General features: G+C 38.9%; 2 protein-coding genes across 3 annotated transcripts; one reads left to right on the forward strand and one right to left on the reverse strand.

The window, feature by feature from the left end:
* Window positions 1–25944: 25944 nt before the first annotated feature.
* LOC127423284 (serrate RNA effector molecule homolog) lies at window positions 25945–48514 on the reverse strand. 2 transcript variants are annotated; one of them, XM_051667471.1, is made up of 20 exons: window positions 48424–48514; window positions 47434–47588; window positions 45628–45771; window positions 45028–45171; window positions 44503–44691; window positions 39751–39920; window positions 38027–38205; window positions 37820–37930; window positions 36180–36384; window positions 35929–36089; window positions 35753–35814; window positions 34966–35044; window positions 34685–34876; window positions 34430–34603; window positions 30893–31046; window positions 30476–30669; window positions 30140–30284; window positions 29895–29990; window positions 29258–29360; window positions 25945–26295 (listed from the first exon to the last, which is right to left on the reverse strand). In XM_051667471.1, the coding sequence occupies exons 2-20, from the start codon at window positions 47550–47552 to the stop codon at window positions 26220–26222; spliced, it is 2697 nt and encodes an 898-aa protein (XP_051523431.1). In that variant the 5' UTR covers window positions 47553–47588; window positions 48424–48514; the 3' UTR covers window positions 25945–26219. The 2 variants fall into 2 exon arrangements, with proteins under 2 accessions (XP_051523431.1, XP_051523422.1); XM_051667462.1 differs by having other exon boundaries at window positions 30128–30284.
* A 1097-nt stretch (window positions 48515–49611) lies between these two features.
* Window positions 49612–56504, forward strand: LOC127423622 (peroxiredoxin-4-like). Its single transcript, XM_051668090.1, has 7 exons — window positions 49612–49919; window positions 51139–51256; window positions 52298–52414; window positions 52767–52889; window positions 53896–54026; window positions 55676–55710; window positions 55860–56504. Exons 1-7 carry the CDS (start codon window positions 49715–49717, stop codon window positions 55908–55910), a joined length of 780 nt encoding a protein of 259 aa, XP_051524050.1. The 5' UTR covers window positions 49612–49714; the 3' UTR covers window positions 55911–56504.
* Window positions 56505–60948: the final 4444 nt, after the last annotated feature.

Genomic DNA, 60948 nt, shown 5'->3' on the forward strand with positions numbered 1-60948 from the left:
GAGTCTAATGCAGTTTAAAACATTGTTAAAAGTTTTTAAATTTGAGTTTGATCAAAACTACAACTAAATAAACAGCACAGCTGCAGTAGCAGCAGAACAAGACCATTAGCCAGAACAGAAGCTGTGGCCTGCCCAATTAGCATTCCATTTGTGTGGTGGAGTTACAAACATCAACATTTACAGTTCAAATTACTGATTCATAGCTTAGTTGGCAGTAAAATATTGTTTGGCTTAAACTCTGCATCTCAGATCACCTCAAAATGCTTTCAAACTGCAAACCATATGGATGAGTTAAAAGCCTAATTTTGATGTAATCTTAACCTCTGAAGTTTACTGGTTATTTTTGGGTAAATTGCTTTTCTCACAAAGGAAATTTTGAAAACACAAGCAAATAAACTTAAGGAATTAAAATATAAGTCTTACCTTTTCTGAGCTTGTCCAGCCATTGTCAGTGCAGTAAAGCAATGAAGCAATAAAGCAATGAAAAGTGAGAAGTTGCTGAAGTTTTCAAACAGTAGTTGAAGTTCTCTGAACAGTATGTTGCTTTGTCCAAGCCTTGATTTTACTGTTGTATTTATACTCATTTGTGCTAATGTGGGTGGGCTTAGAACTGTAAAATACATTTACATTTACGCATTTGGCAGACGCTTTTATCCAAAGCGACTTACAGTGCCCTGATTACAGGGACAATCCCCCTGGAGCAACCTGGAGTTAAGTGACTTGCTTAAGGACACAATGGACAAATACAAATACATGTAGTCAATAAGCACAACAGAAGGAGTGGCCAGAACAGTTAGCACATCCAGTCTGGGCCTGGGTATTTTTTACCAAAACCTTAAAGAAAAAACATTATACATTAAATAAACTTTATCAAGAGACAACTGATCAACTAGAAAACAATATTACAATACATACAATTGTAATGTATTTTTAATATTAGGGGAAACACAGTACACTGGCAGGAAATTTAAATAATTTTGCTTGGCAGGCCTCTGTATCTAAAGGAGTTCATGTGAAGGGACAGGGCACGGGCAGTGTCTTATCCAATTATGATATTCCTTAAAAAGGGCCATGTAGCCATTTGGGTAACATTATTAATAACAGTGTGTGTGTAAATATGTGCAGCATATGGAGAGTACGTTTTAAAACAATTCAGTAGTTACCTGGCCAGATGTAAAAAAAAAAAAAAAAGAGCCTTTGTTTAATATAGCGATGGCTTTAGGAAAACAAACAATCCCAAATTAAACATTTCCCCATATATCAACACTAGTCAACTGAAAAAGTCAGCTTTTGGAACACAAAATTTGTATATGCTTTTACAAAGTCTACATCAAAATATTCCTTGTGACCTCCTATCCCAAATCAGCATGAGTAAAATAAGAAAATCACATTCATACTTCAGCTAAAGCTGCATGCAAAGATAGTGGTAAAGTTTCAAACATAGTATAGTTATACATTTACCTTAAATATATCTAATAATAATAATAATAATAATAATAATAATAATAATAATACAAATAATAAATATAAGTTTAATAATATATATTTTTAAATGATGGAGACCTAAATTTGACCCATTATCAGTCCTTTTCTGAACAGAATACAGCATTGTCATCAGGTTCAATGCAAAGGGGACATTCTAAGCTTCTCTATGATATGACATGTATATTTGTCCAGTTTGGGTGAGTTAAAGGCCTGATTTGTAGAGTTCAAACATCTCAACCCACATCCCAGACACAATACACAATACACAATGGAATGCTAATTGGGCAGATCACAGCTTTTGTTCTGGCTAATGGCCTTGGTCTGCTGCTATTGCATGCATGTTCTAGGCAGCTATCCACCATTTAACATAGGAGGCTATTATTGTTTTTTAAAGAAATATTGGAGTTTGAGTTGTTTCGTGTCATAGACTTTGCCTCTGTGGGTTTCTTTTTTTTTTTTTTTTTAAGTTCTTAAATTCTTTGTTAATTTATAGGAAGTTTGTTCTTTTTGCTGCTGTTATTTTATTTTTGTAACATCACCCGCTAGTCTTTGTTTTTACTGTTACATTTTTTGTCTATTTAGAGATCATATTTATAGTGTAGTATTAATCTTTTTTTTTGTTCTTGTGTTCATATTCCTTTTTTAGATTTGTTTTGCAGTTATGAAATACTGTTGTTATTTATATATATACTGTATATATTAGTTATGAATTCTACCTGAATACCACAGCTAGAAATAATGGTATAGGACTCCGGTTCTATTTTGTGAGATCTAGATTATGTCATATGCAAGATTGTGAGCGAAGCGTTTACTTTGAAAAAAAATCAGAGTGTTCAAAGCATGCCGCTGGTTTTATTTTGTGGGTTTTTGGAACCAGGTCCATGATTAAGTGGGATGGCCGGGGGCATTCACAGTCATCCGCTTTCTTCTTTTGCATTTAAAGGACACTTTCTCAGTCAAATTAAAATCAGCAACTGAAAAAGGAGATTCAAAACCAACCACTGCAGCCAGTTCTGACTGTAAACGATGCCAACCCACGATCCGGCAGCGTTATTCCCATGACCCATTCGCAGTCATCTCGTGTGTGGAGGGCAGTCAGAGAGCCCAGTACCATGAGGACCTGCATACCAGGAGGCATAGTGAGTCTGCCCTACGAGTCCCCAAAGTTGGGTTCAGTGGGAACCACCATACTGCTGAACTATATGAGCAACAGTAGTAGTTGCATGGGTGGGATGACCTAGGAGGCCAATCCTGACTATTATCACCTTGGAGACACAGGATGGGCAGGTTCTTAGTCGGCAGTGTTTTGAGGTGCGGGTTTGTGCCTGCCCATGCCGAGACCGAAAAACTGAAAATGCCGTCCACATACCAGACTGATTTTATTCTGGTACACTATTCTCAAATAGGCAGATCTCGGGTTGCGTTATTTAGCGCACTTACCTGCCTTGCCAAAAAAAAAAAATGGGCATCCAAATCTAGATGCCCAGTCACCAGATACCATACCTGGCCCCCCCTACTCGTGATGTTTTATTGTGAACAAATTTGGGGAATAAGACTTCCAGTTACATGCATGTTCTAGGCAGCTATCCACCGTTTAACATAGGAGGCTACACTTTATTTTATAGAAATGTTTGAGTGAGTTGTTTTGTATCATAGACTTTGCCTCTGTGTTTTTTTTTTTTTGTTTTTTTTTTTGCGGCAAGGAGGAGACACACCTACGAGATACTTACTGAGGAGAAACACCGTGTGGAGCTTAAATATTCACCCCGTGCTAGCTCAGACTTTCACCGGGGTAGCTCGACCCTTCGCCGGCCTTCCACCGCACGACAGCCCCGTGTTTGTTTACATTAAAGGTGGGTGTTTGAACGCCTGCTCATCGGTCATATCTGCATCCAGGGAGGAGACACACCTGCGGGATACTTACCTTAGTGGACACACCATGTGGAGATTAAGTATTCACCCACTTTATCGCTCGTACTTTCACCGGCCATTCAACACGGGAAATGTCCACCTTTGAGTGTGTGCTCTGCCGGCAAGATTGTGGACATGTGGGAACGCACCTTAAAGTGAACCACAGAGTGACCGACCGCGAAGAACTCTCGCTCCTAGCCGCTTTAATTTGGGGAAGCAAGCGGGGTAAAGCGTTCAACTGCCTGGTGGAAGCCTGCAGGAGGAAGGGCATAGTGCGCCTAGACAGGCACCTGCTGCGCGTCCACGGGTGTAATGCCGAGGAACAAAGGGCTCATCTGGCCGTCGCTTACCGGGCACAGACGCTGTTGGACCTCCAGACGCTCCAGCTAAAAAGACCAAGGGTAAAGATCATAAGCACCGGTATGCTGACACAGGACGACGCAGGACGACGCTGCCGGCATAACGCATGGCCTGGATAACCTCGCGGACATCACTCACCTTATCAAGGCATTCAAGCTGTCCTGTTTGGGGGCCAGGCCGTCCTCCTAGAGCCATGACAACTCCACCCAGAGAGCCAAGTGTGTCACAGTGTTCTTTGAGTGGTGTGCGGAGAAGGGGGGAGCGTGGTTCATTACGGACCTTTCACTGCCCGACAAGGTGCGACAGTGGGCACAGGCTTTATCAGAGAGGGGCCTCACGGTCACCACAGCTAGACACTACCTGCTCAACCTTCCAGTTATTCTGCTCCTTTATAGAGGAGAACGCGGACAAGCGGGGGTATTTCACTGATGCCGCCGTGAGGCAGCTCCGGCGGGCGTGCAAGCAGCAATGGCCCATCTGAGAGCGGAGCTGGTGGTGCACAGGTGCGACGCGCGGGCCTCCAGTTCGAAGCGGGTCATTGACGGGGCCACCTTGAGGCGCTACTGCCACAGGTCTTCTGGATTTAATCTGTCTCAGTTTGTTCTGTTTCTTCATGTCATTCCAGACGGACTGGATGATGATCAGATCAGATCTCTGTGTGGAGCACTGGCTGCTGTCAGACTCCTTGTGCATACAAAAATCTCACTGGATTATTACAATTAATGGCAAAAATAATGTTTGGAAACGTAAACTGATATTTCCTACTGACGCACTACAGCGAAAGAAATAACTGACTTAAAACTATTTTTTTTTGTTGGTGAAAATACTAGTGGCCTAAGACTTTTGCACAGTACTGTATGTGTGTGTGTGTGTGTGTGTGTGTATATCATGTATGTGTCATGTTTCAGCTGCAAACTTGGATGGTGAAGGTTCAGATGAAGACAGCCAGAGTGTCAGTGATGGGGATCATGAATCCCCATCAACAGAACCACAGTCACCAAACAGTTCTTCCCTCCCTGTAGGACCTGATGGTATGCTGCTGTTTTCGTACTGCAGTTGTATTGAATATAATCCATAAACATTTGGATTAATGATTAGATAGCTACTGTTTGCATGTCTTGATGACAGTGGGTTTATGAAAGTGTATTAGGCAGCCATCACAAAGGTTTTTTTTTTTTCATTTGTTTCTTTCCAGACATTTTTGAGTGCAGAGCAGAGGATTCTGTCCAGCCAAAGAATTATTCTGCTCCCCTAGGACCTGATGGTATGCCTTTGTTTCATTCCATGATTAAGCATGTAATGGCATCAAATTTTCATATCGCGATAACTGATAGGCTAATTGCTGAAGCTTTTATTATAGTATACTGTATTATCTGTATTGTCACATATGAAATTGCATTACAAAAACATGTTGAATGGATAGAGTACAAACTTAAGTGTTGTCCTATAAATAGCAAGTTTAATAACTTTTTTCAAATAGAAAAAATAAAACAATACTCAAAATAGGTTAAAGTGAAAACAACAACAATGAACAATAAAGAACAATAATGAGGAGTCTGAATATTTTCAACCAGTATCTATCTTTTATTGGCTGGCATGTTTCAGCCTTTAAGTAGTTGTTGGTGTTTGATAAACACCATAGCAAGTGTAAAAATCTGAATGGCTGTTTGAAAACATGCAAATACTATACAAATTCCTTTAATCTCTGAGATTATCACATATTCACTCTCTGCTATGGAGTACACTTCCCATGATCCCCCACTCCAGTCTGCCCAATCCTCAGAGCACTAATGACCAGCACCTGTGCCTCATCATCACCACAATCAGCACCTCTACAGAAGCCACCTTCACCATTCGCTCAGTGGCTGGCCTACGAATGGGAAGCTACAGACTCACTTACCTGTTCCTTGTGATCTCCAATCATATTCTAATGTCTTCCAAAGATACTCCAGTGAGCTTCCATTGTCTCCAGTGTTGTCTCCTTACCACCTGTTATTGACCTGCGTTGTTCCTCATTTTGTATCCCTGTCTTCATCACCAGACTCTTAGTAACCTGGTGAAACATACTTACATCAGTTGTGCTCATGCACATTCATCCATCTATGAATCCTGTCCAGCTTCCAAGTCCCCTCATCTCAGCTGGTCCCGTCCAGCCTCCTCACTCCCTTATTTCCACCATGGGCCATTTTCCTTCTGGCTCCACCAGGCTCCCTTGTCTCTCCAACTCCATCTTGGTCAGTCATTCCTCTGCCTTTGCTGTGAACTTCTGCGCCTTGGCTACTTGCTTCACTTGACCTCTGCGAGTCTATGCATCCCTCACAGTGACAATTGTGAGTGTTAGAAACAGAAAATTTGTGTACGGTGGCTAACAGTGTCAGAGAGTATTTGCATTTTTGTTCAGCCTTTACACAGCAAACACCCACCCCCGTTTTCACAGACAAGGCTTAAGCCTAGTCCCAGACCAAAGAAACTTGCACTGACTGATCTTAAAATATATCAGTGCCTCTGTTTTTTCTCAAAATGCACACCAGTAATGATTTTTCTAAGGCATGTTAATAAAAATTACTTAAATGTCCTAATTGAACTATTGCCTAGTCCTGGCTTAGTCTAAGCCCTGTCTGTGAAACCAGGCCCTAGTGTTGTAGAATTATTCATGGTATTTCAAGTACCCACAGTAACAATACTGTGAATGTTTAGTACCACAATATACTGTTATATACAATATACATTTCTGAATACTGGCATGTCTAGTTGTGATTACATTATGTAATTGAAGGGCATTCACCCTTAAGTAGGAGTCAAAAGTCTTATTTTATTTGCTTCTCTCCAGACATTTCCCGGTCCAGAGCAGAGGGTCTTGTGCAGCCTCAACTCAAGGTCTTCCCCAGGACACAGCATGGGAATAGAAAGAGAGCCTTCAATGCTTCATGGTATATGGACAACTCATGGATAGAATACTCTATTAGTAAAGACTCTGTTTTTTGCTATGCCTGCAGGCATTACTCCCTTCCAAGTGCTCCATCATCCATATTCACATCAGAAACAGGCTTTTCTAACTGGAAAAAAGCCTTGTGCAAGGAAGGTGGCTTTAAAGGTCATTCTAAATCAGACCATCACAGAAGTGCAATGTTTGCATGGAAGCAGCATCAAATGGTTATGCAAACAAATACATGCATTGTAAATTCAATAAATAAGGAGAGGGAAAAGAAAATTAAAGAGAATCAGGAATACATCAAAACAATTGCAGAGGTACTCCTGTTGACTGCCACCCAGAATATCGCCCAAAGAAGTCACAGAGAGTCTGATGACTCAAATAACAAGGGCAACTTTTTAGCCATTTTGGAGCAGATGGCTAAACATGATCCCCTAATAGAGAAGCAAATTAATGCTTATGGCAATACCAAGTACACAAGCAAAGGTATACAAAATGAAATACTCGAATGCCTGGCAGAAATGGTTCAAGCTGACATAATAAAAGAAGTTCGAGAAAGTGAGGTTTTCATCATAATTGCTGATGAAACAAAAGACCTTCAAAAGAAGGAGCAAGTATCACTGGTTATCAGGTATTACTACAATGGGATGATACATGAAAGCTTTCTTGACTTTAGAAGGGCTGACAGCTTAGATGCTGCTGGCCTTACCAGCTTGATAATAAACTGCCTTGAAAGACATGGACTAGAATATCGTACCAACCTGGTTGGTCAGGGCTATGATGGTGCAGCTGTTATGAGTGACAAGCACTCAGGCGTGTGTACAAGAATCCAAGATGTGGCAAAATACGCATTTTATGTGCATTGTAATGCACACTGTCTAAACCTTGTTATTGTGGATAGTGTCAATTCAGTGTCTGAGGCAGATTGTTTTTTTTCTCTCCTACAAAAACTTCACTGCTTCATGTCTGGATCATACGTACACACCAAATGGCTTGAAATTCAGAGAGAAATGTATGGTGGCCAGTCTCGTGCAATTCCAAGACTAAGTGATACTAGGTGGGCTTGCAGGTATGCAGCATGTCACAACCTGTTAGACAGAGTCCCTGCAGTAGTCCGTGTCCTTCAGGAGATTGGACTTGAGAGTAATGGGGATCGGGCAGTTGATGCTCGTGGTTTACTAGGCCAAATTGACTTAAATTTAATTGGGCTTCTGGTTACTTTTAGTAAAGTACTGGGCTAGTCCAAGTTCTTGTCTGACATACTGCAGTCCCCCTCATTGGACCTAGCAGCAGCTGCGAGTCTTGTCGATGCATTACTTGACACTTTGCAGCAGTATAGGACTGATGCTTTTTTTGAGGTTTTATGGGCTGAGGTTGAGAAAATTGCTGTGAATTGTGATGTCACTATGGAAAAGGCAGTCAGTGAGGAATAGGAGGCTAGGTGGATACTTAGTCACTACACCAACTGGTGAGCGTAGAATAGATCATGATGATAAGGAAAGCTTTCAGAAACATGTGTTCTATCCAGTACTCGACTCCATGATGGGTGAACAACAAAGACGTTTCTCTAAACCAAATTGTAAAATAATGAAAGGAATCCAAGCCCTGCATCCACAAAGCAGCACCTTTTTACATGAAGATCTTTTTGCTTTTGCTGAGATTTTTGATTCAAATGTTGATGATTTAGCACATGAGTTACATCAAATCAAGAGAGTGTTGGAGAGGAAAGAAAATAGTGGAATGAAAAGGCTGATGACCCTCCTTGAGTTTGTCAAATTTGTAGAACCATTCAAGGAGGTATTCCATGAGCTTTTTAGGCTTGGTAAGATTGCTATTGTAATACCAGTCAGCAGTGCCTCATGTGAACGAAGCTTTTCAGCTCTTAGCTTAATTAAAAACCACCTGAGAACAACAATGGGGGATGACCGCTTGAATCACCTGGGAGTATTGAGTATTGAATCCAGGAGGGCAAAGTCACTAGATATGAATGAATTTCTCAAACATTTTGGTGTCAGTCACAAAAACCGGAGAATTGTTCTTTTTTAAGATAGGACTTACCTGTTACTCCAGGGATTTTCTCCCTGTGTATTATAGTCTTACCTGTTACTCCAGGGATTTTCTCCCTGTGTATTATAGACTTACCTGTTACTCCATGGATGTTCTCCTGTGTATTATAGACTTAACCTGTTACTCCAGTGTTTTTTTTTTCTTTCTCTTGTGTATTGTAGACTTAACTGTTACTCCAGGGATTTTCTCCTGTGTATTACAGACTTACCTGTTACTCCAGGGATACTCCTGTGTCTGAGGATAGTTACCCGTGTACTCCTTAACTTTTGTGTTGCCTGCTTACCTACTGGCCTGTACTCATCTGTTTATCATCAATAAACCTGCATCATTCTCTAACTCCACCTTCAGTGTGTCGTTACAGAAATCTGCTAGTGCCAGCAGCAATTGAATAATGAAAAAGAATTGCGCATAATACTTGGCCCCCCTCTGTAAATTTTGGCCCCACTGTGGCCTCTGCCTTTAAAAAATCCTAGATCCGCCACTGCTTCATGCAGATCAGGACCAGCATTGTCACTCACGTGAGTATCCACCATCCATTACTGTATCCACAGCATAACACAAGTCACCTAACCCAAGCCTCTTTTTTTCTCGTGCCTGCTCTTCGGTCAAAACTGCATCCAGGGAGGAGACACACCTGCAAGATACTTACCTTAGGGGGGACACCGCATATTACTTACACCTTTCACCCCGTGCTTGCTCATCCTTTCACCAGGGGGTAGCTCGGCCATTCAACGTGTGCAATGTCTACCTTTGAACGCGTGCTCTGCCGGCAAGATTGCGGCCATGTGGAAACGCACATGAAAGTGAACCACAGAGTGACTCTCCGCGAAGAACTCTTGCTCTTAGCCGCTTTAATTCGGGGAAGCAAGAGGGGTGAAGTGTTCCACTGCCTGCGGGAAGAAGGGCATAGTGCGCTTAGACAGGCACCTGTTGCGCATTCACGGATGTAACGCTGAAGAGCAAAGGGCTCATCTGGCCATCGCTTACCGGACACAGACGCTGATGGACCGCCGGACGCTCCAGCAAAAAGACCACATGTTAAGCTCATAAGCACCAGTATGCTGATCTCTATTTAGAGGTAATATTTATAGTGTAGTATTAATCTTTTTTTGTAGTTCATTTTCCTTTTTTAGGTTTGTTTTGCAGTTTTTATAGTTAACAAGGTGTATTGCTTGTGTTTATCAATAAAGTCATGTTCCTTGTTTTTATATTTGTTTTGCAGTTATGTTTTTATAGTTAGTGTATTGTTTGTGTTAATCAATTTAGTGGAGGTGCAAGGGTCATTAGAGTACTTTCACAAATGGGTGACTTGGTAACTTTTTTTAAAGTAAGTTTTTGAAAATACTTTATCAAAGTCAATTAATTTATTTAAACTCCTGTTTAACACACTGTAAAGGATAATGTTTAAGAGACCTAGAAAAAGAATATTTAACCATTTTGACTAAAGGCACATAGTCATAGCAGTATTTTTTGTAGCACACATTTACCTTAAATGTATCTAATAATAAATATATATACACACACACACATATATAATTATTATTATATACACAAATCAGGCCTTTAACCCAAACAGGACAAATATACACACGTCGCATCATGGAAAAGCTTAGAATATCCCCTTTGCATTGAACCTAATAACACTGCTGTATTCTGTTCAGAAAAGGACTGATCATGGGTCAAATTTAGGTCTCCATCATTTAGATATATTATTAGACTTAAACATAAAAAATATATACTTGAGTTTATATTTGATTTATTGTCATTAATTGGATGAAAAGTCCAGATATGAGAGGTCAGAAATGTAAAAAAAAAAAATTATTAGCAGTAAACACCCCTTTGTGTCGGTCAGGAGACGAATAATGAGGAGACAGGAGCTTCCTTTTCAATGTGTACTGAATCACAGAAGATTCAGTCTTGCACAGGACATCAATATATTGATTCAGTGTGTAGGATGGCATAGTCTCCAGCTAGTTACATGCATGTTCTAGGCAGCTATCCACCGTTTAACATAGGAGGCTACACTTTAATGCAAACACAAATCAACCAATTTTGTAAAATAAAACAATGTAAGAAATGTCCTTTGTCACTCGTAAAGTCTTTGTTCTGTTTTCCTTTTTGGAAACTTTATAAAGATCAGTCAACTGTCACTTGAGATCCTACCACTGTTGGTTATGGAAAATCAGATTCGTTGTCCGGGACAGGGAAATCTTCAGCATGCTTCATTCCAGGTTTCTCCATGGGTTTGCCATCAATGAATTCAACTCAGAACACAGCTCAATCAACAACCTGACCTGTTTATAAAAAAACAGGTTCAATTAGATTAAAATGTTCATAATCCATGACATTTACATCAAGGTGTGACAAATTTTACCTTACTTACACATTGAATGTATACTTGTTACATTGCATATTATATTATATAACATATCCAGTTAAGTTCTTAAAAGTGTTTAAAATATTTAAATCACTTTAAATACAAACGTATTTCCAATTTCTCTCCTTTTGAATTTATATTTTACCAAAATCACTTTGAATGTATCAAAGATAAAAGAAAAGAACATAAAACATCCATTTTACAAATATGGAAATCGCATACCTTCTGGAAGTTTCTAACAAAATCAACTTTCATCAGGTTCAAATCAATCCTCTGCATTCAGCCACCAATTAAGAGACGTAAACATGTTTTTTTCCAACATCCAACGATGATATGGTGAGTTAACAACTTGAATATGAGAATGAACACTTTTTAAAACTCTTAACTAATATATAGCTTCTTTCTCTACCTTTATCTTCTCCAGAAACTTCTCTACGTCTATCTTTTAAACGAGCTACCGACTCAAAAATGGCGCAGCAGTTTTAGAAATCGATGCTGATTGGCTCAAAGTGTACGTGTATTTAAAGGAGCAGTACACAATATATCTTAATGAAACCAATTCTGTAATAATTGTGCTTCTGTGAAATGAGTACGTTTTAGGCTGCCATGTTGGCTACGAACGAGCTATCGTTGCCAAACTTTGCACACGCTATCGGGGTCTTCCCACGATAAACATATTACAGTTTTGTGTGCCTAGCCCCAGGGGAACCCATTTTATTAGATTATATTGTTTTAATGTTGCTGTTTTAGGGCATGTACGTTTAGTGACTGAAACATTGACTTAAATTATTTCATTATTTTGGTTCCAGAAGTCAGCTTCGAGCCCCTGTTCAGTAAGCTGTGCATGCAAAATATACAGAGGTCAGGAGCTGATTTCAGGAACCAAAACCTGATTAATGCAGAGGTGATTTTTGTACCTGTGTGTATTTGTGGGTACAGTTATTTCACACAAACACACATGAGACACGCACAAAACACAACATTTCTTACCCATTATTTCCAATGACGTCCATGGACTTGAATTGTTTTACACAAACTTTGAGTTGTACATATTATTTCACGGTTGCAGTTTTGGGGGATGTGAGTTTAGTGTTTGAAAGGGTGTACTGAATTATCATTTTATTATTTTTTGTATGTCAGCAGAAAGCAGGACCTGCTCACAGGTGGGCAAAAGGAGTCTGCTCTGAGTCTTCCTATTCTGCTGAACTTTGTGCAACAATAGTTGCATGGGTGGGAAGAACAGGCGGCCAATCCTGACCATTATCACCTTGGAGACCCACGATGGGCAGGTTCTTGGTAGGCAGTGTTGCGAGGTTCGGGTTTGTGCCTGCCCAAAAAATTGAAAATGCTGTCCACATACCAGACTAATTTTATTCTGGTACATTATGATCACTATGATGATATTCCTGGGCTTGATCAGTATGGAGATGACGGCGAGTTCACCTACTGCTGGCATGATGACATAATGATATGAGATGTTATTTTATATTTGGGAATGAACTTAACTGCAAAACAAATTTAATAAGGAAAACGACTATTGATTAACACAAATAATACACTTGGCGTGTGTGTGAAAAATATAAAAAAAAATGGTTGTACATTGTCCAACAATTTGAAATACTATGTGGAAAGAAAATCTGTCACTGAATTCACATTTATGTCTTCATTTGCCTGAATGTGTAAAGAATTGTGGACCTTTTGTAGGCATATTGACATTTAATGCTGTATGTAAACCCATGTGTAACCATTGAAAGAGAAATTACTTCAATAAAGCTATTACATGTAAAAATGTAGTACAGTTTTTGTCTTGTTATTGCTATATATATTTTTAATGTATCAATATATAGCCATACATGGTTCATGCATATATTGCAGAATATTGAAAAATATAAGCACTAGATTCCCATATATGAAAATGTGTTTAATATATCCCATTATGTTTTCTAATATATAAGACAATAAATATATATTTCATTGTTGGGGGCAAGAGTCATCGGAGGAGGAGGAGGATGATGATGATGTTTTCCCCATTGTTTCACCTGTGAGTACATAACACCAACCAACACTTCCTCCAGGTGGTTCCAAACAGACCCACATGTATTTGTGCTTGAACGTAATTATTGTCCATGTCACTTACTGGTCCATGTCCAGGTCTTCGTCAGTGAGAGGTGTGCTCTTGTCCATCTCTGCGATGGATGGGGCAGGACTTCCGTTTCCATGGTCACAACTCCAGTACCCAACATCTGATAGTTCACCACCACCATGCTCCATTCCATACAAAGCCGTTGCCATGCTCCCCTGAGCAGAGTTTTGGATTACTGGACTGCAGGACAAACTGGTAAGCACCATTGCAGCCATAATCTCATCCATGTCCACGGTTTCTGCAGTCCTTGGCACATCAATGTATGAGGAGACTGAAGAGGTAGAAGTGGACGTGGGGCTTGTCCATACGTCTTCCAGCTGGCGATGAACTTGTTGGTTGAGTTGGGGCAGGAAGATGGACACCTCATTGTCCACATGGTTATGCTGTTTCTCCACACCTCCACATTCCTGGCCTCCGCAGTGCAAATACACCTTCTGTCCTGGGTAAAGCTTGCTTCTGTGAAACCCACTGTCTGGGCAGCCATGTGATCACATTTCTGTCAGGCCTTCCGCTGATGAACCACATACCAGGGTACCCAATGTTTAATGTTTAATGAATGTTTAATTTAATGCTTGTTCGATGGTTTTGTGCATCCACAATTAAGAGCTGCTTGATCAAATCTTTGGCGTCATTTGAAACCACCTTCCACTGAGAAGGAATGAAGTGATAGTGGCCGTTAATGATCTGTTCGCGTACAGTCATGGTGTATGGTAGCCAAGGAGGGTGTGTGTGTCATCAGATTGACAACTTGCCCCAGGCCCCTGGAGGTGCTGAAACAACAGGTAAGTATAATGATTTATCCTAGCAGGTGCACGTGAGGTCCAAGGGGACAGTGTCAGTGATGTTAGCCGAGGTGAGTGACACCTCTCTGGGCATGACAAATAGCACAAATATATAAATATTGCATATCATTGTAAAGCTTATAATCTCCACTTTGCATTGAGACTAATGATTTTGCTGTAGCTTGTTCATAAAAGGAGATATCAGTGGTCAGAATGAGGTCATTTTCAGTGCTTGAGCTAGGACCTTTTGCACCCTTTAAAATGGGTAGCATAAAACGCCCTTCAAATCAGCCTAATCTAGACAAATATTGCATATCATTGTAAAGGTTGAAATCTCCCCTTTGCATTGAGACTAATGATTTTGCTGTAGCTTGTTCAGAAAAGGAGAGATCATGGCTCAAATGGGGCTCGATTTCAGTGCCCAGAGCCCAGATTTTGTTGTGTAAAAGAGGTAGTTTGCAATGCCCTAAAATTCAGCCAAATCTAGACAAATATGTAAATGTTGCATATCATTGTAAAGCTTAGAGTCTCCCCTTTGCATTGAGACTAACAATTTTGCTGTAACGTGTTCGAAAAATATCAGGGGTCAAAATGAGGTCATTTTCAGTGCTTGAGCTGGGCCTGTTAAAGTGGTATTTTAATGGCCCTGAAATTCGGCCAAAACCAGACCAATGTGCACGTATGTCATATCATTACAAAGCTTAGATTGTCCCCTTTCCATTGAGACTAATGACGTGGCTGTGTCTCCTTTGCAAGAGGAGCGGCCGAGGGCTAAACCGAGCTCGTTTTGGAGAGAGCCCAGGGTTGATCATCACATGCGGTGAACTTTGGTTGCCAACCTGAGTGTCCACCAGCAATACGTAAAAAACGACCAAAAATCAGCCGTTGCGCTGATCAGCTCGGGGAGGGTGTCGACGCGCTCGGAGGAGACCCGCCCATCGCCCGGCGGGGTCTTTTGCTGGGGTTTCCGCCGGGAAGCCGTTTTCTCCCCGGCCCGACCGATAACGACAGCGTTGGAAGCCATTGGACCGGGGGCGGTGCCCGGTTGAATGACGTTGACGTCCGCGTCCTCTCGTTCGCCTCGACCTCAGTCATGCACGGCCCCCATGAGCTCCATGCACCGCATGCCGTGAACTTTCAGGTTTAACTCGAAAAAATTACCTCCATACGAAAATTTTATCATCAACGCGTTAGTCTCGACGAATCACGCGCTCCCCCGGAAACACAACCTCGAGTCGGAAATCCGGGTCAACCTGTTGAAACTAATTCGGCAACACAGAAAGCCGATGTTTATCAGCCAACTGAAAGACCTGTGGAGAGTCAAGATGGAGAGTCTATGGTGGGGTGTGACGAGCCAGTTGATTCCTTTGATGGAGCTGGGACCGATGCTCTACCTGCAATGACAAAGCAGGAGATCAGAAAAAGTCAAAAGGAGGACCCTGTTATTGGACCCGTCTTACACTACAAGACATTGAACAACAAACCCAATTGAGGGGAAAGGTTAGAGAAAGGAAAAAATACACTGCTTCTCTTAAAAGAGTGGAGGAGGTTAGTGGTAAAAGATGGAATCTTGTACCGGCAAGTGAAAGATGTTCAGAGACAGTCTACTGATCAGCAGGTCTTGCCAGACAAAATGCGAGTTCTGGCTAAAACAAGTCTTCATGATGACTCTGGTCATTTGGGATTCGAACGCACTTTGGGTCTTGTCCGGGAAAGGTTCTTCTGGCCCAGAATGCATCATGAAATTAAGTCCTGGTGTGAGCGGTGTGAAAGGTGCTGTCTGTGGAAAACCCCCACTTCAGGCATCAGGGCCCCACTGGTAAGCATCCATACTAATGCGCCCTTGGAACTTGTTTGTATGGACTTTCTCATCTTGGAAAAATCTAAGGGAGGAATTGAAAATGTCCTGGTGGTCACTGACCATTTCTCAAGGTTTGCCCAGGCCTACCCCACGAAGGACCAAAAGGCTGTCACTGTGGCAGAGGTGTTGTGGAAGAATTTCTTCTGTTGCTTTGGTTTCCCAGCCAGACTCCATGCAGACCAGGGCCGCAGTTTTGAGAGTGCAGTAGTGAAGGAGCTGTTCAAATTAACTGGGATTAATAGGACACATACCAGTCCCTAGCATCCACAGGGTAATGGGACCACAGAAAGATTCAACAGAACTCTGATGAATATGCTGGGCACTCTTGATCCTGATCAGAAATCACGGTGGCATGAGAATGTTGATGCACTGACACATGCCTACAATTGTACTTAACACGATTCAACGGGTTACTCGCCATTCTTCCTCACGTATGGCAGACATCCAAGACTCCCTGCTGATCTCGTCTTTGGCCTGTCCACTGCCAAAGAGCCAAGCGAATACAGTGAATATGTCCAGAAACTGCATGAGTGCTTGACTTATGCTTATGATCAGGCAAATAAGATGTCAAGGCATGCTAAAGATCTCCAGAAGAAGCACTATGACCATAAAGCAAAAAGCCCAATGTTAGAGTCTGGTGACAGAGTGATGGTGAAAGTGTGTCACGTTGAGGGTAGACAGAAGCTGGCTGATCGGTGGGATCCACATCCATATGTAGTGGTGAAGAAGCAGCCAGGAATTCCGGTGTATGTGGTCCGTTCAGAAGATGGAGACAAAGTGAGAGTTGTCCACCACAATCTCCTGTCCCAGTGCATGTTTTTTCCCTTGGAATCCAAGCAGCTGATCAAAGAAGAGTCTGATGTGGAAGAAGCTAGTGAGGTGCAGGCTACAAATTCATTTGTAGAAGTAGAAGAGGAGGATGCTGAGACAGCAGATAGTGAGGAAAGTGCCTGCATAACACAGTGTGTCAGTACAGATCAGTCAGGTGAGTTGGGACAAGGTAGTTAAAATTTGAGCCCATTGAATGAGACAGTGAGTGAAAAGGAGAAACATGAAGTGCAGACCCTGATAAAACACTCAGAACCTAAGCTGGTGGGATGAAGATATCCTGAGCGGAAAAGACGCCCACCAAATAAACTTTCCCTTGAGCAACATGTCACCCCAAGTGAAAGTGACCTGCAGAAGATAGAGAGAGGAAGAAATCTTTGGGAGAGGGCCAAGGCAAAGAAAGAGAAGCTTCGTCTTAGCAACACACACGCACATGCACATCACACCCACACATTTAAAAGAGATTAAACCTTAAATTCCTTAGAAGTATTTTTGTTATTGTCCTAATACCACTTGATGACTGAGACACCATCATTTAAAGAAGGGGTAGATGTAGGGAAGATGTTATAAGGCTTCCACCCTCTAGGGGGAGCTGTAATTTCTTATGTTCCAAATTGTGTTACTGAGCATTAGTGTTGAAGTGTGCTCTTTATCTCAAAGTTAATCTAATTAATTTCTTTATCAATATTGCCCATCCATGTTCTGCAGTACAATTATTCACATGTCAAAATGTTCTTAGAAAGGTAGATGGTGTTATTTGTGGCAGATGAGTGTTCAAATTCAGTATTTTTGTACTTTGAGTAAATCCGTGCGGCTGATTGCATTTCAGTATATTTAATCCTGTTTCTGAGACTCATTTAACTATTACATCTGCCTTTATTTTTGTATGTTAGACTATTAATCTTTGGTTTACTTTTATGTGTTTTAATAGTTTTGTGAAGCATATTTAATTGTATATCATATCCAATGTACATACTACCACTTTTATTTACATTTTTTATGGAAAAAAGGTTTATTTGTGCTGTTACCATTAATATGTGAACTAAACAGCTTTGTGTTCCCTCTGGGAAGCCTGCTGTTCCCCTTATGCCTGATGTGGAGAGAGAGAGAATAGAATAAAAGAGAGCTGCCCTACTTCAAACACAGCAACGCCTGGTGTCCCCTCTCCTTTCTCACTCACACCCTAACACAACGCAGAGACTAAATTAGTGAAGAAGAGGGGGCCTATGGTGCAGATATTGCCGAACAAGGGTTATGTATATATATATATATATATATATATATATATATATATATATATATATATATATATATATATATATATACACATACTATATTGCCAAAAGTATTTGCTCGCCCATCCAAATAATTGAATTCAGGTGTTCCAATCACTTCCATGGCCACAGGTGTATAAAATGAAGCACCTAGGCATGCAGACTGCTTCTACAAACATTTGTGAAAGAATGGGCCGCTCTCAGGAGCTCAGTGAATTCCAGCGTGGTACTGTGATAGGATGCCACCTGTGCAACAAGTCCAGTCGTGAAATTTCCTCGCTACTAAATATTCCACAGTCAACTGTCAGTGGTATTATAACAAAGTGGAAGCGATTGGGAATGACAGCAACTCAGCCACGAAGTGGTAGGCCATGTAAAATGACAGAGTGGGGTCAGCGGATGCTGAGGCGCATAGTGCGCAGAGGTCGCCAACTTTCTGCAGAGTCAATCGCTACAGACCTCCAAAGTTTATGTGGCCTTCGGCTTAGCTCAAGAACAGTGCGTAGAGAGCTTCATGGAATGGGTTTCCATGGCTGAGCAGCTGCATCCAAGCCATACATCACCAAGTGCAATGCAAAGCGTCGGATGCAGTGGTGTAACGCACGCCGCCACTGGACTCTAGAGCAGTGGAGACGCGTTCTCTGGAGTGACGAATCACGCTTCTCCATCTGGCAATCTGATGGACGAGTCTGGGTTTGGCGGTTGCCAGGAGAACGGTACTTGTCTGACTGCATTGTGCCAACTGTGAAGTTTGGTGGAGGGGGATTATGGTGTGGGGTTGTTTTTCAGGAGCTGGGCTTGGCCCCTTAGTTCCAGTGAAAGGAACTCTGAATGCTTCAGCATACCAAGAGATTTTGGACAATTCCATGCTCCCAACTTTGTGGGAACAGTTTGGGGATGGCCCCTTCCTGTTCCAACATGACTGCGCACCAGTGCACAAAGCAAGGTCCATAAAGACATGGATGAGCGAGTTTGGTGTGGAAGAACTTGACTGGCCTGCTTGAGTCCTGACCTCAACCCGATAGAGCACCTTTGGGATGAATTACAGCGAAGACTGCGAGCCAGGCCTTCTCGTCCAACATCAGTGTCTGACCTCACAAATGCGCTTCTGGAAGAATGGTCAAAAATTCCCATAAACACACTCCTAAACCTTGTGGAAAGCCTTCCCAGAAGAGTTGAAGCTGTTATAGCTGCAAAGGGTGGGCCGACGTCATATTAAACCCTATGGATTAAGAATGGGATGTCGCTTAATTTCATATGCGTCTAAAGGGAAATGAGCGAATACTTTTGGCAATATAGTGTGTATATATATATATATATATATATTTATTTATATGGACTTATTTGTAATATTTCTTTAATTCCCACATTTTGTTTTCTTTTTTGCAATGTGTTAAATATTGCCCATTTTGCCTTTTAGTTTTGTATTTACTGAAATTTGTAGTGATATAAAATAAATTTTCACCATTTATAACTTGTGTGAAAAACATGTAGACAGCAAGGCAATCTGCTACCATGATGGTTTCAACTAAAGTGGACTGTATTGTATATTCTAAAAGGTAAGTATGCACAATATATATATATTATATGTTATTAGTCTTCCATGTAATACTTGTGTGAGCTTTCTTTCTTATTGAACAGAGGGGGACAGTATCTGACAGTAACATTCGCAGCTCTCAGGATGTGTTCCCCTTGCTATAATGGAGATGGTTTTAAGGCAAAGATAAAACCTAAAAACTTGTGTGATGTTATTTTGTTATCTACAATTTCTTTTGACCTTTTCTCAGTAAATTGCGGTGAAAGTGTACTTATTGGGACAGAAAACCATCATATTTAGGTTACTCTAAACAGCTGAACTAAAGTGGACAACGGAGCTCTCTTGTGGCCAAATCACGCAATTGCATTTCTAAAATAAAAGCTGTACTAAGGGGAAAACAGAGAAATATGATCAATATGTCCAGATATTTAGCCTATAAAATACAGTTATGAGACAGTTTTTTCTAAAATAATTGAATACTGTATTCATATAATTAGATATACTTGGAAAATCTATGCATTGGCAGCAACCGGAAACGTTATAATTTATTTTTTTTAAAACAACGGTGTTTTTTAAGTTAGAACATGCAAATTGAATGAATGCTTGGATGCCACCAACATTTTACACAGTTTGTGGACTTTAAGATGGTCTCTTACACACTAGATGAACCATGAGACCATAGACGAACATCCTGCCCAAAACTAACTTTTCCCGCTCTCTGTTTTTACTTTCTGTGTTATAAAGTTTCCTGTTACTGTTTTCCAGAGAGAGAAAACACTCCAAATTATTTAGGTTTTCAGTCAGTGACCTTTTGGCATGGATTTTGATAGCTATGGTACCTACACCGAGGCTGCCATCTCGAGAACTAATGCAATCCCCCTTGGGTCTTCAAAGTTTATAAGATCATAGTTTAGAGACTAAACTCTGTATATACTAATGCAAAAATCATTGTATTTTATGACAAAATTATCTGAAAAGATTGCTTTACTGTTGTGTTTAATCCATGGTTGACTTACAAATGACAAAAATCATAACCATGAGAAAAACCATGCAGACTGTTCCTAGAAACATGAAGATGCCCATTTTCTTGTCACGTCGACAACCAGCAGAAAACAAAAGTTGTTTTGGTAATGGTGTATAATATTCAATAATAGTTCATTAACAAACATTGCATAGCTCTTATACAGTGCATCCGGAAAGTATTCACAGCACTTCACTTTTTCCACATTTTGTTATGTTACAGCCTTATTCCAAAATGGATTAAATTCATTATTTTCCTCAAAATTCTACAAACAATATCCCATAATGACAACATGAAAAGAAGTTTGTTTGAAATCTATGCAAATTTATACAAAAAAAAAAAAAAAAATTAAAAAACTTTTTTTTAAAAACCCCCACACACATGTACATAAGTATTCACAGCCTTTGCTCAATACTTTGTTGAAGCACCTTTGGCACTAATTACAGCCTCAAGTCTTTGAGTATGATGCTACAAGCTTGGCAGATCTATTTTTGGGCAGTTTCTCCCATTCTTCTTTGCAGGACCTCTCAAGCTCCATCAGGTTGGATGGGGAGCGTTGGTGCACAGCCATTTTCAGATCTCTCCAGAGATGTTCAATCGGTTCAAGTCTGGGCTCTGGCTGGGCCACTCAAGGACATTCACAGAGTTGTCCCGGAGCCACTCCTTTGTTATCTTGGCTGTTTGCTTAGGGTCGTTGTCCTGTTGGAAGATGAACCTTCACCCCAGTCTGAGGTCCAGAGCGCTCTGGAGCAGGTTTTCATCAAGGATGTCTCTGTACATTGCTGCATTCATCTTTCCCCTCGATCCTGACTAGTCTCCCAGTTCCTGCTGCTGAAAAACATCCCCACAGCATGATGCTGCCACCACCATGCTTGGATGGTATTGGATGGTATTGGCCAGGTGATGAGCGGTGCCTGGTTTCCTCCAGACATGACGCTTGCCATTCAGGCCAAAGAGTTCAATCTTTGTTTCTCATGGTCTGAGAGTCCTTCAGGTGCCTTTTTGGCAAACTCCAGGCGGGCTGTCATGTGCCTTTTACTGAGGAGTGGCTTTCGTCTGGCCACTCTACCATACAGGCCTGATTGGTGGAGTGCTGCAGAGATGGTTGTTCTTCTGGAAGGTTCTCCTCTCTCCACAGAGAAATGCTGGAGCTCTGTCAGAGTGACCATCGGGTTCTTGGTCACCTCCCTGACTAAGGCCCTTCTCCCTCAATCGCTCAGTTTGGCCAGGCGGCCAGCTCTAGGAAGAGTCCTGGTGGTTCCAACTTCTTCCATTTACGGATGATGGAGGCCACTGTGCTCATTGGGACCTTCAATGCTGCAGAAATATTTCTGTACCCTTCCCCAGATCTGTGCCTCGATACAATCCTGTCTCGGAGGTCTACAGACAATTCCTTGGACTTCATGGCTTGGTTTGTGCTCTGACATGCACTGTTAACTGTGGGACCTTATATAGACAGGTGTGTGCCTTTCCAAATCATGTCCATTCAACTGAATTTACCACAGGTGGACTCCAATCAAGTTGTAGAAACATCTCAAGGATGATCAGTGGAAACAGGATGCACCTGAGCTCAATTTTGAGTGTCATGGCAAAGGCTGTGAAAATATGCGTTTTTTATTTTTAATAAATTTGCAAAGATTTCATACAAACGTTCATGTTGTCATTATGGGGTATTGTTTGTAAAATTTTGAGGAAAATAATGAATTTAATCCATTTTGGAATAAGGCTGTAACATAACAAAATGTGTAAAAAGTGAAGTGCTGCGAATACTTTCTGGATGCACTGTACAGTTTATAACAGATGAGTAGTTCATGTGCATTCAAAATGTAAAATGCAAATAAATGAATCAACATTTCATGAAATGTCTGTCTGAATGTTCATTAACTATTGATCTGTTTAGCATTAATTAATGCAATTATGTTAGCTTGACAAATCTTTACAGAATGACCATTTCATTCATGCACTAAAAGCAAAGTTTGTTTCATTCTTTAAATTTGTTTAAAATGTAATATTATTTAATATTTTATATCTAGCAAACCTTTCCGAAACGCTGTCTTTCGTTCGCATTCCATCTCCATTATCACGATATCTTCAGAACTTTCCATTTTTTGATATATCAGCATGGGAACACATTTACAATGGCTTGCTTCTTAGTAAGGATCCAAAATAACACCTCCCTTAAATAATAACCATCCCTTATGTAATAACTTCCCTTTGATAACATTAGAATGGGATCCTTAATATAAATACAGTATTTTCATTCATATTCCAAAGAATATGTATTGCATCCTAAATGTACTTTGCACTTTTGTTGCTTTGGAGAGCATCGCCAATTATCAGTATGTGCCAGCTATAAATTTACCACATTGGTATTACAGTTGTTAAAATAACATAACATGGTAAGTTCCACATCTAAATTCTGATTGGATAAGCTGTGTTTGAAGACATTGTAAAAGGACTATAAATGCACTCCTTTGACCACACAATCTATATTAATGCACAAAGTTTCTGCTCTGTTTGACAACCATAAACAGGATAGGATAACTATATTATTGCCAGAAGAATTGTTCATTCAGATAATTATCAATGATAATTCAAAGATACAGTGGCCTAGCAGGAGGGGCATAACCTCCAAAGGCCCCCCATAGAGTCAAACCTGTACATTTAAATTCACAAAATGTATTTAATGGACAAACCAAATGAGCAAGCAGCTTTGCAAATCACTAGATAAAACCTGTCAGCAAAATGTCAGTACATTTCTTACAGGAACATTCACTCTCGAGTTAACCTGATGTTATGTGTCTTACTCAAGGCCACAATAACAAGTTCACAAATTGCCATTTGCAGTGACCGAATATTCAACCGTACAGTAAGAGTTATTTAGAAGAAAGAGGAACTATATCACAAGATGCATTCATATAGAAATATTGTTGTGTTATCCAGTGATTAAAACCAACAAGTATTTCCTGGTTTGGTGTAAGGATGCAACATGATCACATGGGAAGTTGGCTTGTTGCTTCCGAGAGTTGCAGTATCCTAGGATCGGCCACATTATGCTGACTCATTGAGAAGCGCCATCTACTATCAGACATTTTTGCATCGGCTTTAGTGTGTTAACTTTCCCCTGTGGCTCGACTGGAAGTGTGTTGCGTCAGCAGCATGGGAGACCCAGATTCAGGTTCGGATCCCATTGAAACCAGGAAGTAATCACGTTTGCATAATCAGTGATGAACACAACTCAGAGGTTGCTTTTTTCCCTCAAACATTACATTTTTACTCCACTGATGGTTAGGTTTAGGTTGGGTTGGGATACAGTTTAAAAATATGCATTACTCTTCACTGTATTACAGCCAAAAACAACTTGCTTAATTACACAGTTTTGGCACCCTACTGTGGACATTTCACCCAGAAAATGAGAGGGGTCTACAGCTGAAGTCAGAAGTTTTCAAACACCTTAGCCAGATACATTTAAACTCAGTTTTTCACAGTTCCTGACATTTAATCGTAGAAAACATTCCCTGTCTTAGGTCAGTTAGGATCCCTACTTTATTTTAAGAATGTAAAATGTCAGGATAATAGTAGAGAGAATGATTTATTTCAGCTTTTATTTCTTTCATCACATTCCCAGTGGGTCAGAAGTTTACTTAAACTTTGTTAGTATTTGGTAGCATTGCCTTTAAATTGTTTAACTTGGGTCAAATGTTTTGGGTAGCCTTCCACAATCTTCTCACAATATGTTGCTGGAATTTTGGCCCATTCCTCCAGACAGAACTGGTGTAACTGAGTCAGGTTTGTAGGCCTCCTTGCTCGCACACGCTATTTCAGTTCTGCACACAAATTTTCTATCGGATTGAGGTCAGGGCTTTGTGATGGCCACTCCAATACCGTGACTTTGACCGAATGGAATGCTGGCCTAGTTTTCTTTCATTATAAGTGCATTACAGTAAACATGATTTTTCCTTAAAATCTTCTGGAACATTAATTTTAGGGGAAAATAAATTATAGAATAATATATACACTATATTGCCAAAAGTATTCGCTCATCTGCCTTTAGATGCATATGAACTTAAGTGACATCCCATTCTTAATCCATAGGGTTTAATATGACGTCGGCCCACCCTTTGCAGCTATAACAGCTTCAACTCTTCTGGGAAGGCTTTCCACAAGGTTTAGGAGTGTGTTTATGGGAATTTTTGACCATTCTTCCAGTAGCGCATTTGTGAGGTCAGACACCGATGTTGGACGAGAAGGCCTGGCTCGCAGTCTTCGCTCTAATTCATCCCAAAGGTGCTCTATCGGGTTGAGGTCAGGACTCTGTGCAGGCCAGTCAAGTTCTTCCACACCAAACTCACTCATCCATGTCTTTATGGACCTTGCTTTGTGCACTGGTGCGCAGTCATGTTGGAACAGGAAGGGGCCATCCCCAAACTGTTCCCACAAAGTTGGGAGCATGGAATTGTCCAAAATCTCTTGGTATGCTGAAGCATTCAGAGTTCCTTTCACTGGAACTAAGGGGCCAAGCCCAGCTCCTGAAAAACAACCCCACACCATAATCCCTCCTCCACCAAACTTCACAGTTGGCACAATGCAGTCAGACAAGTACCGTTCTCCTGGCAACCATCAAACCCAGACTCGTACATCAGATTGCCAGATGGAGAAGCGTGATTCGTCACTCCAGAGAACGCGTCTCCACTGCTCTAGAGTCCAGTGGCGGCGTGCTTTACACCACTGCATCCGACGCTTTGCATTGCACTTGGTGATGTATGGCTTGGATGCAGCTGCTCGGCCATGGAAACCCATTCCATGAAGCTCTCTACGCACTGTTTTTGAGCTAATCTGAAGGCCACATGAACTTTGGAGGTCTGTAGCGATTGACTCTGCAGAAAGCTGCACTATGCACCTTAGCATCCGCTGACCCCACTCTGTCATTTTACGTGGCCTACCACTTCATGGTTGAGTTGCTGTCATTCCCAATCGCTTTCACTTTGTTATAATACCACTGACAGTTGACTGTGGAATATTTAGTAGTGAGGAAATTTCACGACTGGACTTGTTGCACAGGTGGCATCCTATCACAGTACCACGCTGGAATTCACTGAGCTCCTGAGAGCGGCCCATTCTTTCACAAATGTTTGTAGAAGCAGTCTGCATGCCTAGGTGCTTCATTTTATACACCTGTGGCCATGGAAGTGACTGGAACACCTGAATTCAATTATTTGGATGGGTGAGCGAATACTTTTGGCAATATAGTGTAATATATATATATATATATATATATATATATATATATATATATATATATATATATATATATATATATATATTTTTTTTTTTAAATAAACCATTTAAAATAGTTACCCAACACATTACACAAATGGTATCCAAATTAGTTTTATTGGCAGAAAAAAAAGAAAAGAAGGCAACAGCACAAGCTCGCACAATGACCAACATTGATGATCAACGCAAGAGACATGCGTTCACTTCAGGTGCTGCGCTACTCTTTGACATATGAGTGAACAGTAAGGGACAGTGCTGAGCAGTTTCTGGAATTAATGCACAAACAAGACTAAATAAGTACTGAGATAATCGTAAAAAAAAAAAAAAAAAAAAAGTTTAAAATGGAGAATAAAAAAATGAAGCTCTAAAAGAAGTCCACATCATCTGGTGCGTCTAAATCACGATATTCAATGATATTGCGAGGATCCCCACGCATCATTCTGAAAGAGACAGACAGAAGGAATTATGTTCTATCAGATCCGTTACCATCATAAAACAGCTTATAATACAATAATACTTCTCACCTGATTGTAAACTGTAAAGGCCTTTGCATAACAAATGTGATCAACATTTTGAATCGAAAAAATAGATTCCTAACAAGCCAGTCACACCTCGAGCAAACATAAGAAATGCCCTGACCAATAAGTTATAAGCAGTAGATCATGTCAGAAGCCATTGCAGTTTCTCCTCAAAACTGGAGAGAAAAAAAAAAAAAAATTCATATGGGTTCCCTTAACATGTAAATAATATTGCAGCATCTCTGCCTTGCATCCCCTTTAAAAATGACCTGATCTTATGTGGATTGTTTTAATAATTTATTCCATAATACTGCATTGTTGCAATATGCAAATTCTCTTATATCTCCAATATAATATATATATCGCGGCATCTTTGCCTTTGTATCGCCTTTTTAAATGAACACCTTTACGGATATGAAGCGTTTTCGTCGCCAGATATTAATAATATTAAGACTATTAATTAATATTAATACTATGTATATATGTCTTTGTATTCAAAATGCCTTTATTTACCAAAAACGTGGTGATGTCTCCACAAAATCGTTATTGCTGTGCTATTTTTATACAGCTGTGCTGTCGTTGGCAGTACTCAAGTATCTAATAACATGTCAGACTGAAGAAGGGTTTCCTTAAGGCTTTAAAACTATATTAATGACATGAAAAATAATATTTAAATATCAAAATATTTCTAAATCCTTCAAATATGTCTCTTTTTGTCAACATATATATATATATATATATATATATATATATATATATATATATATATATATATATATATATATATAACAAAACTATATATATATATATATATATATATATATATATATATATATATATATATATATATATTTTAGTGTTGTCAGTCAATTCAAATTTTTAAATTGCAATTAATCACCCAATTTATTTGTAGTTAATCGTGATTAATCAAAGATTTTGAAAGTGCTGAAATTTGACACTATACTTATTTTCTTGTCAACATGCATTTGTTTCCATTTTAGAAAGAAAACAAAACAATATGTAACAATATATTGCTTTATTAACATTTTCCACAAGAAATGCACAAAAATATCACCAATTCGAGTAACAAACTTTTCACTAATTCAAGTGGGAGTTTGACTAATTGCAAGAACTAGTCCTCACATAGGTTCATTGCAATAGGCATTAAATCTCTTAAACATCCTCCACAATACTAATCTGCTGGTAGACTACGGCTATCCGCTTTGTTACAGCAATCGTGAAGCTGCGTTCATGATTCACGTCAGAGCGTCAAAGCCAGTGTCAAGCTTTGAACACAACATGAGATGTTTTTGTCTGGAGGTTCTTTTCATTTTGCGTTTAAGTGACAGTTAAGACTTGACTTGCTTCTGTGGTAATTAAAATGCACCTTACAAGTTCCATCTAGGCATGTTTTGTACATCAAATAGCACTAAGAGCTCCTTTCTCCATCATTTTATCACTGACAGGGAAGTGCTGTCAGAGATTCTTTTATTTACAGAGATAACAACCACCGCGGCTCTATCATAGGAGAGTATTATGACAGTACCGCCCATAGGATGTCAATGGGACCGCAGCGTTATGCTATTTTATGCTAAGCTTGTAGGCTCATCTTGGTAGAAGGGCTCTGGCGCGGTGTGTGTGTCAGTGTAATGACTCCGGGCGGACACATTACAAAGGTTCTGCTCTTCACACCAGTGTTTATGCTGTATTAACAGTAAATGTGTAAATCCAGATTTAAGAAAATGAAAGCGTTAAACTTGAATTAATCGCATGCTTAATATATATATATATATATATATATATAAAATACTATAAATATATTTAATTATATTTCTATTAAATAACATTATATTATGCAATAGTAAAAGATCTATCCTAATTTCTTCTTTCACACATTATTTTAATGCTCTTTGATTAGACCCACAAGCCCTTATTTCTCATGAAGTAAAACCTTTGAGATTTTGTTCATTTTTATCACTCCACAGAAATAGATTGGACATGTGTCTCCTCCTCTGTCACACTATGTGTCATTAACGCTGCATATTTGAACCCTTTATGACCAGGAACATTTTCCATTACACATCAGTTGAAAGTAAAGCTTTACGTGCTTTACGTTCACTATCAAAGTTTATATTTGTTTAAATTTTCGCAGGAGTTTGGCGCATGCTTCTGCTGACGGCACGCAACAGAGTGCTTGTGAATCACTCAGATAGAGCACATAACCGTGATTAGGCGGTTATTTAATAATCGTGACAGGCCTACATTACACAGTGATTTTAAATGCACTTAACGCAAGTATATACGGTATGCGTGACAAGTTGCATATAATAATTCTCGTTCCAAATGATAACGTTTTAGCCATTAATAGTATTGTTTACACTCGATTCTTTCTAATCACCCCTCAGACTGTGTATACATGATAATACTGTCAGTCAACCTGTCCTGCAGGTGAACTGAAATAGTTTGTGAAGTGTCTTGAAAGTTTTCTTTCTCACTGAGCAAATCAACAAATCACTCGTCAACGATGCTGCAGCTTGTAGAAAAATCCATTGTGTTTTTTTCTGTCTGCTCGCTAGAGAATTGTTTGCTTTGCAAACTTGTAAAGTGGTTATTTCTTCTCACACGGTGATGGGCAGAGGGCGGACCAGCTCAATGGTGCGTTGAGCCACCTACTGTACCGGGGTAAAATTGCTTGTCAATTAGGGCCACCTATGGTAAAGGCGTGAATGTGCTAACAGCAAACATTTGCGTCACTTTCTATGGGAAGGGGCCACTCATCAGCGATTCATCTCTCATAATCACGTCGCCTTTGGTGTGCAAAGGCCTTAAAGCTGCGATGGCTTACAAAAGCCATCAAATTCAACATTAAACACGACTGACTCACCGGTTGTTTCTAGGCTTCCCAGGGTAGCTGCCTTGTCCACGGAAGTTGTCATAGTTGCCCCTGCCGCCTCCACCATACTGGTTTGGGGGGTAAGGAGGTCCACCTGTTAAATGGATGAAGAAACATCTGAATGTGTTATAACATTGCTTACCAGACCCAAACAAAGTGATCAATAATAAATTATGCATTGCAATGCTTTCTCAAGCGATTTCTCAATCAATGATCAAATAAAATTTGTTTACATTCCTTGATTTTTTTTTTTATGACCATTGGAAACCTGTCTTGTTCCCAACCTGATATTACAGCTTCTGCATACTTACAAAAGATATTGCATGTTTTACTACAAAAAGATTTGCACCATTGTTGACATGACAGCTTCTAGGGCAATTTTGTTTGTTTTTTTTTTAGCAAAATTTAAGTTAAAATATAATAGGTAAATTAACGTTAAACCTAAACAAGATGTTTTACATCCAAAACGAAGACCTTAAACTGTTTCTGGACTGACTTTCCATTGTTGATTGAGATGCAGAACGATTGAGAATGGTTTTGAAATCGTATCAAGACTCCCTGAATCAAAATGAAAGACTTCCACCTCTACTAACAATCATTCACACTTTGTCTCTCATTAAATACACACCTCCATAGCCCATAACTGGAGGTCTGGGCTGGCCAAAACCCATCAGACCCTGAGGACCCTGAGGAGGGAAAGGAAGACCTCCGGGTGAAAGCAATCCTAAAGAGACAAAGAGAGAGTGTCAGGGTGTAAAATACAATGACAGGAACTACAAATGTCATGGTGACTGTTTAGAGCTTGCTTCTGTCAACAGTGCTGCACTTCTGACAACACTGGATGATTGACAGGTGTTTTACCCTGGCCAGGACCTGGAGGTGGTGGAGGCTTCATCTCTGGGATGCAGGGTCTTTTTGCATCCATCAGAAAGTTGTTGAAGAACACCACCTCTTTCTTCACTTCCTCAATCTTATCACCGTGTTTGTTAAGGATGTGCTTCCTCACAAATTCTGGGCCCTACAAAGAAAGAAAAGATAAAAATGAACAATACAAATTATAATGAGTGCACATTGAGACTGTCAAAAGATGTAAATTTAAAGATCTTCAGCCTGCAAGGTTATTTTTCTACACATCGCCTCAAAGTCATTTTGAACCAGCAAACTAGTTCATGTAGCTTTCAAAAGATGATGTTTTGCACCAACACTAACCTTAAACTTCTTGCCACTGAGTGGACAGAGCCATTTGTCCTTGCCAAGCTCCTGTGTGTTAGCCAACACAAACTTTTCCACTTCCTGCTCTGGGTCTTTGCGGCCCATCTTCCCCGCTTCATCTTCAGACAGTGTTTCCTTCACACTGAACAGCGGTCCTAGCTTCTCTTCAAATGTCTTCTGCCAGTCCACCACTAGAAGAGGGAAAACCAGGGTCAGCAAAATGCATAGTCAAACAAAAGCAGGGAACTTCTGAGATACAGGGGATTACGTATTTAAAGGTGAACATTTTTTATATTTCTATGCTCAAATATGCAGTCAACCAACAAGTGTTAACACTGTGACACTCAAGACATTTCTGTTTGAGGCCCGCATCTCCCAGAGCAAACTGACCAATGCATTGAAAGTAGTGTTTACCCTCTCTGTGAGTAATGCGGTTGGGGGGAATGGGTCCACGCACATGGATGATCCCACAACGGTTTGGCATCTCGTCTTCACTCGGGTACTCACAGCTGTTGTAGTAATCAATAGAGTGAACGATACGAAGATAGAACAGAAGACGATCCAACACCTGGAAGAGGATCAACACAACACACATTACTCTTCGGTGGTGGGCTGTCATATTGACAATTTTATTAACGAAGTTGAAACCACATTTATAAGTGGAACCACACCTAGCAGCAAACTGAGATAAATATCTGAAAGTCACATTTAAACAATTAATCTCATCCAGTTTCACTGAATACTTTACACAAAATATATCAGAGATTCCACTTTGGCCAAATACATACTCAATTTTTCCTAAAATATAAAACACTCTTCTTAGGGGACCCTTGTGAATCTCACGAAAACATCGCATCTCATCCAAAATAAAAAGAACATTTCCATAATGTGAATAATGTGACTTGAGTTTTAGTCCCATTATTCTCATTATTGCTGTTATGTTTTTTTCAGTATAACAATATTACTGTAATACAATGCTTTATGTTTAAATCAGCATATATTTAAGACAACAAACAGTACTAAGAAATACTTTTCAAACTAAATATTACCTTTTTTCCCCCTTGCAATACAGTAATGAGAGTGAGATTTTTCATGCATTACAGTATTGAGAATTTAGGGGGAAAATGTGCTTAATTTTCATTATAAAGTCAAAGCAATGGTTGTTAAACGTAAAACAGGCAACGTGCACCACAAGATACATACTCTTTAGTTTCTTATAGGGGGAAAGAGAAAGGGTTTCCCACCCAATCTTCTTATCATTTATCTGTTTTGAGTATGTGGGTCACATGACTTGTTTTTAATTTTCTGTGATCATTAAGGGTACATTTACACGACAACGATGTACTAAAAACAGAAACGTTTTTCCTTTGCGTTTTTGAAACGTTTCGCGTACAGACGACAACATTGTCAAAACGATCCCCGTTCATACGGATCCGCGAAAACGACTAAAAACGCTGTGTTATGCATGCCAGGCCAGTAGTTGGCGATGTCACTTTGTAAAGAAACACTACGCAACTGTGCACATAAGCATTCTTCCACAGAGCGGTGAATACAAACAACGAAGATGGCGAAAGCATCGAGCAATTTTGTCTGGACAGACGATGAGGTTTCTTTATTACTACAAGTGACCCTGGACTTTAAAGCATGCCACCTTTTTAAGGACTCCAACTGGTGATCTTGTGATACGTGTGCGCATGACGTCATCGTTTTCACAAAAATCATTTTTGTATGTTTACACGGAGACGATAACGGCATCGTTTTCAAAAACGTGCACTTTGAAACCCATTTTCAAAAGTTTGCATTTTCAGGCCCCAAAACGCCATTATCGTGTAAACGAACAGCCAAAATGCACAAAACGTTTTCCACTTTTAACTGAAAACATTGTCGTGTAAACGGCCCCCAAGTCATACTGACCTAAAACCAACATGTTCGCCCATGGTGCAGGACATGCTGACTTTGTAATAATTAATTATATATTAATCTTACTTTTCTTCAGTAAAAAATAAATAAATAAAAACAATAAAACCGCTAATATTAATTGTGAACATTGTCTTAAAATGCAGAAGAAAATTAAGCCACATTTTGAAGTTTAAGGGAAGAAAAAGGGTTAATCCACAATATTACACATACACATTACATATGTCATACATGCAACCTTAAAGCTAAACATTTCTCAGTTTTGTCACACACAGTGCTGGTAGTAATGAATTATATGCAATCTGGATTATGTAATCAGATTACAAAAAACAAGTACTTGTAATTGGATTAAATTACATTTGAAAATACTTGTATTCTGACTTGTTCCTTTATGGATTACATGATTACATATAAAGGCAAAACGACAGTAAACTGTTAATTTATTGATCATCCTAATCTTTCGCATTTTTCAATCTAATTCAGCATACCATTGATATACCTAGCAACGTCACTGCTGTTGATTTTATGGTCATTCATTTTTGTTTATTTTATAACCATTTTATGTAGATTTTATGACCAGTTAATGTTCGTAATGTTTCAATTGTTTTATGCTCTTAAAATGAACTTGATGTCTCAGTGTTTTGAATTATAAACTTTGGCCATGAACTGTCATTGCTGTTAGATTTAATGATTACTGTATGTTCATTCATGTAATGTTTAATGCACTTTTTAAAAATGTCATAAGGAGCTCTTTTTGTGAGGCTCTTTTGTTTGTAATAAAGAATGGAATACATGTTCTTTCTTATTGTACATTTATGCTAAAATGATACAAGGTTATCCTACTCAAATGCATGTGACATCAAATAAAATAGAATTAGGTTGGAAGTAATCCAAAAGTAATCTGATTAGATTACCCCAAAAATGTAATCTACAAGATTACATTACTAATTGCATTTTTTGTCATGAAATTTGTAATCAGTATCAGACCTTTTTCCATTGCTCCACAGTCCAATCTTTATGCTCCCTAGCAAATTGAAGTTTTTTTCCCTGATTAGCCTCGCTAAAAAGTGGCTTTCTTGTGGCCACACAGCTGTTTACTCCCAATCCTGTAAATTCTCGTCACATTGTGCGTGTGGAAATGCTCTCACTATTAAACATAGCTGTGAGCTCTACTGTCGATGTTTTACGATGTGACCAAGCGTTTTTAGTGATCTCTGATCACAATCATTCAAGATTCTTTTTCTGAGCACATTTCTTTCAAGAAGCTGACGGTTCACCACTATCCTTCCAGGTTTTAATAATACGTTGGACAGTTCTTAACCCAATTCCAGCAATCTCCTTTGTTGTTTTCTTTGCTTGATGCAGGCCAATAATTGACCCCTTCTGAAACACAGTAACATCTTTTCCACGACAACGGGATACGTCTTCTGACATGGTTGTTTAAGAAATGAGAAGCTACACACTGCATCAGTTAGTGTTAAAAGAATTGTTGCCAGCTGAAACATTAATCACTGCAATAATGACCCAATCATAGGCTCTTAAGTATCTGCTTATTTAAATCCAAACGGCGACCTTTTTTTGGCCAGGCAGAGTATGTTTTTTTATACTTATAAGATGCACATTCACATAGTGTAATGAGAACCTATAAAGGATGCATTTTGCACCTTACTAGCTATTGGTATCTTTTGTTTTACCTAATAAGTTCACTGCTATAAAAAAAATAAAAAATAAAACTTTTTTTTTTAAAGAGGCTATTAGGCAAGGGTAAGAAATCAGCAACCAAAGGCATAATAAATACCTAATAATTCTAAACAGGTCTGTAACTAGACCCTTATAAGTCCAATTACTAGTCATTAACTACTGTCTAATTTCTGATCCCTAAAACAGTGTTACCAAAATTACCTACATTCTGCATGCATAACTTTAACTAAATTCTGAATCGCAAACTGCCGTTACTATTTCTGCCATATATACATTCAGCAGAGGTAGTAATAGTATGATAGTATGGGATTCTGCATTTAGCCATATTCTGACCTTGACCAGTTTCTCATCTCTCTCCACTGTGATCTCAGTAGGGTTTCCATCTTTGTTTCCGTCCTCAGAATCTGCTGCGCCCGCACTTCCCAGAAGCTCCTCTTCCTCTGCACTCACTTCCTCTATGAGGTAATCAGTGATGTTCTTCAGAATGGGGTTCTGAGCAGGAAGATGCTGAAAGTGAAGAGAGAAACTTAGTTCACTCTCAAGTCTATTTAAGATTGCATCAGTCTGTGAATTTGCGGGTGAGAATACCTCCATAGTGGGCGGCTCTTCCCGTGGTTCGTGGCTCCAGAGTTTCTCCCTATCGTCCAGTGCATGGATCAGTTTAGCGGCCATCTTGATGTCATTACGAAGCACCTGCTTGTGCTGAGTGATTCCGTTTACATTTCGAACACGCCGTGCCAAGTCTCGATTGACTCCGGGAGCCAACTCACAGTCCCGCAGCTGATGAAAGAGACACAGGAGTAGAGAATGAGGTTTAAAGAGAGTCCTTTTCATAGTTCAGTTTTAGACTGATGGTTCCTGGGACTCACTCGGATGTTCTGCAGGTTCCAGCAGATCTCTTTGATGTTCACCCCTCGGTCAAAGGTCACCCAGCAGCGCCTGAAAAACCTGAGGCACAAAATTGAGAATTTATTTTTGTATTTTATTTTGGCTGTTATTGTCATTAGTTTTTCATTATTTGTCAAATTTTAGCTTTTTAAAACAGTACAAATCCATGTTTTCCCATCAATAAATATGATGTCTTGAAATTGCATTTATTATATTACATATTTTTCATTACACGTTTATTGTTTATATGCATAATTTGTTGTTTGTGTTCTTTACTGCATCCGTGCTATGTTTGATTAGAATTAAATGTTTATTTTCTGTTGTTTTTAATCCACAACTGACTGTAAAGAACAGAAAAGGGTATTAAAAGAGACATTATTCAATGACAAATGGATAGCGTGGATCTAGTCTTTGGACACACATTACACGGAACAAGTCAAACCACAGTGAAAGGATCTTGCTGCTGAACTTCTTCGCCACTATACTACTCAGTCACTGCTGAGTAAAATTGGACTATTTACCAGCCAGTGGCCAAATCACAGACATTTATAGTCGTATAGTGCAAACTTTGGACACATATGCAAGTGATTTACTCTCAATGAAGAGGGTTGTCGCAGAGCAAAAGATCGAACTTGGGATTTAAGAGTTGATAATGAGATTCAAATGAAGAAAATCTATATTTTTACCCAGCCCTAAAATCTTTTTCATTTACCTTCTACTACTGAAAGTCTGTGTATGTTGTCAGTGTAGCCGATGGCCATGTCTCACCTGCGTTCTGGTTGAGGTTCTGACAAACAAACACGCATGAATCCTGGATAACGGCGACAAAGCTGCAAAGATAGCAGCGGACATTAATCCTCACTGTTCAACGCTTAATGGACACTAAAAGCAATAACCTCATAAGATTACAGCTGAACTGGTGTAGTTTGTGTGTGTGCACTTACAGCAACAATCTCAGCTTTAGATATAGTTGGAGCGATGCTTCTCATGAAGAGAGAGCACGTCCTGTGAAGAGGTCGAGGTCTTGGTGGCTGATCATCCTTCACTTTCTTCTCCTTTTCTTTCTCCTTCTGTTGCTCCTCTGAACTCTCCTTTACATCAGTTGCTTAAAAGAGAAACAAGGTTGAGTATCTTATAAAACATTATTAACAATTCCAAACACATTTTAAATGTAATGACACTTCCAAACAATCACCTTCCCCCTCCTCTTCTTCCTCATCCTCCTTGTCCTCTCCTTCATCTGGTTCCCTCTCTTGCTCTCGCTCTCTTTCCCTCTCCCTCTCAGAGGGTTTCTCAGAGCAGTGAGAGTTCGAGTCGGAATCAGAATCAGACTCGCTCTCAGACGCACTGGCTTCATCTTCACTGTCTCCACTGTGCTTCCTCTTCCTCTTCTTACTCAGCTAGAGAGAGAGAGAAGCCAGCTTGATCACACTGAATGCAAGTACACATCCATCAAGTTATGCTGTCCATGATAAAATTAGCAATATTGCACAGGACACACTAAAACCTAGGGTTGGGTGATATAGCCAAAAAAAAATAAAAAAATAAATACTGGAATTACATACTAAAAGTTAATAAACACTGATTAGTAGAGCACTAGTCTAGTTAGAACTAGATTGAAAAGTCTGAAGACAAACTTTATGTTGGCTTGAAAAAGCCTTGTCTGAAAGTTTAAAAACTTGGAGTTTTACAGACAGACAGACAGACAGACAGACAGATAGCTAAGTGCTTCTTGCATGTAGCTAGGCACTGCTAGCATGTGTTAGCATGTAGCTAGGCATTGCTACCATGTTGCTAACATGATTAGCATGAAACTCGGTGCTGTTATCATGTTGCTAGCAAGTTTTAACAAGCTGCTAACATGTTGCTTAGAATTGTTAGCATGTTGCTAGCATGTTTAAACATGTACCTAGGAAATGCTAACATGTTGATAGCATGTTTTAACATGCAGAAAACAATGCTAGCAAGTTTAGCACGTAGCTATGCATTGCTAACATGTCTAACATGAAGCCAAGTGTTGCTAACATGTTGCTAGGCATTGTTAGCATGTAGCTAGGCGTTGCTAGCATGATGAAAGCATGTTTTTGGCTTGAGCGAAGCATTGCTAGCATGTTGCTAGCATGTAGCTAGGAAATGTTTTAAAATGTACCTAAATACTGCTAGCATGTTGCTAACATGTTTGGCATGAAGCTGTGTTGCTTCGTGTTTTAACGTCTAGCTAAGCAGTACTTATAACAAGGCTAAGCATTGCTGGCATATTCCTAGGCATTGTTAACATGTTTTAGCATGCAACTAGGCATTGCTAGCATGTTTGTAACATGTTTTAACAAGTTGCTAACATGTTGAAAGCATAAAGCTAAGCAAAGCTAGCAGGTTGCTAGCACGTTTAAGCAAGTTGAAAGCATGTTTTAACATGTAGCTAAGCATTGCTAGCATGTTTCTAGCACTAATCTAGTTAAAATAATCAAGGTATGTTTTTCATGGTTTATCACTACAAGAACACAATAATGATATTTAATCAGTTTCATTTATAACTATACATTAACAGCAATATTTTTCTACATATTGTAGACTTTTATAAACACTTGAGTAATGACAAATTAATCGCTGAATCAGTGTTTCATTTGAACTCAATAAATAAAAATGAATCGTCTATCTGCATTTTTGCTATTGAAGTTAAAACCGGTGAAGGTATTTTAATAACATCTCTCGTTGTCACAAATCATTGAAAACACTGACACAGACTTGATCTCTTTTGAAACTATTGCAAAATTTTTCATTGTCAGCGATCACTGCAAATGTGTTTTGAACATATCGTACTAACACCTCACTTGCCTTCTTTGGTTCAGGGATTGGTTCAGCAGGCGGTTCCTTCTCTGCCTTCTCTCCTTCACTCGTGCCTGCAGAAGTACCTGCTTCTTTCTCCACACCCTCATCCCCCTCATCCTACAAACAAAAGCAAAGCAAAAAAATTGTCCGCACTCAGTTGTTACAAAGATCCTGCTGACACTGCATGACTGTTTGCTCTTTTGTGTAACACACCATCTTCTCTTTCTCAGTCGATGGTTTGCGCTCAGCATCGATGGGCTTGGGCTCGTCTCGTTTGGTAGGTTCAGATCCAGCGCCGCCAGACGACAGTCTCTCTTTCTCCTCCTCTTCCTCAATCGGCTGTTCTAGGATGCGCAGGTCATTCTCGCCCCCTCCTTCCATCTTTATCACGGCTAGAAAGGACAGAAATGAAACACATGCTTTGATTAATCTGAATGATAATGTACAGTAAGTAGTGCAAGTGTAAAATTGGATGCCATAGATTCTTTCATATTACACCGCAACGGAGACAGACCATTTATTATATAAAATGCATTCAGATGTTTGATTAATTATTGTAATGCATTACTGGGAGGATGTCTAGCAAGTTCAATACATAAACTTCAATTGGTTCAAAATGCAGCAGCTAGAGTGCTGACTAGAACCAAGACACTCAATTTTATCGTCGCTACATTGGCTACCTGTTAAATTTAGTATTTTAAAATACTTCAAACTATTTACATTGCTTTGAATGGTCTAGCTCCACAGTAACCCAAGTGACCTATTACGCTATATTCCATCACGTTCACTAAGATCGCAAAATTCTGGCCTGTTAATAGTTCCTAGAATATCAAAATCCACAAAAGGAGGTAGATCCTTTTCCTATTTAGCTCCTAAACTATCGAATAGTCTTCCGAACATGGTTCGGGACTCAGACACTCTCTCTCAGTTTAAGTCTAGACTAAAGACTCACCTTTTCAGCCACGCATAAACCTAATTTATCAATCAACTCATAGTTATGCTGCATAAGTTAGGTCTGCCGGAACCGGAAACACTTCTCATACTCTGTAATACTGTTTTAGAGTGAATGGCATCTACGCTAATATTATTCTATTTGTGTTCCTGTCTTAACCTTGGTATACATATCCTGAGGTTACCAGAGCCTGCCAGATCCAGCTCTGGTCCTGCATGATGTCCCACTACAACGCGTTGCTGAGTGGTGATGACTAACTGCAGCCTGTGCCAGCCTGATATCACTTCAGTCTACTACAATGGACTTCAAAGAGGATGAACTGATGCCAAAACCAACCGTCAGACATGGGATACTTCACTGGCCACTGCCTGAAACTTGGACTTAAGATGAACTCAACCGGAAATTAATCTGCCACAAGCTTACAGTCAAACTGCAGTGAACCTTACTTACCTCTGCGTGCAGCAACATGGTCAAATGATGGAGTACACTCTTAAAATGGAAGTTGTGTTCTTGTTTTTATATTTGTTAAATGGCAGACAATAAGTACACCGTAGACAGGCTGTTTTGAAATTATTTTACCCCTAAAGAACTATAAGTATATCGGGGCCTTTAGACTCAAAGTTCCTCTCTTGTGGAGTGACATCTCTTTGATATATGAAAAATAAAACTTCAAAATACATCAGAATATATTCAGTTCTATTATTTTATAATTGTCTTTTGACACATCAAGGCATTTTGTAGATCCATTTGTAATAGACATACTGTACTCTAGAGACCAAAGTATGTAAAAATGTTTGGCGAAACACCACGTTAAAATGTGACATTTTGTTTTACCTAAGATTAAAGAAATAGTTCACACAACCATCATTTACTCACTCTCATGTTGATCCAAACCAAGAGATTGACAGAATTTTCCTTTTTGTGCGAACTCTTTAAACGCGAGTAGGTTAAAATTAGCACACAAATTAAATACACTTCTCCATACCTGCGTCTAAAATCTTGGTGATTTGTGGAGCGTGCTCGATGTCCAGAGTGACAGATTCAAACCAGTTATTGTCCATGAGAAATGTGTATACGTTGAGCCTGTTTTGTAGCGCGCTATGGGCCTCTGCTTTGCGTTTTCCTGCCTCATCAGGGTGGTACTTAGAACGGAACCTGATAAAGAGAAAGATCGCACAAGGGGGGTGGGGGATGGTTGGAGAACAACATGTTTAGCAACAATTTCCAAGTCTTGCAAGCATTAAATACCACAAATAAATCACCAAATCCTGTATTTCTTATTACCAACTAGTCCTAATGTGTCTGCTAAATTTCGCTAACATTTGTATCTTGATAATCTATCGCCATCCAGTAATTCCTAAACTGACTAAAAAGATCCAACAGCTGGCAAACTTCCTTCCAAATAAAAGGCACTGTGGCTCTCTACGTAGGCAGCATTAAGGCATCATAGACGCACTCCTGCTGCAAAGGCTGTTCCAAAAGATCGCAGCATAATTGCGATTCCTTTTAATATACTTACTTTTAGCCAAATTAGTGCCATTAGCTTAGCAACATGCTAACACCAATCTCTACTGAAATCAAGTGAGGAGCACTATTGGTTTGATACACGAAGTTGCTGCCTATGTAGGGTGTTCTAAATCAGTCACTTGTGAAGTTCTAGGTTTAGGTTTTGGATCAGAGCATATGACATTTATTAGATGGCTGCTGACGCAACTTATACATTTAGGTATGTTTGAAAAAACAATAAGTTATTGCACTCACCACCAATGAAGTTGGAAACAAAAAAAAAACAAAGCAAACAAATAAACAATAACAATTGATGCATTATCAAGAAACAGGAGTTTAAACAGTTGGGTGAAACACATTTTTCGTTGTGTGCACTACATTTACCTGATGTACTCCCCGCATTACAACACATTTACACTGAGAGAGGTCTTCTCACAGGTGTGTGCATGCACACACATGATTTCTGCGTTTTGGGGATTTTGATCCAAATATCAAAAAGAAAAATGGGGAAGGCGGCGTCAAGTGCTAAAGAAAAAAAAATTCTTTCCTTGAGCGCGCGGAGGTAGGTTTGAATTAAGTGTTCGGCTGTCTAGCTAAGTGCCCTGGTACTTGAATTCTAATGGCATCTGCATTGTGCGCAGAGCAAGCCCTCACTAACTAACAGCGACTCCTGTGATGGGTCCAAGTGATTTTCTCATCTTCCAATGCCTTGTAGTGATGGAGGGAAAGAAGGATTTTTGTTAATTTGCAAAATAAAAAAATAAAAAACAATATGCAAAATCCTAAAATGAAATTAATAAAAACAGCCGCAACAAGTCAATGATTAGACCTATTCAGTTCCTGTGGAGATAAAATTGTGATTATAAATAATGCTTTGAGCAAATCAATCGGCAATGGTTAGTACACTAGGACTAAATGTTAAAAACACATTTAAAAGTATTAATCTATTACCTATATCCGTAAAGGGATATTCAATTACAAAAATTCAACATAAGTCATGCTCAGGGGGAAAAAAAAAAAAAAAACATACAGAACTATGTCTTGGAGCTACTAAATGGAAATTTCACCTGAAAAAAATTCACTCTGAAGTTGTTTAAAACCCATAAGAATTTCGGACGAGATGTTAGGTAGCCTCAGTAACCATTCACTGTCATTGCATAATTCTTCCATACAATGAAAGTGAATGGTGACTGAGGCTGTCAATCAGCCTATCGTCTCCTTTCGTGTTACACCGAAGACAGCAATTGAGTAAATGGTGACAACTGTCATTTTTGGGTGAACCACACCTTTAAGGCCAGGGACATTTGTGCATCCTTGATTGAAAACTATATTTCAGTGGAAAACGTTATTCGATAATAACAGCGAGTGACCATGATGATCAGGGCTACGTACTGATACACATTTTCGATTCACAAGCTCTCGATTCGATTTCAATCAATATGGGTATATTTCAGTTATAATGTCCCTTTTGTTTGCCTATGAAAGAAATTCTCTTCCAGCTAAAGCTTATACAGTGGACATTCTAACTAGGTACATTATGAAAATATTACTTTTACTAATTATAATTTATTAGTTTCATCATTTTGGTCAAATTTTGGCTTTTTAAAAATGAACAAATCCATGTATTCAATCAATAAATAAGATATTAGTATTTTTTCTGTTACATGTTTATTGTTTAATTGCATAATATGTACTATTTATAGGTATTCACGTGGATTTGTTGAATGTGTTAAAAATCGGTACTGTCTCTTTAAGGGAATCCTGCATTTCTGTAAACGGCATCTTTAAATGAGGGTATGTTAACGAGAGAGACACGAATGGCTTTATCTCACCTGTGCCATGCATGAATAGAATTAAATGTTTATTGTTTGTTGTTTTTGAACAACAACTGACGGTAATGAACAAAAAGGGTTTTAAAAGAGACATTAATCAGTGACAAATCGGGCGCGTGGATCTCGTCTTTAGACACACATTACACGGAACAACACGCAGTGAAAGGATCTCGCTGCTGAATACTTCATCACTATACTACACAATTACCGAGTGAAATCTAAACATTTACCAGCCAGTTGGCAAATATATACATTTGTCGCATAGCATGAAATTTGGTTGCAAATGCGAGTGATTTCCTCTTATTGTGCAGAGCAGCGGCCCTCCAATGAGTCATCTCTGGCCCGCGGGATGATTTGCGTAATGTTTGATACATTCACGTTGATTTAGCCTGTAACTTGGGTAAGATGTATTCATACTATTATTGTATTAGCAACAGCAGAACAGATAAACATTTAAATTTGTGGTGTTGCATGTCGCTATGTTATAGTTTGCATGATCAGTGGAATTTCTTTTAATTACGCGGGACATTCAGCGCTCGCAGAATCACGCGTATCAGTGAACGCCCCACATGTCTGAGGGTGACATGTTCCATTGCCACACATTCCCACAGTGAAGTTTCTCTCACAGATATAATGACAACATGGACAGGTCCAAGGATAAATATTAGATGTAATAACTGTTGCATTGTTTCCGTCCCATTGAACTATTATTAATTTTAAGCAGGTTTCAGTTACTTGCCGTTTATGTTCGGTTTCAGATGGTTTATTGAGGCCAAAGCTCCAGCCAAAGAGCGAACGGTTCTCTCTTTTTCTTGTAAATATTATTGCTTGATTCCCTTCAACTAATTGTGAGTGTATTTGTGACGTAACCTCTGGTTAATGAAATGAGTAAATTCCGTGTTTTTCCTTTTGTTCAGAGTCAAATTAGCACCTGCCAAATGAGGATTTTTTATGTGCAGTGGTGGGTTATTTCTGTGGCGGGCGACTTATAAAAGTCTTGGGAGTGACATGTGACAAGAAATGCTGTCAGACACAAAGACGCGCGTTTGAAGAAACACACTTGATTATATTTTGAAGAACAGACTAAATAAAGCCGTTGATGAGCGTATCTGATTCGCTGTGTATTCAGAGGCGCTCTACCGCCTATAAGCGCAGTGCTTCTCATGGAGCACGCACATGCCATCTGAAAATAGTTTGCAACTGCAAGAACAGTGTCGTCCATGACAACGCTGCAAATGATTTCAGACCATCTCAAGAGGTGCTCCAAGTTTAGTTCGCTTGATTTCCACGGAGCAGTTCGTGTTTACACACGTTGTGAACGCAACATTGCTTAATTCCAAACATTTGTGGCTGAATACAAAACCATACAAAAGCAAATGACATGCAGCGACATTAATGAATTATGTGTGTCATCATAATTCGCTACAGCTTCAGAAGTGGTGTTTTGTATACTTATGAATAACCAAAGGAGCTGGTAAAAAAAATTAAATAAAATAAAAAAAATCAAGGTGGCTGGTGAAATTGGGCATTCACAGCCATTGTGGCTGGTGGGCAAAAACATTTTGTATTTTTTTACCTCAGTGTTAGCTATGAAAACATCGTCTTTCTATTTTCCTGCTCCAAATTTCCTTTGCTCCACCGCTGAACTACCAGCATCACTAAAGAAATTATATTTTACCCAAGTTATGAGATTGCAGTCTGAATTGAACGTGGTGACATAAAAAAGTGCGCCTTTCTATTGTGTTGTGTTCGCTGGCTGTACTCAACAACAAACACGGTGACTGGTTTAGTCCGATTCATGACAAAATTACTTTTATGAGCCGGTACTTTAGAAACAGTGATTCAAAAGATCACAAGTTCTCGTTTTGAAACAGTTTGACGAATCCTTCAGTGATTGAACTTTCTGAATTACTCGGAGGGGCTGAATGTGATTTTCAGCAAGTTGCTCTGACATATCGAAATTGTTAAAGATAACTGAACATTTTAATACATAAAAGTTAATTAAACAAAGTTAAATATATTATATACACACACACACACACACACACACACAGTATATACACACAGTATATATGTGGAGGGTTGTGCAGAGTAAAAAAAATATCTTGGGATTTAAGAATCGATATCAAGATCCTTCAAATAAAGATTGCAATGCATCGGAAAATCTATATTTTTACCTAGCCTTAACGCTGACGGTCAGTAGGAAATTCTCTTAGTTATTCACGTAAATCTTAACATTTCTATAGGTCAAATGAGTCTCATTCACTGTATGCTGCAGATAGGGTTTTATGTTAAAGAAGCTGAAATGAGTTGCTTCTGTTTGACGTATTGACCTTCTTGAATTCATGCACAAACATTAACACAAAACACTAGAGCAAAAATGGCAGCTGTTTTCGTACCACTCTTCATCTTTATGGGCCAGGAAGAAATCCTGCATCTGTTGCCGCCTAAAATCAATCTTGTACTCATTGTAGCGTTTGACAGACTCCGTTTCATCCACAGAGTCGTCCAGAGACAGCAAGAACTCCTTAAAAGTCTTCATCACAGGAGGTGGAGGACCAAGATCCATATCATGGATGTTGCCCAGCCTGGAGGAACACAAGAGGAAAAGGGAGTTGAGAAGTTATTGCACAAGTGAAATAAAGGAAATGGTTTAGATGATAACTAAGAATAACAATCTGATTGTCTAGTATCTAGAAATGCAATGCATATTATCCATGTCAATGCAAATGAAAAACTAATCTATAAGCTTTATAAAATACACATTTTATATATGGAAATGTCCTTTGACTTTGGACATCAGAATTTTGAAATTCCCCAATACTACCAGGTTTTTCCCTAATCTAGACTCAAGGAAAGTGAAAAACTGCTCCATCTCAAACAGGAAGAGCTGTATGCTGCCCACTTCCTTCTCCCTCACTCACCTGGCCTGGATGGGGATTCCGTGATGCGGCTGCATGAGGTGCATATCAGGGTGACCCCATGGCTGAGGAGGAGCATAGCTGGGTCCACCTCCTCCATAACCCAGATCATAGCCACCATGGTAAGGGTCGCCTGCATGGTCATCCCTGAGAAGAGAACATGAGAGGAAGCAAGAGATGGGGATAAAGAGGTCATAAGAAACTAAATAAATTGCCCTTTGGGGACAAATAAAATGTAAGTAATTAAATAAGTGCTTGCTTGATTTAAGCAACCTTGAAAGTACATCAATTGTCAACAAAAAATGTCGTTGTCGAATAGTCGTTTGATCTCATTTAACATACCATGAGATCATATTAAACTCTAATGATGACACACGAGAGCGGCACTGCAGTTCACGACTGACTGAGGAGAGGAAGAATTACAGTCGGGGCACAATCTGAATATTCGGTTAAGAGCTAATGATTAATCATTGCAATAATCTCTGAATAGTTGTTCTAATAATCGTTAGATTAATCGATTATCAAGATAATCGTTAGTTGCAGCCCTACTTGTCATCATTAGGTCCATTCCAAAAACCATATCGGTAAACCACTACTACTTACCAGTCTCTCCTCATGCGCTTCTGCTGAGGGCTCATGTCATGACGAGGGGGGGAAAATCTCTCTCTTCTGCCTCTCTCATAGTCCCGGTACTCTCCGCGGCTACGCCGCTCACGCCCCCTGTCCCACTCTCTAGCCGAGGGTCGCCTGTAAACGACAACCACAAGAAACATCATACACAGTTGAAGTCAGAAGTTTACATACACCTTAACCAAATACATTTAAACTCAGTTTTTCCTGTCTTAGGTCAGTTAGGATCACTACTTTAAGAATGTGAAATGTCAGAATAATAGTAGAGAGAATGATTTATTTCACCTTTTATATCTTTCATCACATTGTTAGTATTTGGTAGCATTGCCTTTAAATTGTTTAACTTGGGTCAAACTTTTTGGGTAGCCTTCCACAAGCTTCTCACAATAAGTTGCTGTAATGTTGTCCCATTCCTCCAGACAGAACTGGTGTAACTGTGTCAGGTTTGTAGACCTCCTTGTTCGCACACGCGGTTTCAGTTCGGAGCACAAATTTTCTATGAGACTGAGGTCAGGGCTTTGCGATGGCCACTCCAATACCTTGACTTTGTTGCCCTTAAGCCATTTTGCCACAACTTTGGAGGTATGCTTGGGGTCAGTGTCCATTTGAAGACCCATTTGCAACCGAGCTTTAACTTCCTGGATGATGTTTTGAGATGTTGCTTCAATATATCCACATGATGCCATCCATTTTGTGAATTGCACCAGTCCTCCCTGCAGCAAAGCACCCCACAACATAATGCTGCCACCCCCATGCTTCACGGTTGGGGTGGTGTTCTTCAGCTTGCAAGCCTCACCCTTTTCCTCCAAAAATAACAATGGTCACTATGAACAAACAGTTACATTTTTGTTTCATCAGACCAGATGATCTTTGTCCCCATGTGCACTTGCAAACTGTAGTCTGGCTTTTTTATGGTGGTTTTGGAGCAGTAGCTTCTTCCTTGCCGAGCAGCCTTTCAGGTTATGTCGATACAGGACTCGTTTTACTGTGGATATAGATACTTGTCTACCTGTTTCCTCCAGCATCTTCACAAGGTCCTTTGCTGTTGTTCTGGGATTGATTTGCATTTTTCGCACCAAACTACATTCATCTCTAGGAGACAGAAATCATCTCCTTCCTGAGCGGTATGATGGCTGCGTGGTCCCATGATGTTTATACTTGTGTACTATTGTTTGTACAGATGAATGTGGTTCCTTCAGGTGTTTGTAAATTGCTCCCAAGGATGAACCAGACTTGTGGAGGTTCACGGTTTTTTTTTTTCTGAGGTCTTGGCTGATTTCTTTTGATTTTCCCATGATGTCAAGCAAAGAGGCACTGAGTTTGAAGTTGGCCTTAAAATACATCCACAGGTACACCTCCAATCAGAAGCTAATTGCCTAAAGGCTTGACATCATTTTCTGGAATTTTCCAAGCTGCTTAAAGGCACAGTTAACTTAGTGTATGTAAACTTCTGACCCACTGGAATTGTGATATAGTCAATTAAATGTGAAACAATCTGTCTGTAAACAATTGCTGGAAAAATGACTCGTGTCATGCATAAAGTAGATGTCCTAAACGATTTGCCAAAACTATAGTTAGCTAATATTAAATCTGTGGAGTGGTTAAAAAATGAGTTTTAATGACTTCAACCTAAGTGTATGTAAACTTCTGACTTCAACTATAAAACCATGTGAACGCACAAGTCTCTTGACCAACTACCATTAAGAATTTCACAAATGTGTCCATTTTAAGTCTATTTAAGATGTGTTCCCTATGGTAGATTAAATCCCTCTCTCTCACCTGTCATTCCAGTCATCTCTGCGGCGGTCCTCTCTCTCCCGGGAGCGGTCATAGTCACTTCTCTCCCGGCGGAATTTGTCTCTGCGCCGGCGGTCATACTCATCATCGCTGTCAGCCATGCTGTTCAAATAAGGCTGGGTATCAAAACAGGTTTGCTGTGAAACACAAGAGTAAAGTTAAATATGTGAGTTTGGTGGTATATTCCATATATAAAACAATGCCTGCCAAAGTAGTCCACAGAACCCCCAAAATTGCCCAATACGTTTTATTATTAATAGTATGTGCAAATGGGTAATATAATGAAACACCAAAAAAAAAAAAAAAAAAAAAAAAAACATTTACATAAACATACTTATCCTAATGAGGTTTCCTTTTAACATCCATTGTTTATTAAGTGAATAATATAAGTAATCCCCAACTTCAACTCTTACATAATATGGCACTTAAGTTATGAATAAAGAATATGAATGAAAAAAAGGTCCATTTATGAATTGTGAGTTCTAAGGTTCTATTTTTCTGAGATCATTAAGACATTTTTCAACACACACTCTCTCATACACACACACTCTCTCATACACACACACACTCTCATACACACACACACACACTCACTCACTCACTCACTCACTTACACAATGGGCATCTATTGAAGCTTTGCACGCGCTGAGATACTATGATAACTTACCTAGATTATGTCCCTAAAAACAAACAACCACCCAATACTAACGTAATACTGTGTAAATGATCTAACCTTTTCAATACCCAAATAAAATGTAATTAAATTATTATAGTAATAGTGACTGATTAAGACCACGCGGCATATGTTTCTAACTGCCTTAGCCGCGTGATGTAGAAAAAAAAAAAATCACTAGCCGCAACAAAAAGGCCAGAAAAGAACAAATTCAGACAAAATTGGATTCACACACTGTGTACGTTTCGGTACGACTTAGAAACAGTTAAACATAAATAGGTTCGATTACGAAAACTAACCAGATACTACTGTAAAAGGGGTTTTAATCCGGTGAACTGCCGCCAGTGCTCGACCGTCCTGAACAACCGCAGCAGAGCGGAAGTAAGAAACAGCGACAGAACTACAGCGTCACCGTGTGTCCGGATGAGCAACATCAACACCATAAACAGCAACCCGTGTAAATAAATTAGCTTTCAGTTAAAGGTGCACTCAATTTTTATCTCATTAAAGAAGTTTAACCTCTAAAGACATGAATTGTAATTTTGCAACATATGTAGGAAATCATGAGCACTCACATTAAAATGAAGACTCCTGTCATATCAGTAAACTTATAAAAGCTGTTTTATTCTACATGGAGAGGGTCCGCACATGGGGGCTGCCATGTTAGAATCACATGACCAGCCGAATACTTCTCTCTTAATCTCAGTAACCGTCCTGTTAGTTGACACTTTCACTCATTGATTAAAGTAATCATGGCTGATTGTGAATACAACATTTCTACAATGGCATCTGAAACTGAAAACTATTGATTTTAAATGATGCTGCATCCAAGCCACTAGGTGTCAGTGTAAGTCCAAGATGACACAAAGACAAAAGTTACTGAATGCACCTTTAAAGTGTAATATTTTAACGCTTTATATTTACCAAAAATATTTTAAAATAGTCATAACATAATTGCTTCTAAAAAATAAGTTTCACCAGCCTGTTCAAACTAGCAATAGACCTCTTTTTCTTATTTGTTTTCTGTTGCAGTCACACTATTAGAAATGTACACTATGAGATATATATATATATATATATATATATATATATATATATATATATATATATATATATATATATATATATATAAATATTCTAGCAAGTCAGTCCACTGTCTGCATCTTTGGAATGTTCTCGGGAGGCTATTTCCAGTCATGACAGTGCAGCTCCTATCTACTTGAATGGAGATAGACTAAAATCTCAAAGACGGTTGGTCAAGATTACGATGAAAGAATATAATTAAAATCAGCAATAAAATCTGACAATACTGGAATTATAAACTGTTATTCTTTACCTTATTATGCTAAAAAAAAAGTAATTTTCTCGGCTTGTAGAGTTAATGCGCATGCGCGTTATAGAGTTGATTGACAGGTGATGACTGTATCTAAAAGGTGATTGGCTCTTTTAACTGTAAGGCGGGACTTTCTTTCTACATCCGTTGACCGTTCCAATTTCTCCCATTCATTTTAACAGAAGTGGCCCGTCTTTGCTAAATAATCTCTGATAATAATCAAATCAGAAAGACTTGCCGCCTTGTAAGACTCAGTAATGGATGTCAGTCGCTGCTTCAAAACGTCCAGAGAGTTGCTCGGCGTGCTGTGCGCGTTTCTGCTGCTCCAATCGGTTGTCGGAGAGCGTGCAAACGGAGTGAAGGAGCAGGAGTGTTATAGTTACGCCAGTGGACATGTTTATCCCGGAGAAGCCTTCCGTGTTCCAGTCTCTGATCATTCACTACACCTGAGCAAAGCCAAAAGTGTGTCATTTTACTCATTCATGCAGCGGGCAGTCACGTGCATGCATAATGCATAGTTTTAACGAACATTTTAGACATAACAACTGTATTAAATGTATTTCTTCTTAGTGACATTGCAGTATTTTGCAGATAACTGTCAACATCTACAACTATTAGCCTAGTAGTATTCGGCTAAGTATTAATTTAGGAATAAAATAGTGATCTAAAACGCATGCTTGTTGAAGTGCTTTAAAACTTATTTTAAAGAGAGAAAGAAGATATGTTGCATGAATTGCTGCAGCAGTACTTTATCAACATTTTGTGTATGACAGTTTTATCTGATGCATTATCAGGCTAATTAAATCGCATCAGTGTTAATTTATTCATATAAGATGATTGTATGTGCAAAACAACATTTGAGGTGTTTGAACACAAACATTTGTGTGGTTTAAAAAATGCACAGCTTTTAAAGACACGTCATGGTGTAAAACTTGGATGCAAGACAATATTGGCAGCATGTGCTTGAACCTCTTAAAGGGACAGTTCACCCAAAAGTTAAAATCCTCTCATTATTTACTCACCCTCATGCCATCCCATATGTGTATGACTTACTTTCTTCTGCAGAACACAAACGAAGATTTTTAGAAGAATATCTCAGCTCTGTAGGTCCATACAATACAAGTGAATGTTGACTAGAACTTTGAAGCCCAAAAAAGCACATAAAAGCAGCATAAAAGTAATCCGTGTGACTCCAGTGGTTAAATCCATGTCTTCTGAAGCAATCCAATTGGTTTTGGGTAAAAACAGACCATAATATAACTCCTTTTTTACTATACGTTTTTATATTTTTACTATGTGAAAGCATGTTGAAGTGATATTGATCTGTTATTCACTCACATTTATCATATTGCTTCTGAAGACATGGATTAAACCACTGGAGATTTATGGATTACTTTTATGTGATTTTTGGAGCTTCAAAGGTCCATTCACTTGCATTGTAAGGACCTACAGAGCTGAGATATTCTTCTAAAAATCTTCATTTGTGTTCTGCAGAGGAAAGAAAGTCATATACATCTGGGATGGCATGAGGGTGAGTAAATGACGAGAGATTTTTCATTTTTGGGCGAATTTTCCATTTAAAGAGACATGACGCTTTCCCATTCATGCATATGCTCAAACTGAGAACTGTTCTGGAATAGTGATTGACTGAAGATGTTGTGATTATTATTTCTCCTTGCAGTTTCAAAGCCAGCACCACACTGGGAAGGAACAGCTGTCATCAATGGCGAGTTTAAGGAGCTGAAACTGTCAGATTACAGAGGAAAATATCTGGTCTTCTTCTTCTACCCGCTGGACTTGTAAGTAACCGCTCTGACAACAGAAAATCTCTTGTACTGGTTCTTGCAGTTTGATGCTTTAATGCACTGAGCACCTTAATGAATGATACAGTCATGTGATACTCAGATCACAATAGTGCTCAAGTAAAGGTGCATGGGTGAATCTCATTTCTGGGTCATTTTTCACCTAAACATCATAATGATTATCATAAGATATTTTGCATAAACACAAAGAAGCCTTTTTAGGAGCATTAAGATTTTTTTTGCATTGTGACAAATAGATGTTGGTGAAATACCAGTAGAAATTTGTTTTGTATAATTTCGACCGCAGTAGTGCAAAATGCAGCTGCATGGTAGAAAATGCACGTTCCAATCAGAGGTTGCAGTACAAATAGTCATTATAATATTTTTATTCGTCATTAGTTACTCTCACATTACATTTTGCATTAAAAGGTGCCTGTTTCTCATGGTCTTGGATGAGAGCACTTTCATTATACTGTTAATTATTGACTTTTAAATAATGTTCATTATTTTTATTTCCATAAAAATGTGTATATTGTCATATCGTAATCATCAACAATTTCAAGAATATCACAATATCAATTTTTGCTTATATTGCTCACCAAGTGACACACATTTTCACAACAATTATGCATAACTATATTTCCCAATATTCCTTACGGTTATGATAAGAAAAAAATCTAATTCTCATTACTGTAATGCAGAAAAAATGTAATGTTATTAAAATTAAGTATTTACACATCCTGTACAATTATCTATTTCCATATACAATTATGTCAATTTAAATTTTTTAAGTTTTATTACAACAATAGTTTATTTTTATTTGTATTATTCTTATGCAAAATACAATTTCTTTTAATTTTGGAAAGTTTAAGGACTTAACAGACATCTTATTTAGACGATGCATGCATGCTTCTTGATTCATGATTACTTGCTTCTTTCAAAAACTAAATGTGAAGACAACAAATATATTTGGTGTGTTCCAGTGGTTTTAGTAGTGCCTCAGATTACTCATGAATCAAACTTTGTGTTCATTCACAGCACTTTTGTGTGCCCTACCGAGATCATCGCCTTCAGTGATCGTGTGCATGAGTTTAAGGCCATCAACGCTGAGGTCGTCGCATGCTCAGTGGACTCTCAGTTTACCCACCTGGCCTGGTGAGACCACACCTACTACTTACATTTACGCATTTGGCAGACGCTTTTATCCAAAGTGACTTACAGTGCACTCAATACAGGGACAATCCCCCTGGAGCAACCTGGAGTTAAGTGTCTTGCTCAAGGACACAATGGTGGTGGCTGTGGGGATCGAACCAGCAACCTTCTGATTACCAGTTATGTGCTTTAGCCCACTTTGCCACCACCACTTCACCTGGATTATATTTGTTTGATAGGTTTTGTTATACATAAAGAGCTGTTTGTCTGTTAAATTGTCACCACCATGTGCTTCTCTAAATGAGCGCTACACATGGACTCATTTGTGTGTATGTGTATTTTCTGTTTCTCTCAGGATCAACACGCCCAGGAAGCAAGGAGGTCTTGGACCAATGAAAATTCCCCTTCTTTCTGACCTCACTCACCAGATTTCCAAGGACTATGGCGTCTTCCTGGAGGATCATGGACACACACTTAGGTACTGTAAATGCAAAAATGGTATTTACAGTAATGCACTTACAATGGAAGTCTATGGGGCAAGGCGTGTCTCCGGGATTAACGTTAAAGAAATAGTTCACCCAAACATTGTAATTCTCTCATGTACTCGCCCTTATGCTGTCTCAAACTCGTATGACTTACTTTATTCTGCGGAACACAAACAAAGATATTTTGATTGAGATATTAGATGGATCCAAAACTTTGAAGCTCCAAAAACCACATAAAGGAAGCATAAAGGTAATCCATACACCAGTGGTTTAATCCCTGCCTTCTGAAGCTATATGATTAGTTTTACCTAAATGTAACTCCTTTTCCACTATATATCTCCATTTCTCGGTTCAGAAGACATGGATTAAACTGCTTGAGTCATATGGATTACCTTTGTCTCTTTTGGAGCTTGAAATTGCATGGTATGGATATATTCACATCACATCAAAATATCTTCATGTGTGCCGCACAAGAAAGAAAGTCATACGATTTTGAGGCGGGATAAGGGTGAGTAAATGATGAGAGAATTATGCTTTTAGCCACCAGACCTAAATGTTTTATGTTAACATAAGACTACTGTGATCCTTTAATAAAGACCATGTAAAGCCGGTTATGTTCGCTTTATATTTAAAAAGAAAAATCCGCCCACAGGAATGATCAAAAGTTAATCTGCCTACAAATGTAGTTCCACTGCTAAAAGGATGTTTCACCTCGAATAACAAATTTTTGTACAGATGAATTGATATAAGTGCTTGAACCAAAGATTCAAGCTGCACATTTCTGCTTTTAAACACTCTGGAATGCCTTGCCCCATAGACTTCCATTGTAAGTTCAGTTTTGATCAGGACAGATGCCGTCCATAGAGCTTATCTTGTTTTGATTTTAGAATGATTTGTATTTGTATTCTCTCTCATCTGTTTCATACAGGCTCAAGACAGATGTTAAAAACATGCTTGTTGAATAACGAGGAAATGTTTGTATATTCGTCTCTGTTTCAGAGGTCTCTTCATCATCGATGATAAAGGAGTTCTGAGACAGATCACTATGAATGACCTGCCAGTGGGACGCTCCGTTGATGAGACCCTTAGACTGGTACAAGCCTTCCAGTACACCGATACACATGGAGAAGGTTCGACATTTATTAACAGCTTTATATCTTACATTGCCACCTCGTTGGCACAGATCTTTTTTATATATAAATCTCTACTCTTATCTGACACAATGGCATAATTTCATTTATCAGAATTGTAATCTAAATGATGGTAGATAACACATTTTATTAGGGCTGACAAAGTTAACACATTATGTAATTTACTAAAGTAAATGAAATACGTTTAATGCTGTTGAATTTTGTTTATTAAAAATATTTTAAATGCAAAAAATCACGAGGTTGGTTGCGAGTATGTACACAATGAACAATGCCTATTTTTGGGGGGGTGGGGGTCTTAATTAATATTAATTATGTACTTATTTATGATAAATGGATGTCATTGCACATTTGCATTGTACATTTATTGTTTAATGCTAAGCTCAGATGGGCCCACTGGCAGTTTTACCAACACACATAGGTATCGTTTGAAAGCTTAGAAGCTTTAATTTACAATGCATGTTGGCATTATGACCAAAACTGAACAAGTGCTTTGAAATTTGCAGACAAATTAGAAGTGCTCCATTTTGATAATTTATGAAAAGTTTTGCACTGTATATATTTTTGCAAAAATAGCCATGTGTCATATATTTTTGGAATGCTCTCAAAGAGTAAAATACAACCAGCCTGTTTGTTTTACTCACAGACAGAAATAGCAAGTAATGGCTAAGTATATGTCTTTGACATAATGATGATGATGTTCAACAGAACATAAAATATCACATACCATTACTTAGAGGAGGAGATTATCTTTCAAACGAGCCCACACACAAGTTAATCAGATGTATAGATCATTAGATAATCCACATGAAGTACAATGTTACATATGACCACCAGGAGATGGCACCAAATACATGACACAGACTCAATGATGACTCAAAAGACACAGAATGAAACTCATTCTGTGAAATCTCATTACTAAAATCATGTCTGCATGCTATGCAAACCTTTAGTCATTGTTGTGTTTGCATGTGTAATTAGTTCTTATGTACAATTATTATGTTTCATTTGTTTGGAGAGGCTTTTGGACACTAGGATAAATTATTTTTGTAATGCTGTAACTTTTGATTGCTTTGTCGTATCAACACAAAACATTTCTTAGATACAGTTGACATGATTAGGAACAAAACACAAGCAGCTTGTTGGAGACACCTTATTTACACCCAGAAATATCTCTTTCCAAATCAGAAGTTTTTTTCTTTTTTTTTTCTTAGGCTGACAGTCTCAGAATGTATCATAATCTATATCATAAAAAATGTGAAAAGTTTTCTTTACAGTGATACCAAACACTTGACCTCCTTGTATTTAAAAAACAAAACAAATTGAGTTATAAGCCTTTAATTTTGGGTATGCCACTGAAACAGGAAATCTTTAAAAACACCCTCAGAGGTTAAAGCATTAATTAATTTAGTTATTCAAATGTGTGCTAGGCCTGACTTTATTTAGGACAAAGACTCAAAGTCCAGTCAATATTTTTGTCAGTAGTTTTTGCATCACTTATGTTTTTTTTTTAAATACATTTTCTGATAGAAGTGTATATCTCCCACACTTAGAGATGGACTGACATAAATTTAAAAGCTTTGCTGATTTTGTTGTTACTTGTGCCACTAACTCTGTCTTTCTTGTATTAGTGTGCCCAGCTGGATGGAAGCCTGGCAGTGATACGGTAAGATTATACTTTTATGTCAGTGTTTGTGCGAGTGGATGTGTGTATTCTATGTGTATTTCTCTGAAAATATGAACTGTATGATATTACACCGGTCCATAATCACAAGTAATCACATATCTCTCTATATCTGTCCTCTTTCCGCACAGATAATCCCAGATCCCGCAGGCAAACTCAAGTACTTTGATAAACTCAACTGAGGTTAATGATTCACAAGAGGCTTTTGTTCCAATTACTGTTTTTAAAGAACAAACAAAATAAATGGAGAGTTTTGATAAACCTGTAGTCTGATTTATCCCTGCAATATACAGTATGTTGGATTGTTTGTATGGCTGTAAAAGAAGCTTACGTATATTTGTACTCAATCACACATGTAACAGAACTCCTGGCCTGACAAACTGTCTGACACTAGAGGGTGACATGGACGCAGTTTTTGTTGCACACAGCCCTGATTCCATGTACTGTGCTGTTTTTCTGTAATTAAAAGAAAGGAAAATCAGAAATTTAACAATCTGATGCTTTGTAGCTGCTGCTGTCATTTTAAATTCATACACCTTTTCTCATTTCTAATTATTTAAAGATTAAATTACACATTTCCTCAGAATAGGAAATGTAAACCTGTTTTAAAAAGACAGCCCTCAAGTACCACAAACATAACATTCCTGGTATAAAAAAGGTGTCACACAGTTAGATAAGGCACTGTCCCAGACTCTGTCCCAGACAGGCTTTAAGGCCAAAGTGCAAACCTATGAACTGTCAAACAATAAAGTTATGTTACATTGTTACACTGTGAATTACATATGTGGCGATTTTATTACATCCATTGATTCTTTTCAGTTTTTGCTGCTTTTTTGCTGTGTTATTCACTCTTCTCAGAACTTAGCAGATGCTTAAGATAATATTTTGGAGTGTGTAATCAGTTTCTAATGTCAGGATTCCCACTGCCATTGAAAACCTGGAAATATCAGTTACGTCTGAAATGGTGTTTTCCAGGCCTGGAAAATTAACAATTAATAAAATCTTAAAAGACTTGGGAATAATCCATTAGCAAGTTATCACAAACAACTGGAAAAGTCTTGGAAATTCATTGGTTTAAAAGGTGTGGGAATCCTGTAATACAGTCTTGCATCTTTATGTAAATTTTAATCTTGAAATATCCAGAATTAAAGGGAACACTTTCCTTTGAACTGTAATTGTGGAACATTTTAGCACTGCATCCAAAATTCTGCATTAGTAAACTGTGTTTTGGTGCACGCTGCAACAGTTATTGACATAGCATCAACCCCTCTGTCAAGCTTCTGAAGTTTGCAGACGACACCACTGTCATCGGCCTCATCCGAGATGACGATGAGTCTGCATACAGAAGGGAGGTTGAACAGCTGGCTGTCTGGTGCAGTCAAAACAACCTGGAGCTGAACACGCTCAAAACGGTGGAGATGATAGTGGACTTTAGGAGGAACACCCCAACACTGACCCCCCTCACCATTCTAAACAGCACTGTGGCAGCAGTGGAGTCATTCAGGTTCCTGGGCACTACCATCTCACAGGACCTGAAGTGGGAGACCCACATTGACTTCATTGTGAAAAAGGCCCAGCAGAGGTTGTACTTCCTTCACCAGTTGAGGAAGTTCAATCTGCCACAGGTGCTGCTGATACAGTTCTACTCAGTGGTCATTGAGTCTGTCCTCTGCACTTCAATAACTGTCTGGTTTGGTTCAGCTATAAAATCAGACATCAGAAGACTACAAAGGACAGTTCGGACTGCTGAGAGGATTATTGGTTGCCCCCTGCCCTCCCTTCAAGAACTATACACTTCCAGAGTGAGGAAAAAGGCTGGAAAAATCACTCTGGACCCCACTCACCCAGCCCACTACCTTTTTGAACTGTTGCCCTCTGGCCGACGCTTCAGAGCTCTGAGCACCAGAACCGTCAGTCACAGGTACAGTTATTTCCCCCAGGCTATCCATCTTATGAACAGTTAAAACTGCCCCATTGAGCAATAACTATGTGCAAAACACAGCTTAGTCCATTTATAATTATCCAACATACCCTACCTCTTCTGCCATTACATTCCCTTGCATCTGTATATAACAGATTTGTATTTGTGCTTACATATAATATATATATATATATATATATATATATATATATATATATATATATATTGTCTTATTGTGTTTCTATATATACTTATATTTTCTATTCGCTTTTTATTTGTATTCTATTTATTATGAATCAAATTATTTTACACAACAACAATATTTGTTGTTGTATTGTTTGTGCACTGGAAGCTTCTGTCACCAAAACAAATTCCTTGTATGTGTAAGCATACTTGGCAATAAAGCTGATTCTGATTCAGAGCATGTGCTGTTTGGGTCAAAGGTGTGGTGCAACAACTCTGGAAAATTTTTCATCAATGTACTACTGGTGTCATATGACAAGAAAAACAGAAAAATCTTCACACAGAACATTCGTTTCTAATATTAGCTAGTAAATACATTATCCAATAGCACATCCAAATTAAAAAAAAAGTTAAATATTTTTTGCATCATGTGCACTGGTTTAAATGAGTTCTTTACAGCAATTTATCATGTTATTAAATGGTTCTCAGGAATACTTGTTATTGGTCAATCGCTTCACTCTGTGGTCAAATATTTTGGTAACACTTCCATTTGTTAACAACATTAGGTAACATGAACTAACAATAACACATTATTTATATCATGATCAATGGAAACATGTAAATGCTTCACGCTGCAACTCAAATCAATATTTCATGTCAATTTACTTTAATTTATGTGGTATCTATGTAATAAGTGGATAATGTACAGTCAGTCAGTCAGTCAGTCAGTCATTATTGCAAACTAGACCATTTCTGTTTGATACAAGACTGTTATACTTTCAGTGTGTGCATTTTTTTTGCTAATTGTGAGAAAGCGGGTTATTGCAAGAGAGTGGCATTCACGTTTACATGCACTGTATAAGCCGTTTGTACTCTTTTTGACTTCCGCTCCATCTTGCACGAGTGTATCTCTTCTCCCTGTCACTCAAGTCTTTACATTTTTTAAATTTCCCTGTTGCTTTCATCTTAAAATTTACTCTCTTTCTTTTTGTAAGTATTGTTGATATCTTATTGGGTCATCCCCGATCCTCCGCCTTAATTCACATAGGCGCTCAGCTGCACTCTTGGGCATATTTGCATCTCTTGTGTCTATCTGTCTGTATCAGTCTACAAGTAAAAAAGATACATATACAGGTGCATCTCAATAAATTAGTATGTCGTAGAAAAGTTCATTTATTTCAGTAATTCAACTCAAATTGTGAAACTCGTGTATTAAATAAATTCAATGCACACAGACTGAAGTAGTTTAAGTCTTTGGTTCTTTTAATTGTGATGATTTTGGCTCACATTTAACAAAAACCCACCAATTCACTATCTCAAAAAATTAGAATACATCATAAGACCAATAAAAAAAACATTTTTAGTGAATTATTGGCCTTCAGGAAAGTATGTTCATTTACTGTATATGTACTCAATACTTGGTAGGGGCTCCTTTTGCTTTAATTACTGCCTCAATTCGGCGTGGCATGGAGGTGATCAGTTTGTGGCACTGCTGAGGTGGTATGGAAGCCCAGGTTTCTTTGACAGTGGCCTTCAGCTCATCTGCATTTTTTGGTCTCTTGTTTCTCATTTTCCTCTTGACAATACCCCATAGATTCTCTATGGGGTTCAGGTCTGGTGAGTTTGCTGGCCAGTCAAGCACACCAACACCATGGTCATTTAACCAACTTTTGGTGCTTTTGGCAGTGTGGGCAGGTGCCAAATCCTGCTGGAAAATGAAATCAGCGTCTTTAAAAAGCTGGTCAGCAGCAGGAAGCATGAAGTGCTCCAAAATTTCTTGGTAAACGGGTGCAGTGACTTTGGTTTTCAAAAAACACAATGGACCAACACCAGCAGATGACATTGCACCCCAAATCATCACAGACTGTGGAAACTTAACACTGGACTTCAAGCAACTTGGGCTATGAGCTTCTCCACCCTTCCTCCAGACTCTAGGACCTTGGTTTCCAAATGAAATACAAAACTTGCTCTCATCTGAAAAGAGGACTTTGGACCACTGGGCAACAGTCCAGTTCTTCTTCTCCTTAGCCCAGGTAAGACGCCTCTGACATTGTCTGTGGTTCAGGAGTGGTTTAACAAGAGGAATACGACAACTGTAGCCAAATTCCTTGACATGTCTGTGTGTGGTGGCTCTTGATGCCTTGACCCCAGCCTCAGTCCATTCCTTGTGAAGTTCACCCAAATTCTTGAATCGATTTTGCTTGACAATCATAAGGCTGCGGTTCTCTCGGTTGGTTGTGCATCTTTTTCTTCCACACTTTTTCCTTCCACTCAACTTTCTGTTAACATGCTTGGATACAGCACTCTGTGAACAGCCAGCTTCTTTGGCAATGAATGTTTGTGGCTTACCCTCCTTGTGAAGGGTGTCAATGATTGTCTTCTGGACAACTGTCAGATCAGCAGTCTTCCCCATGATTGTGTAGCCTAGTGAACCAAACTGAGAGACCATTTTGAAGGCTCAGGAAACCTTTGCAGGTGTTTTGAGTACATATACAGTAAATGAACATACTTTCCTGAAGGCCAATAATTCACTAAAAATGTTTTTTTTATTGGTCTTATGATGTATTCTAATTTGTTGAGATAGTGAATTGGTGGGTTTTTGTTAAATGTGAGCCAAAATCATCACAATTAAAAGAACCAAAGACTTAAACTATTTCAGTCTGTGTGCATTGAATTTATTTAATACACGAGTTTCACAATTTGAGTTGAATTACTGAAATAAATGAACTTTTCCACGACATTCTAATTTATTGAGATGCACCTGTATTTACACTCACTGAGCACTTTATTAGGAATATTATATTCTTAATAAAGTGCCAGACTTGGTCTTCTGTTGTTGTAGGCTATACGCCTCAAAGTTCGACGTGTTGTGCATTCTGATATGATATTCTTCTCACCACAATTGTACAGAGCGGTTATCTGAGTTACCGTAGACTTTGTCAGTATGAACCAGTCTGGCCATTCTCTGTTGACCTTTCTCATCAACAAGCCATTTCCATCCACAGAACTGCCGCTCACTTGATGTTTTTTGTTTTTGGCACCATTCAGAGTAAATTCTAGAGACTGTTGTGTGTGAAAATCCCAGAAATACTCAAACCAGCCCATCTGGCACCAAC

This window comes from Myxocyprinus asiaticus, chromosome 3, assembly GCF_019703515.2.
Source record: "Myxocyprinus asiaticus isolate MX2 ecotype Aquarium Trade chromosome 3, UBuf_Myxa_2, whole genome shotgun sequence".
Lineage (NCBI taxonomy): Eukaryota > Metazoa > Chordata > Actinopteri > Cypriniformes > Catostomidae > Myxocyprinus > Myxocyprinus asiaticus.

Excerpts from the sequence above, each read along its gene's own strand:
- LOC127423284 (XM_051667462.1), bottom strand. The coding sequence starts at position 47,552 with ATGGCTGACAGCGATGATGAGTATGACCGCCGGCGCAGAGACAAATTC. Across the intron at positions 30,670-30,892 it reads CCGCATTACTCACAGAGAGG|TGGTGGACTGGCAGAAGACA; the intron begins GTAAACACTACT and ends TCCCTCTTCTAG. Across the intron at positions 29,991-30,127 it reads ACCTCCAGGTCCTGGCCAGG|GATTGCTTTCACCCGGAGGT; the intron begins GTAAAACACCTG and ends TTGTCTCTTTAG.
- LOC127423622 (XM_051668090.1), top strand. The coding sequence starts at position 49,715 with ATGGATGTCAGTCGCTGCTTCAAAACGTCCAGAGAGTTGCTCGGCGTG. Across the intron at positions 49,920-51,138 it reads ACACCTGAGCAAAGCCAAAA|TTTCAAAGCCAGCACCACAC; the intron begins GTGTGTCATTTT and ends TTCTCCTTGCAG. Across the intron at positions 55,711-55,859 it reads GGAAGCCTGGCAGTGATACG|ATAATCCCAGATCCCGCAGG; the intron begins GTAAGATTATAC and ends CTTTCCGCACAG.